This window comes from Prosopis cineraria, unplaced genomic scaffold, assembly GCF_029017545.1.
Source record: "Prosopis cineraria cultivar Desert tree isolate PC_DT_omini unplaced genomic scaffold, ASM2901754v1 PC12, whole genome shotgun sequence".
Classification (NCBI taxonomy): Eukaryota; Viridiplantae; Streptophyta; class Magnoliopsida; order Fabales; family Fabaceae; genus Prosopis; species Prosopis cineraria.
Genome location: NW_026555343.1, coordinates 36,667,248 through 36,726,567, shown reverse-complemented (window position 1 = coordinate 36,726,567; position 59,320 = coordinate 36,667,248). Strand labels below are relative to the sequence as shown.

Sequence of the window (59,320 nt, the reverse complement as noted above, 5' to 3'; positions counted from 1 at the left end):
GCCAGATTGGGACACACTGATAAAAAATGCAATGAATGAGAGGCAGAGAAAGCAAAAGAAACTTGATTTCTAAGTTTCAACCCAACTTTATGTACTTCTGCATTTAGTCCAAAATCTATTATTTCCTATTAGTAACGTGCCCAACAATAAAATAAAATTATTTTTTAAATTATATATAAATATAAGTACTCCCTCGTTGTATTTATAAAACACATTTTAAAAATAGTTTTTAATTGAAAACATAGGACACCTTATAATAATTAAATTATTTTTTTAATTTTACTTCTTCTTAATTAGCCTTAAAATATTTAATATAGTTATATTATTACTTAAAATTAAGGATAAAAATAAAAATATTTCTAACTTTTTTATGATATTAAAAAAATATTTTTTAAAATGTGTGAAATAATTAAAAATATTTTATAATAAATACCAAATATAATATACCTAACATGCATGTCTGATCCTGATAATCCATACTAACAACTGAGCCAATAAAAAAGCAAAAGTGGGACAGTGACGCAGCCCTTTTAAATTATAGGGAAAATTAATTAGCAAGCCCTTCTAATTTTTTGATTTTGAGTTAGATTTTTATAGTTTATTTTGTTTTAATTATTTTTTTATAATTTGATTAATTAAATGTGTTAATCCATAAAGGTTAAGATTGTTAATGAATGATTAACTTTTCAAAAGCAAAAACACTTTTAAATTTTATAAAAAATTCTTATTTAATACTTTGGCCAAAAAAGGAAAAAGAAAATTTAATTTAATGCAATGTTTATATTTTTTGTTAATTTTTTATAAGAATTATATATGTATAAGATTTATTTAGAAATAACTTGGTTATATAAATTTTGTGTTATAAAAATTATATAATCTAAAGCTGTATAATCTTTTAATAAAAATATAAAAAAATTTAATTTTATTTATTAAAAGAAAAAAATCAAGGATTTTAACGGATTAACATATTTAATCAATCAAATTTTAAATACCATATTAAAATAAAATAAATTATAAAAACTTGACTTAAAATTTAAAAATACATGCAGATTAATTTTTTAAATTATATTAATTCCATACCCTAAAGTTGAAAAATCACATGTGGGCAAGGATACAACTCAATTTTTGAACTCTACATAAGTTCATGAGAAAAATTTTCTAGTTGCATGATAATAACAAAAATTTTTGCTTGTTTATATAAATTATATAAATACTCAGATTGTATCGCCGAACATGCTTGGCTCGAGGAAGTCGCATGTGGATAGATTGTATCATCATTCATCAATCACTATTTTAATGTCACGTTATTTTATTGTCTATGATGTCAATAGCCAGATGGATGAATAAAAACCATTCCAAGTTTTCAAGCCGATAATTTTTAATGTGATCCAAACAGCTTGAGATTTTTTTTTTAATTTGTTGAAGATTTTATTTTATTATCTTCATGGATATATGTCTAAAACAATAATTGTGAGGTAAGACTGTGCGTAGAGTGTACCATAAAATATGTTTTTCCAAAACTTCGCGTTGGATCGTTGTGTTGAGTGGACCCATCCATATTTTTAGGAAAATATTAAAAAAAAAGTTTAGATCTAACGACAATATATTAAAATAACAATAATTAATGACTTTTTTTTATCAAAGGAATAACTAATCCACACAAAAAAAATAAGCTGCGATTAAAATTGTTAAAATCATTATTGATTCTCTATAAAAATAAATCGAATATTCATAATATGATGAATGTCAATATGTTCTCAAAATGTCAGCATCATTGGATGAAAGTAACTTCATAACGTAGAAAAGATCATGAAAGTCCTAAGAAATACAATCACATTCTTTATAAGTAATACTTGTTAAAATTTATATATATATATATATATTATATATATATATATATATAGACATATGGAGGTTAAAGAAATAAACATAAAATTTTACATATCTCAATGAAATTTGCAGTGAAAGATTGGCAAAATTATTAAAAAATTGTATGAATTCAAGACGGGTCAAATTGTTTATAACTAATAAATATTGTGATTCCAGACCTTTTTCAATTTTATATTGATATTGATTTATGACGTTAAAAACTATTAGTGTTTAATCAATTTTATAATCTTTAAAAATTAATTTTTCAAATTCATTAACAATAAATTATCCACTCCCTCTAATCCTAATTATAGGGTAAAAGTAATCAACTTCACAATTTTTTTTTAAAATATAGTGGTTCATATACTTAAATTTGTAAAAAAATATTTAACTTCTCAATTTTGCACTTCATTAAAATTAATAACCTCAATAATACTTATCTAAAATATATAACTGGATATAATTGAAAAGAGATAACATTACAAAAAATAATTATCATATTTTTATTTTATGTTTAGAATTAAGTAAAATTTTAAAACTTTGCCACATAATCAGGATCAAGGAAGTATGCTTTAAAGTATTAGACGTGATTTTCTGGAATGATGTTGATCACCGCCTATTTGGTCTGTTGCCATCTTATGACACAAAGATAAACGAGATAAGATATCTTTGCATATAAAATTGTCACCATAAAACAATTGAATTTTGTCAAATATATGCAATACTTTGATGCCAAATATTCCCTCCATTTAAAAATATAAGACATTTTTTAAGGAATTAAATGTTAAAAAATATAAGACATTTCTAGTCTTTCAAGATGTAATCATTACTTTTTTTTTTTCAAAAGTATCCCTATTGATAATAACTTTATATTTATCGTAGGGTATTTAATAGAGATAAATATAAAACAATAGGGTTAACTAGAAAGTAGGTAACTATTTTATTGAAAGATGAGATTTAATTAAAAATGACTTACAATTTTAAATGAATGAAGTAAGTTTTTCCTCAAAAAGAAAGAGAAAGAGTATATTACAAGTATAACCATCTTGAAACTTTTCTATAAAAAAAAATCTTGAAACTTTATATTAATTAATTTTTTCTATAAAAGTATTATATGATCTACCGTACTTAAAATTATAATCTTTAAAACATCATTAAAAAGAAATTGAGAAGTGTTACTTTTAACATTTAGACTAACAGCTTTGGGTTACAATACTACCATAAGGAGCGGTCACAAAGTCATTTATATGCATTCATACATATATGATGAGATACCATTCAAAATAAATATACTCAAGATCATTTAAACTCCTTCCAACTATTGAAACATGATTATATAATTTAAGTACTTTTTGTAAATTATAAGGGATTAAAAAAAACCTAAGATCAAGTCATGAGTTTAAATAAAGGTCCCATTTGTTTATAATAAACAAATGAATTGAAAAAATAAAAGTAAAAATAAGATAATTAAAAAGGATAAGTAAGCACATTTATGAAGAAAAGAAATACTTTAATTTATGAGTTTAAGAATCATGATTCATAATATTTTTAAAGAGTGTGATAACTCTTACATTTAAAATATATATTAATAAATTTTATCATATTTAATATAAAAAAAGGTAATTTAATTTATTTTTATCTTTATTTTTTTTCAATTCATTTCATTTAATTTATAATAAAGTAACCAAAGGAGAACCAAGCTTTTTATTTTTTACCTTTGACAGTTAGTCTTAGGCGGCTGATTAGTTCATCTGGAAGCTTGTCGAAAGCGCATATCGAAGCAATTATAGAATCAGTTAGAAGGTTCTGATAAATCAGAATGACCAAATTCATTCTGACTTGTAGTTGTTATGGAATTATTGTCGGGGCAATAACCTTGATTTCTAATATAATAATATTTGTTTATAGCAAAATAAGATCATTCAGAGATATTTTTCTTGGACACTAGAGCTGAGACTTCTTCAAACTTCTGTGGGGGTGGTGTACGGGTCAAATGCAAGTAACATCATCTTACATAGTTTCTCCCCCACGCAAATTGAGTAAAATTATTGGTAATAATTATTTCATATTTTAATATATTTTTTCCCGTTTCCTCCAAATTTAAGCTGAAGTAGGACCATCATTCTTTGATTAATCCCAAGTATACTCTTCTGCTAAATTAAATGGTTTCTAACTCAAAAATTACGACTCAGGAAATTCTCCGGTTGTTTCTTTCATCTATAGCAAAAGCTACATTAAGCTTTCGTCTATTACCAAATGAAATGACAGATCCAGAATTTCTTCTCAAAAAAAGGAAACTTACAATCCCACACAACACGTGATACTAAAAACTGAAAATCTTAGCCAACCAAAATTCTTCCAACTAGTTAAGTGACTCTAGTACTACATAAAAAAAAAATCTGAAATGATTCTCACCATTTATATCTTATAAAAATTAAACATTTTCTAGTTTTTTTAAATGGGCAGTTTTTGGGAGGTTTTCTACTACATGAGGATTATAAACTATTATGGTATGTCTTGGAAAGCATACTCCAAAGCCTTGTTTGGTATGTGGAATGAATTTTAGTGGGAATAAGAGTGGAAATGAGAATAGAAATCAGTTTAAAAAACATGCTTGGCGTAGTATAAGAATGCTTGAATAATTTTTATTTAATATTTATAATTATAACATCAAAATACCATATTATCTTTATCCTTGTTAGGGGAAAAAATATACGTTGAATCCAAATCTGTCCAGCACCACCGTGCATAGCCATCAAGCACCACAACTATTGTACTAGTGGGTTTTCCCAATACCTCCTACCGAACAGGGCATAAGTAAGTTTTTTATCCTATCTATTTTTACCCAAAAAAAAGACATGCCAAGTTAGAACATACAGGAGGATAAACAGGCATAATGAACTTTTGCTACTACTTTAGCCAAAACACAAGACCCACGCTGTTTTCAATAGAATAACGCTTCAGTATTTAGAAGCCATTTCCAAGAGCTCTCTGTGCTCATCTGAAACATAAGACTTCACCTTCAAAGTCGGTTTACCATCAGTGCTTCCTGGAGACATATACTTCACCCCAATGACAGTGGCCAAACCTGCATTGGTCAAATTTATTATATCAAAACTCCATCATTGTTGCAAGCCATACAATGATAAAACTAACTCTAAAACTTCAGACGTGGCATGGTGAGGATTTGTTTGATTTGACTGCAAATAAACTACATTTCTCCTAAGCCACAACATAAATCATTGTTAATTAATTTATGTTTCTCAAAAATTGTTGGTCAAAATCTTGATTTTCTAAATTTGTTTGTATTTTTTCAGTTATGTCCTTGAGTGTAATAAATATAACATTTAACTTATTCAAAAGACCATCATTAATTACCCAATAAAGTAAAAGTATAATTAAACACACACACATATAAAACACCTACCCAATGCCCTATATTTTGGACCAAACAAAGCCTCTAAAAAGCTATTTATATTGTAGTTCGGAGAGAGTACAGATCAAGCTAAATCATCTTTCAGCTTGAACCTGTACTCAGCCACAATATCTTTTGGTTAGTGATACAGTTTATTGTTTCTATTTTACTAGCCTCTGAAAGTAAAAAGTCACGCTGTCATCAATTATTTAAAAGGCCAACTTAAAACAAAAGACTAAACTATCTAATATCCATTACTAACAAGAATAGAGGGCGCATAAAACTGATGTACAGGTAGGGAGCTAACATTGGATGCATACTAGTCATGATTTAGAAAATGATTTAGCCTACAGCAATCTCACCACGGTTGAGAAGACAATTTTCTAGATTCACAATGCGCAATGCCTAAGTAAGGCTAATAATTACACTCACTCTCGTGAACACGACCATATACAAGTCTTTCTCCTTTCCAGTACTCCAGAGGCCTTGTCTTGATTCTAGTGCTTCGCCTTACCCCAGACTTCCAAGAATTACCAGCAGCTGAACATAGAAACAGCATTATTTCAATATGCTAAGCAGTGACAAAAAGAACTTTTGAAAATGAATGAGTGACATCAACGTGACCGTTCAAACCTGCAAGGTTCTGCCTTCTAGAAGGTATTTTATTCTTGTGTTCTCTCCGTGAATATGATTTGTCTTTCCTTTGTTTGAAAGATGCCCTGGAAGCTTTGGTTTTCTCTAGTACCTTCAGGGGGAAACATTAATTACAGAAGCTGCTAACCATCAAACAAATAGTTGGTTTCCTTTCCTTCTTCCTTCTGGTATAAACTTTTTACACAGAAAGCAGCAAAGCACTGAGATACTGAACAATTTTTACAAATGGTTATAGCCAAGTGAACTGGCAATAAACTATGCTTGGACAAGGTTTATTCTGCTAGTAAAGTTTAGTCATCAACATAGACATCTGAGTTGTTAGTCCCAAGGACATGCCATTTCACTCTCGAATCCAATGTGAAACTCGTGGCCACAGAAGGATGACAAGTATACCAGCCAACAAGAAGTTCCGCATGGAGGTGCACAATAATGAAACCACGCTGAAATGGGGGATACGGGATAATGTGCCAAATCATGTAGCTTAAGCATAGTTTGTTCAGATGCTTTAAATTCTAGCATTCTAGAAACTATTGAAAGACAGAATACTCATAACCAAAGTTCAATTCTGAACATATATTTTAATTTGATAGTATAATTTATAGCATATTATATTTGCCTTTCAAATAGGATAAAGGGTGGATAGAACTAACTGGACTAGGGTGACCACGTTCATGCATAATTATGTGTTAGGTCCTATCAGGTGCTTGATTTCAAGAACCGACAAAAAGCTTGACTTATTTATACCTCATGCAGAATAGAGTGCTAAAATTATTAAAACCAAGATGCAAAAGAAAATATGGAGCAAAAAAGAAACTCTCTATGAAGTTAGTAACCTGAAAATGCTGTTCTGCTTCACCATCATCGGATGTTACAGTGCATTCATCTGTAGCATTGGATTTAAGCCCGACAGGATTTGATTGATCTGCTAATTCATGCCACGACAGATTCACACAAAAAGGGAATATAAGCACTAGGTCTTAAAAACTAGATTCTCTCCAGCTATTGGATCAAATGACAAGTTATCTGGGGGTTTATCTTTATTCTTACATGATTAACAAGTAGGAAGTTCACGGAATTCTGGGTAACGTTATATCATCAATGATCAAAACAGTCCATTTAGCCATTAATGTGATGTACCAATTAGTATCATCTTAGGCATTCTGCTAAGTTATATGCATCATGTATGCGTCTCAGAAATTGATGATTATATCCATACCCAGCGGATTCACCAAGTTAAGTTCTGGGTCATCTGCAGACACAGAAGGCACTGCTTCCTGCATATCTTCTTCATGTACCTTGTAAGAAAACAATATTCACAATCTCATAAGATGATAAAACATAAAGATTCAAAGAATAGCTCACTATCTTCAAACTCACATGCACAATTTACCTCAGAATTTGGCCTGCATACTATAGCATCCACATTTCCATCACCAGTGTCAATGCATCCCATATCCAAATCAATGTCAAGAAGAGATTCTTTTGAGCTAAAATTAGGATCAACACCAAGTTTCTTTGAATTATCTTCCCTGGATTTTCCAGATATATTGGCACAATTTCTAGTGCCCCCAACTGAGCTTGTCATACAGACTACAACATCTTTAATTAAGGGATTTCCAGAATTGATAAGATTGATTTCCTGATTCACTTCAGGAGTGTTTCTTGTGGGCAAATTATCATTATCAAATAAAGGAAATGGATCAACTGAGGAACTCGAAGATGAGCAATGCTTCAATAATGATGATAGGAGAGCACATGGACTCTTTGGTGGGGTGGGAAGAGCTGAAGGCAAATGTCGCAAAGTGCTTCCTGCATCCCATCTATGCTTCAACGGTGTTTTATTTTGCATCGTTTTCAACAAATTACCTTTGTTGGATAAAACCTTCCTTGGGTTAGACAAGTTACATCCAAAAGAGTTCGAATCAGCCAGTTGGTTATCTGCTAAGTCTGGAATGGACAATTTTTGTAAGACAATGGGTCTGATCTGTAAGCTCTCTTGCAAATGTGGGATAGCTACATCTCCTTGTAGATCCTCACAACTACTATGCTGCAATTCATTCAATATATCATCTATCTTTTCTTCCACAGCAGATGAATCTGCAAAAAAAAAAAAAAAAGTTACCATAGGATAGGGCCAAAATGAAGCAGGGAAATCTGAAGTATATATATTAGAGAGAGGGAAGAGGCTCTGATATTCATATTCTAATGAAAAAGGTAGGATAAGTGATAGAACATTATGCACTAAAAGAAAAAAATAACTGCCGATCTTATTCCTTAGAGTAGCAATCACATACCAGTTAGTTCACTCTCCAATGATGCAAGACAAGGCCCTGTTTTCTCTGTGCTCTCACCAACAAGACCTTGACTGCCTGATTCAAATATCTCTTGAAAGGAAGGCAATTGATAATGATTGTCAGAAGTTTCCACTAAATACCGGTGCTTATATCTGACCAACCTCCTGACCCACATGATATTAAAACCACGTTAAACAATGTAATACATGATGCAAAAAAATGGAGGAGATTAAGTATTCTAATAATACCGCTGGTTACTTCTCAAGAGTCCTGGTCGACGTTGCCGTGCATGAGGGGATTTATTGTTCTTGTTTAGCTCGAACAATACACCACCCATTTGCTTCTGTATTTCTCTTTTGGCATCTATGGATCAATTACAATTCCAAAAGAAGCTTTAGAAATAGCAAACACTGGGTATTAAGCAAGTGAATTAGAGTATGACTTACTTTCCAGCCGTTCATAGGCCATGAAAAACTCCTCTGGATCCTTCAAGTAATCAATGTCCACAGTTGGTTTTAAAGTCTCACTAGGACAACTGTTAGATGGATACATGATAAACACATAGTCAATTCACAATCAATCTGCAGAGAAACTCATGCTGTTTAGAAACAGAAAGCAGCCTCTGAAGGACAACGTTTTTTTTTTGGGGGGGGGGGATAATAGTAAGACTTACATCTTATCAGGCTTCAATGAGAAATGTGCGCGTTTGTGGCCTAAAGCTGGCCTTCGTTTTTGGGGATAACCTTTAGCCTCCTCAAAAATGACATCATTCCTCCCATTAAATGCTGGATCTCTCAAATATCCTGAGCTGAATGGCCCTGGCTTAACATCAAGTCTGGACTTTGCCTGCTCCATAAGTTTATTGGGACCTTGCAATGGCTGTAAAAGCAAGAGGCATATGCTCTGTTGCCTCTGCTTACGAATTGGCTATGGCTAACTCTTGGGATAATACTGATCCTAAATGGAAACTGACTTGGAAATGGCCAGGGGCTCAGAGAGTTAGAGATAGAGTTTTTCTTTGGTTTAGTCTCAAAGATAAGCTGCTCACAAACAAAGAGAGTCAAGAGACATATGTCCCCAGGGTCCAGATGATACTTGTGCTCTATGCAGACAAAGAACTGAAGATCTATGGCACGTCTGACGTGATTGTTCTCTAGCTCAAGAGCGCTGGCAGCCAATTTTGCCTAATGAGTTAACTCCTGCTTCCACAACCTCCCTCTAGAGCAATGGTTAACTTCCAATTTAAATCCTAGCTGGAGAAGTCATCCTTAGATTCTTCTTATTTGGTTGCTGTGCTGGAAATTATGGGAAGCTAGGAACAAGAGGCTTTTTGCTAACACATCCTTCACAGGGGTAAGACTTGTGAATGAAGTCTTAGCATTACAGAAGCATACTGTCGAGGCAGCAGGCTCTGTTAACCATTGAAGCTGTTTTGTTTTTCTTTCTGTTTCTGATCTCATGTGCAAGAACCTTTCCGTAAACCAGCGGCTGCCTCTGTATAGTTTTTTATATGAATTATATTTCTTTCAAAAAAAAAAAGGCAAGATGCATGAATGGTGTTCATTATCATACTACAACTAAAAACCAACAAATCCTAAGATTGATAATTACTTTCCAAGTACAATATATCCAGGTACTCACCATGACAAAGAAGACAGGATCATGGATTAGATAGAACAGCATTACAATATCATTAGTTTTCAATTCGCTACTTAACACGTCCAAGCAGGTAAGTTAATTGGCGCCTAAAAGACCACGTCAAAACAGCAAACTGTAACTACAAAAATTCAAAAATACTCAATAATTAAAACATCAACTGGGTTTAAAGGAGTATACCAAAAAGTGAAAGGCAAAAAGATAAGAATCCACTACAGACGAGCCCGGAGCTTTGCTTGGAAGAGAGCAGAAAAGATCGATAGAACCCTAAAGTATTGGCGAAGAGGGAACAGAGGGCAGTGTCTCCTAAATGCGTTCGTATTTAAATTTGAAACTCAATTGATTAAACAAAAAAAAAAAAAAATGAAGAAGACTGAGCGGGAGTTACTGCCCCTTCCCGCGCGAATTACGACTTGTCGTTCACTCAAGAAAGGAGGGAAAACAAGTCCATTAAAAGCGTGAACGGCAGGATTCGAACCTGCGCGGGCAGAGCCCACATGATTTCTAGTCATGCCCGATAACCACTCCGGCACGTCCACTCGATGAGGCGAATGTCACACATTTATAAACACAATTTTTTTTTCTATCATGCAACTTAAACCAGGCACAAACGATGATGCGCGCGCTGCCTTCCCAGAGCAGCGATCATGCTTCATCTGTTTAAATAAACACAATTTTTATTTTAAAAACATAGTTTCACTTAATTGCCCATTTGGTTGTTAAAATTGATTAAAAAAATATTGAGAAAAATAAAATAGTTAAAATGTGAAGAGAATAGGTAAATCATATTTATAAAGAGAGGGAGAACAATTTAATTCGTAGTGTTTGGCCCCATAATTTATAAGATTTTGTGAAAGGTGTGATAAGTTTTACATTTATGTATATAGTGTTAAATTTTATTATGTTTATCACAAAAGAAAGAGTGATTTAATTTTTTTTTTATTTTTTTAATCAATTACATTCGCATTCTTTTTAAAAATGTAACGAGATCTAAAAGTCATATTAGTAGGTGGTATTAAAAAGTTAGAGGTTGGGATTGAGATTGATTTAGCTTATTTTCACCATGTTTGGTATGATAGATTGATTGTTACTTAACATTTTTGAAATTTACATAGGTAAAATAGGATAAATCGGTGTGAGAGGTGATATTGAAGATTTAATATTGGGATTTAAACTTTTTAAACCAAAATGTCCTTCCTTCTCATCAAGCCTCCATGGTCAAAATGTTGCCTCTTCTTCCCTGGCCTCTTCAATCTGGCGCATGGTGGGTGCCTACTAGTTTGAAAATTTATTTACCAAAGTGGAAAGAGGTGACCACAAAGAAAGGAAACTTGGGCGCAATAGTAACAAAGGAAAGGTTTGAGAAGGAGCAGAGAACGATGGCTGAGTGTGTTCGATTTGTAAGTGGAGGGGGAGAACGACTTGACAATGGCTTAGTGTCAGCAAGTGGCACAACTGGGACTAGTCTAAGATTCTAGTTCAACATCACCATACAGTCTCACTTTTCTTCGTCTGTTCATCGCTGGTTGTACAGTTCAAAATTTGTGTTAAGCTGGGGTTTTGAGCTTCAGCTTAAATACAAAGATTTTTTTGTAGATATAAAGGAAGAAGCAATGAATATGGAGTTGGTGCATGGAATCAGGTAACTAGGAAGCAAGTAAACTTCTTTACGAGCCCTTGAGTTGGTCACTTGGTGATGCAAATGCATCAATGGCGAGAGGGAAGCAATTGCTTGCTGGTGGCTACCTTCGTCTTCCACATCATGGGAATTCTTTTTTTCTTTTGTCAAGGGTATTGCAGTCTTTTAAAAATATAATTACATATATTAAATAATTTTATTTAAGTATTCCTTTAAAAATATAATTACATATATTAAATAATTTTATTTAAGTATTCCATGGCATACTTTTACAACTTATTTATACTTCCAAAGTCCAAACCCTTTCCCGAACCCATTATCAAGTCCATTCTCAGTCTCTTAAAATTCATGGTGTGCACCAAATAAGGGCAAATATAACATAATGTGAGTGTAAATGATTATTATGTATCATTTCCTTCATGTTTTTCTTTGAAGTAGAAGGATAAATTGAATAAGAACTGGTTAGAATTTGAAAAATACTTGATTCATTACCTCTTGATTACATAATACTATTATAAGGTAGCACGTTTGGTACATTGGAATTTTGCTCTTAAAATTGAAAATGAAATTCAAAAAACTAATTATAAAGGATAAAAAGGTTCGATTTGGAATTGGACTAATGAGGGTATTAAATCACAGTGAACCCAAGAAAAGAGAGCAATACTGGAATTGGGCGTACTGTGTCGTTCACTGCAATAGATAGACAAAAATTTGATTTATTAGACCGGATGAGCTCAAACAAAGTAGAAAGAAAAAATGAGAGGACATGAGAGGGACATTTTGGCTATGTGAGGGCACATTGAGTTTAGCACCTGGAGATGGATTAAAGCATGAATTTATCAAGGTAACTCTCCTATAATGATTCCCCGCCACCTCCTAGCTTAGTTTTTATTTGGATTTTTAGGAATAAATTCTGCAAATAAAGCTTATTGGAGCTTAGAAAGATGATAGAGGAAGGTGAGCAATGTGACAATACTGAGGATGAGGACGAACTGTTAAGGTTCAAGAGAAGAGTCTTCGTTCCCAACAATGATTGGTTGAGGATGTTATTATTGGAAGAAAAAAAGAGCAAGTGTATCACCTTGAAGCTACAAAAATGTATCACAATTTAAAGGCAAATTGGTGATGACCAAGTATGAATAAAGATGTCAAATTTAAATGCATCATTTTTATCATATTTATACCTTTTGTGTGTATATATATTATTAACATATCAAATTTATATTTAAATATATTTTTTTAACATATCAATTTTTTTTATTATCAACAACGTATCAACTTTTTCATAACAAGAATTACATGCCATAAAACATGTCCTTTTCAATAATTATATATTTAAAAGTATTTTTTATTGCATATCAATTAATTAATTTTGGAGTCATTTGTATTTCAGTTAGATATAATTGATTATAAAAAATTAATTAACATACTTAATTTTAATTATAATTGATTATATTATAATGTAATCATATTTAGACATTATTTTTTTAAAATTGATTTTGATGCAATTGAAAATTTTTAGATGAATTAATCAAAATCAATTTTAGATGTATAAATTACTCTAAAAGACACTGTCTTTTAAAATATAAATATTAATATAATTGTATATAATATTATTAAATTTGTTAAATTCTATTTAACAAATAATTATTTGAAATAATGATCCAGTTAATATTTATATAATATTATATATATATATATATGAGCGTGTGATTAATTTTGAAAATTATATTTGAAAATCATATTAAAATAGAAGAATCTTTTATGATTTCAATAGTTAATATTATGACATGATATCATGGGGTCTTGGTATGAGAAAAGGCTTCACGGTAACAAGAAATGGGAGAGGGAGGACCCTGCACGCATTCACTAGAGTTAGAGAGATTGCTCGAAGAGTTCATGAGACACACATGGATACATTTGGCAAGTAAAATTTCTGACACGTAATACATGAGTCTAAAAGATATAATTAAAAATCAATAGCTACCTTTAGTTGCTTAGCTTAGAACCGAGTTTTAGGATAGAAAATTGATTATTGAAAAATAGGGTGTTTGGATTCCTTTTACCAAAATCATGGTTTAATGACACATAATTGATTATAAATGGTTCTCCAAACTGGCACTTTTAATTTGCCAACAATCAATTTGTGCTAAATTGACTTTAACAAACCAACAACCAAACATATTTTTAATCTGCCTATTACAATTAGAGAACTTTTCAAGACCTGAACTAATCCGAGTGGAATTGCATATACATGCGTTGGACCGAGACCTTGGTAGAACCTCGTGCGAGTTAAATCAAAGCTTGATTAATGTCTTCTGAGGTCTGTTGTTTAACGAGTCGATATTTGGGTAAACGGCAATTTCACCCGACAAACCAAGCAAGGTCAAGTGGTCGCTCGTTTTTGTACGCACAAGCACCTTGCAGCAGTCTTCACAACAAAACCGTTCTCGGTGGCTTCTATTTCGTAGTAGGGTTGCTTTTGAAGCAGATAAACGCCACCATTGTCCGTTCCCACTCACTCACTCCCTTCGCCATTACCTCTTTCATTTGCTTCCGCCCCTTCTCATAAACCCTCCAGCTCTGTTTTTTCTCTTCCTCTTCATCCAACAATGGGTGCTTCTCTGCCCCCCAAGGAGGCCAACCTCTTCAAGCTTATTGTCGTAAGCTTCAATTGCATTTATTCTCTCCTTTGCTATTTTGTTTTTGCTTGCTTCTCATGGTTCGATCCAAGTTTAATCACTTCCTTCAACTTCCTGGATTGCTTTCGCTATCTGGAAACCCTAAGATTATGTCCTTTGTTGTGGATGGTTTCTTACGGTTTATTTGGTTGCTTAAGGAATCTGGATAAAAGTGAAAACCGAGGGGAATGGGGGTGGTCTCACTGAATTATCGGGTTTCATAATATTGAAAATTACGGCAGAGTTTGTGTATATGGTTGGTGAATATTAATTCACCATGGCGAATGCCGTATCTACCTGTTAACGGGAATACAATATAAAATACTGAGTAATTAAGTGAATTCCCTGCTTTGAAAATGCTGAGACTCCTCCTTCACTGCCTGTCGTAAGAAAGTATCCACGTTCTGGAGCCAAATGACTTTGCTTTGTATAAATGATATATAGCAAATTCCTTTGAGTAGGATTGTTATATGATTTAGTTTTCTCCACGTGGGAATATTCATGCATGATTGTGTAGCCACTGTAAGTAAAGTTTGCTCACCATGTTCACGGGTAATCTTCTGAATAAGTGAAAACACTTCGTTTCTTGGGAAACTGATAAATGAAGCTCTCTCTCTCTCTCTCTCTCTCTCTCTCTCTCACACACACACACACACAGTTTATTTTTTTTTTTGACCCCTTGTTCACCTTGCTGCAGAAATCATATGAAACAAAACAATACAAAAAGGGACTCAAAGCAGCTGATGCTATTTTGAAAAAATTTCCGGACCATGGAGGTATTCTTTATTTTTGGTGATTCATGCATTTTCTTCTGTTAGGGAATTATTAAAATCTTTTTTTAAGTTCTTCTAATGGGTCACTAGAAACACGATGCTATTCCCCCTTTCAAATTTTGCCTTCTCCGTTTCATTTTTATGCACTATATATGTATATATATATATATATATATGGTTCTTTAATCATTTTTCTTATATATGTCATTATTCTCCCTTTTGGTTGATAGAAACTTTATCAATGAAGGGTTTGACATTGAATTGCATGGATCGTAAGTCTGAAGCATACGAGCTTGTTCGTCAAGGACTAAAGGTCCGCACGTTGTCTTTGATATTTAACCGTAATTAATTTTATGTTCATTGTTTGGTAGTTGATCTTTGCTTAATATCTTGTTCTGGTTCAGAATGACCTCAAAAGTCATGTTTGCTGGCATGTTTATGGTCTTCTTTATCGGTCAGACAGAGAATACAGGGAGGCCATTAAGTGCTACCGCAATGCATTGAAAATAGATCCAGACAATATTGAAATCTTACGTGACCTATCACTTTTACAGGTACACAACTTAAATGCCCTACATCTCCCTTTGCTTCATAATAACAGATGAACTCATTCATCTAATACTCGCACTCTCCCTCTCTCTCACATGCACACTCTCACACGTGCGTGTTTGCACAATTCAATTAACATGGAGATTTTTTTTTCTATATTGGCATATTTTTTGGCATCTTCTAAGCACAATGAGTTACATATTTTATATGCTTGGTGTTTGACGTGGATATTTTTTTTCTTTTTCAAAATACTTCCCAACAACAAGAAGTCTTATTTTGCTAAGTGGGGTCAGTTATATGGATCACATTATGTTATTATTCTCTGTCAACAACCAACTATTTGGATAGAATGTTTCACTAAAAGGTTTGGATCAATAACTTCCTTAAGCGTTCTTTTTTGGTCTTCCTTTGCCTTTCCTTGTCAAAGTTAAGATCATCTGATCAACCCTCCTTTTTAACGCTTCCATCAATCCTTTTTGTAGATCTTCAAACCATCTTAAATGTATTTCGACCATCTTTTTCTTGATAGATGCCACTCCAAGTAATTCTTTTATATGTTCACAATGAACCTTATCTATTCTTGTAAGACCACACATCTATCTCAACTTTCTTACTTTCACTATCCCAACTTTTTGTTCGTGTTGTCTCTTTACTGCCCAACAGTCACTACTATGTAGCATTGCTAGGTCTTATAATTGTTCAATAAACTTCCCTTTCAGCTTATTTGGTATCTTCCAACGACAAAGAGCCTTTGATGCCCTTCTCCATTTTAACCATCCATCTTGAATTCTATGCATGGCATCCCCATCAATTTTCCCATCATTTTATATAATCGATTCTAGATGCTAGAACTCTATCACCTATGGTATGATTTGATCTCCAATTTTCACCTCTAAATCATTTCTAACTTACCTATTATTAAACTTACAACCCATATATCTTGACTTGCTCTTGCTTAGGTGAAAACCCTTTGATTCCAAATTCTTCTTTAAATGTCAAGTTTAGAATTAATTTCTTCTCTTGACCCCATAACAAGGACTATATCATTTGTGAAAAAGCATGCATTTGGGAGTCTTCTCTTGGATGTGCCCGGTTAAAATGTATAGAATAAAGTCAAACAAGTAAGGGATCAGGATGATCCTTGATGAAGACCAATCCTTTTAAGGAAGTTCTTTGATTTACCCCTTGAGGTTCTTACAATAGTTGTTGCCCTCTCATACATATTTTATATAACTCTGATGTATGTGACATGAACCCTTTTCTTTTCCAAGGCTTTATAAAGCACTTCTCTTGGTACCTGGTCAGAAGCGCCTTTAAGGTCATTGAAAACCATATGTAGGTATCTTCTTTTGCTTCGGTATCTTTCTATCAACCTCTTTAGTACATGGATTGCTTCTGTTGTGGACCAGCCAAGCATAAATTCAAATTGGTTATGAGAAATACAAGTTTCCATTCTTATTTTGTGCTCAATCACTTTTTCTTACAATTTCATCACTCGACTCATAAGTTTTATTCCTCTGTAATTTGACAATTTTGAATATCTTCTTTACTCTTGTATATTAGAACTAAAGTATTTCTCCTCCATTCATTGAGCTTTTTCGTGAACCTTAACATCTCATTAAATAATTTAGTTACCCTAAACATTTCTACACTTCAATAGGAATACCATTAAGTCTAAATGCTTTACCGCTGCCCATTTTCTTAAGAGCTTCTTGAACCTGTTCCACTTGGATCTTGTGATAAAAAGCCAAATTTGGTTCGCTTTCTCAAGTTGTTAGATTGTCCAGGTCAATAGTTGACCCTCCTTCATCATTGAAAAGCTTGTAAAAATAAGCCTCCCATTTGGTTTTTATATCACTGTCTTGTAACCAAAATACTATGATGGAGGAAAATTTTGTACTCCTTTTGATAAAAGGATGATAGATTATTTTGGACATTGCCTTTACTATGATGATAACTGGCCTTTGGTTATTATGCTTTTCCAACCAGGTTCTGTCATTATCTCCTGGTGAAGTTCTACTGTGCTTATGCACGAAAGAGAACATGTTTCTTTTGAATCCATGTGAAATTCAAAACTAACTCCTCCTTTAATATTTCCTTTAATATTCAAAACAAACCCCTTCTGCAACATTTTTCCAAATTCAAAATAAAGTAATATGTCTTATCCTAATATAAGAACCTTCTGAATGTTTCCCTTGGTTCAGATCCCCAATGAATGTGCTTGTGTCTAGAAATTAGCAGATTCTCATACGAAGTAGAGACATGTAATACAGCATACTATCTGATGATATTTGCTGCCAATTTTTTTGTTGATAGCTGCGTCAAATAAATAAAAGAAGTTATTGTGCTTAGGTGAAAAGATGACTTGGATATTCCAATGCTTTTATTTGAGGAACCCATGCTATTCAAGATAACTGTAGCTTATCTTTATGCAAGATCATATTGCCCATTCCATGAACTCTAGGGAGAGAGTAGTTTCCTAGGCTATGGACTGTGTATCTCGCTTCATATTATGTGCTTCTGTGTGCGCATGTGTGCAAAATTTGTATTTATGTCATGAAAGTTTTTGCTTATATCTCAGGCTCAGATGCGAGATTTAACAGGCTTTGTTGAGACAAGACAACAACTTCTGACTCTTAAGCCAAATCATCGCATGAACTGGATTGGTTTTGCAGTTGCCCATCATTTGAATTCTAAGTATGATTTGGACCATGGATTTAGTTGTTTTTATCTGGTAGTTGTTTATTCTTGGCGCTTTTTTTCATAATCATTTGCCTGCTGTTATGGAACTAAGATAATCTTCTTTCTTAGTTTCTATTCCATTTTATTTGTGTCTATTATGTTTCTTTTTTCAGTTTGAGGCTTTACTTTCTATGTGTTACATTTTTATTTTTTTGTTTTTTTTGGGTTACGTTCAGTAATGTTTGAACCCTGGTCATCACCCCACCACACCCTTACATTTTTATATTCTCAAAAGATGATAATTTTGAATCCTGCTTCACAGATGATCAATACTTTGGGGGAATATTATTCTTGTCCTCTGTTTCATCTTTATAGGGTTGGCTAGGACATGATCTTTTACTCAAACTTGTTGCTAATTGCTAAGTTAATATGTGAAATACTCTCTCAGGACCACAATATAAGGCATCTTCTAGAAACTTTACTTGGTCCAAAATATAGGGCATTGGATAACTTCTATATTTGCTTTTCCAACTATACCCTTACTTCATTTATCACTCTTTTTTCAAAAATCATGCATTGGAATTTTAATCATTGTCATTAAGGATCTTACATAGGGTATTTATTGAGGGTATAAATGGAAAAATGTAGACATTTTTAAAAATTTAAGGTTTCAATTAATATTGCTCGTAAATCATGAATTAATTAATTATGACTTATATTGTGGTCCATAAGTAGTATTAATCATTTATATTTCGCAAAAGTCCTGAGTTTGGAGTGTTTGATGTGTGGTATATTGGTTTATTGTATATAAATTAACTTATGGTAGATATAATGTGATAGTGGCCCACTGTATAAATAATGTAAAGTATTGCCAATTCATTGTTTATTTCGTGGGATTGGTTGGCGGACTTGATTTTATTAATCAATTCAATGGTGAATGTGCCTGAAAGTTCCTTTGCCGGTGTAAATTGGTAGATTTATTTGATATGTTATTTGAGAGATCTCACATTTTCACTTTCCTTTACTTATTGCACTAGATCAGTCTGAGCTTTGGACATGTCATTACCCTGGCTTTCCTGCTGATAATTGTCATTGTAATAATTTTTTAATGTTTTCGATTTAATTATGTAACAGTGCGTCCAAGGCAGTAGAAATTCTGGAAGCATATGAAGGTACCTTGGAAGATGATTATCCTCCTGAAAATGAACGGTGTGAGCATGGGGAAATGCTTTTATACAAGGTTTCTCATCTGACAGCTTGTCTAAGCTTTTTCTTGATTTTAAGAATAATGCCTTTCCCAAATTTTGGGGTTTAATGTAACTTTTATATTTATTGGCTTTTACCATAATTTTGCAGTTGTGACCTGGTCTTTGCCATTATGTATATAATTTTTCATATAATAGAATACCATTGTTAGACTGCATAAGGTTTCTTTGGAATTTGAATTGTGGTGCTTGAAACTAACTTATAACTCTGAAGTTCTGGGGAACATTAGATAAGCCTCCATTTGGATTACAAGAACACCCATCTACATTTAATATAGCTTTTTATTGAAGCCCAACCATCAACCAGTGTAAATGATTATCATTCCGTCCAAATCAGGTCTTACATCTGTATTCATTTGTCATTCTTTCTGGTGCCCCCCTTCTTTTAGGAGGAGCATTTCACATCTACCATCATCTTACTGATGAAGTTTCTTTTCCTAGTTAAAAAAAAATCAAGTAATTTTTAAATGGTGAACATTGTTTCTTTTGATGAAACAAGCAAGTTGATTTTTTACAGCTTCTATATCTTGGTACATGATCAAATCCTTCAGTAGGGCCAAATGTAATTAAAATTCTTTTTTGACAATTATATGATGCTGTTTGTAAATGCCTGATGGTAGCCTGTGTCCACTATGATTTTTATCGAATGAAGGGCAATTTTCTCATTACTTCAATTCTGTACTTAAATGCTTTTGCAAATGACTGGCTCAAGTGAAATTACGTGTGGTCCAATATGAATCGTTCTGCTGTCACTTCTATTTCCGTATGTCAAAAAATTTGTAATGTTGTGGATATAATTTCTGGTTTTATTGTTGTCCTTAGATGTGAATTTTTTTGGTAATTAGATTGTGATTTCATGTGTTAACTATTTTCTTCCAGATCTCTTTGTTAGAGGAATGTGGATTTCTTGAGAGAGCTCTTGAGGAGTTGCACAAAAAAGAAACCAAAATTGTATGTCTGGTTTATTTTCTGTAATGATGTGTAAATATAACTTATTGAGCATGAGATACTATGTTTTCTTTTTCTTATCTTTAGGTTGATAAACTTGCATGTAAAGAGCAAGAAGTTTCACTCATAATGAAGCTTGGTCGCTTGCAAGAAGGTGAAAAATTGTATCAGGCACTTTTGTCTATGAACCCTGACAATTATAGGTGATCTCTGTTTACTAAGCTTTTAGGTTGGGATGTATCAACTGTGTACTCGATCTAGGAATCTTTGATATATGCTCCCTAGTCTTGAAAATTATTTTTCCTTTTTGGCTTCTTTTAAACACTTCTAGAAGTGCTTGAAAATAGGAAATGCTGGAAAAAATTCATAGCAATAATTGCTGGTTTTCTGGTATTTTACTCATCATTTAATGTACAGAGAGGAGGTTTGGAGGCAATGGGTTGAGTGCTTCTTAGTAGGTGTGGCAAAAAACAAGGTGGGGTGGTCCTAGAAAGGCCCACTTCTAGTAATCACAATTTATTTAGGCCAGGTTTTAAGAGAGCAACTGAATAGCAAATCCTTTCTAACCTTTTGGAGAAGTGGTATGAGTTATTTTTAGTCAGTCAGCAGGAAAAAGGGATAAAATCTTTGTTTTGATACTGCTTCCTCTGCCTTTTTTTCATGTTGCTTTCTGGGTTGATTAACTTTCAGGTCACTTGCACATATCTTTTTGAAGTAGTCTTTTTGTGTTTGGCTTTTTCTGTAAGATTGCTCACTGTTGGAAGCAGAATAATTTAATACTTCATTTTTCTGTTCAGATACTATGAAGGACTCCAAAAATGTGTTGGGTTATATTCAAAAGATGGCCGTTATACACCAGATGAAATAGATCGGCTAGATGCTTTGTACAAATCACTTGAGCAGCAGTATAAGTGGTCTTCTGCTGTGAAGGTAACATGATTTATGCTTAATGTTATGCATACTTTAATTTCAATGTCTTGCCTGATTGTATCTCAGTGATCACTTGGTTATGATGTTGCCTTTTTATCTGCACAAGAGATATAACTGTCTGTCTTTATCTCAGTGCCTATTTGCAAACAATTTCTTCTTTTGGAATTCCCTGCTTTGCCATGCTAAGGTTGCTTTTAGTGCAAATTTCCTCTCCCTTTTTCTTTGGCTAAGGAGGCAAGAATTCCTTCTCTCTTGCTCGAAAATGGAACTACATTGACAAATCTTGATTGGAGCATCCTTTAACAAAAAGCACTTTTAAAGCCCGTTTAAACTTAAAAAATAAGTGATTTTGATATTGTTAGGGATTTTATAAAAAGTGATCATTTTTGAGAGATTTTATGAAAAGTAGACCATTTTGCATTTGGTTATGATGATAAAAAATGATTTATTATTTAATGATTTTCAGATTTTACCATATCCCTATGACCCTATGTATCTTTGTAATTTCATCAACATTCTCTGTTGAGAGTTACCCAATTTAACTTCTCAAAATAATAAATAATCTCATTTTTTATTTTTTATTTTTTGTATATAAAGCTTAAATGATAATCCTAGAAGTTCTCAAACAATACCTTCGTTAAAAAAGTGATTTTTTTTTTCATAAAAAAGCTGAAATAACCATGCTTATTCTGTGTCTGTATGTATGCTATTTTTTTTCTCAGGTAGCTGCATATTTCTTGTTATGAAATTGGAAATATGCATGCAAAAGATGACCAAATTATCCATATTTAAAAATCACTAGTGGTCTTGGTGCTACTAGTCCCTTTTGCCTTCTGTGTATGATCTTGGTTTTGATGGCCAAAAACTCTTCTGAGTTCATTCTGTTAGTGGATATCTGACAATGATACATTAATATGGAATTTAATAGAGAAAATATGAAGACAGGTAATTCAATGGTTTTATTGTTATTTAAGATGATATGTGCCATTGGAGCGCTTATTTTTTCCCCCTTGAGTGCAACTCATTCTATTTTTAATGATTGTGTGCCAGAGAATACCACTTGATTTTTTGCAAGGTGACACATTTCGAGAAGCAGCAGAAGATTATATTCGGTCTCGCCTAACTAAGGTGTTAACAACTGCTTTTCATATTACATTTTTCCTAGTTTAGTGGTTTCAAAATTGAAAATTTTGTTGTGTTTTAGGGAGTTCCATCGCTGTTCTCTGATCTTTCTTCTCTGTACAACGATCCTGGGAAGGTCAGTTTTATACTTTTGTCTCTACTAAAAAATGTTTGGATTACTTGTGACTGAAGTGCGATTGTAGAAAATACTATTTCTACCGGTTCTAAACCCCCCTCCAAAAAAAAAAAAAACTTTTACACAGGCAGATATGTTGGAGCAACTTATTCTTGAGTTGGAGCATTCAATTAGAACAACTGGTCAATACCCTGGAAGGTAAGATATGCTTATTAACTTTTTTATTATAACACAGGAATTAAGAATAATTAAGAATAAAATGTTCAAATGGTGCAGATGTCAGTCTGGATTTGTATTTTTATTTTTATTTTTTGAAATGGTCACATTTAGGTATTGGGAACTTTGCTCTCATTTTCTCCCAACATCATTTCTTCACTGAAACTTGGCTTCTGTAATATTTTGTAGATTGGAAAATGCTTTACTGATTAATTAGTGTTGTTGCAGCACTAATGTTCTCTGAATTTTCTCACAATTTTCTTTCTTCTTTTTGAGGGACATAGTCCTAGTTAGTTCCTCAACAATTTAGCACAGTCAATATGATGACTGTCTTATTTGTTGTATGACTAGTTTCTATTTTAATTTTTTGGCTTGGTTTTTATCTCACTATATCCTCCCAGGTATCTATTTTCACATTTCTTCATAATGAGAATATATGTAAGAAAAAGTAGGCGTGACATTTATTGAGAAGAAGATGGTAGAAATTTGGTTAAGATAGTTTGGACATGTATAGATAAGTGTCGTGGGAGGACTTAGTAAGGAGAGCGAAACAAATAGTCTTAAGCCTTGTAAAGAGGGGTAAGGAAAGACCAAGGGAAACACTTATAGAAGTTGTTGAATGAAACCTCTTTGTTAACATTTAACAATATACCTAGAGGCTTGGCTGCTGATAAAGCACATAACATCGCGCAATTCATGTAGTTGACTCCACTTAGTGGGATAAGGCTTCTTGTTGTTGTTGTTGTTGTTTGTATAACCTGGTCCTTTCTTGGACTAAAGATGTTTAGCTAATCATTGTTAGTGTTTTATGCAGAGTGGACAAAGAGCCCCCTTCAACTCTGATGTGGAGTTTGTTCTTATTGGCTCAGGTTGGTGGCTATGTTTTGGATAAATTTTCAGATGCATTTTCCTGTGTGTACCCTCTATCATTTTTTTTCTTTCATACGCTTAGAGAATTTGTACTTTTGCAGCATTTTGATAGGCGGGGCCAATATGAAATTGCTCTTTCTCGAATTGATGAGGCTATAAAGCACACTCCTACTGTCATCGATCTATATTCTGTCAAGGTCTGCTTATGCATTCTGAATTTGATTGATCATGTTTCCAGTATTTTGAGATTCTTATATGCAATCTGAAGTCTAAACCACCACACCTGAGAATCTTATTGGATTTTAAGATTTTGATAGCAATGAATAATTGATGTGTTACTCTAGCAAAAGATCTGTTAGTGAATGAAGAAATTAAGGCAAGTCAAATGATGAACCCAAAAGGGCCAACATGTGTACTTAAGATAATGGGTGAAAATGAGTTGAGGGCAGAAGTTAGTAGCTGCGATTCCTTATTAAGTATCTTCCATAGAAAAATCTTTTGAATGATGTTTACATGATTTGGTATATTAGAGTCGGATACTGAAGCATGCTGGTGATTTGGCTGCTGCTGCTGCACTTGCAGATGAAGCTAGGTATATGGATCTTGCCGATCGATATATCAATAGTGAATGTGTTAAGCGCATGTTACAGGCTAATCAGGTTTTTATCCATACCATTATATTTGAATTACAATTAGACACAATCATGTTAGTTTTTGAAGCTTTCTATTTTTCCTTTATCTGATTTTTTCCTGAACTTTCTTGGTTTACTAGGTGGCTTTGGCAGAAAAAACTGCAGTCTTGTTCACAAAAGATGGGGATCAACACAACAACCTCCATGACATGCAGTGCATGTGGTATGCATCCGATAATTAGTAAAATTGCGCTTGATAAAGGGATATTGTGGTTCCATTATATAACTCATCTTGCAAAATCAATCTTTTTGATAAAAGACCAAGTCAACCGATAATCACCTATATGAGGCATGCACGTAGGAAGAGGGAGGAGAATCAGTCTGTTATGCAGTAAGTGCTTGAATTGGAGGATATGGATCCATTTAGTGGAGAAATGGAGCCCTGTTTGGTATGAGGTGTTGCACTTTAAAGGATTGGGAGTGAGAATATGTTTTAAAATTATGTTTGGTATGCCATGGGATAAAAAAAAGAGACTGGGAAAAAAGAAGAAGAAGCAAAAAAGACACAAATACCCTCATCTCCTTCCTTCCACCCTTGTTGCTGAACCCAAAAACTTGTCCTTCATTCTTTCGTTTTTCTTCATCGTGCTTTACTTTGTCTTAGGAAAACTCAGGAAAACCAGAAATTTATGCTGCATCAATTAAAGACAGACCTAGCACTTTCGAGGAACCAAGCAAATTATAAAGGAAAAGATTATCAACCTGAAATCATTGCCTAAGATTCAGTCAAAAGCACTAAAATCTAAGAACAAAACCAATAAATTTGTTTTCAAAAAATAAAACGCTCATATCCAGGAATTTAACAAAAATATTAAGTCAAGCCATTAATCCATGGGAGAAGCTAGCAATGAAGGAGTTGGAGAAGGCATCGATAGGGAGAATGATGTGATGGGATTTTGTGGCCAACAAAAAGAATGACAAATAAACCTAAGGACTATATAGGTATAGATCTCTGTCATCATCGTTGCTCTCCTCGATGAGCTTCTCTCCACGACCCAAATTGAAGCCATTGCAAATGAAATTGAGGGGATGATTTTAAATCTCAAGATCTGAATGATGCACAAGTAGTGTGGACAATGATCTTGGATCTGAAGGGGACGGAGATGGCTGCATGGCAAAAACAATGTAGATGGAGATTGCGGCACTGGCAAGAACAATAGGAAGGAAGGAGCAAGTATATTGGGAGGAAGGGAGATGAAGAACTGGAGAGAGGTTGGAAGGGCATTTTGTCTTAAAAAAAATCAATCTGGGGAGTGATTTTACAATGCCAGGGGGTGGTGGTATTGGGCAATCCCATGTAAGGTGGGATTGGTGCTAGGATTGGAATGCTCATTGCTAAATACGAAACATGAAAAAGTGGGACTACTCAGTGTCAATTCCAGTCCCACTATCTCAATCCTTCATACCAAACAGGGCTTGGGAGTTAGAGCAATTAGCTCACTTCTGTTAGTCAGCTTCTTGTTATCTTGGACAGGGGACTAGTTTGTTTTATTTATTAATTATTTATTCACTCAGTTTGTTTTTGACTTGGTCATTAAGTCTCTCATTTTTTGTCTATGCACAGTCACCTAAGGTATAATGTGGCTAGTGTGCCGAATTTGTTATTTACTTGTTTGTTATTGGTGATTCTCCTAGGCTATTGGTCTTGATTATATGAGATATTTGCTTAATCTTTACTAATAGCTTTACGTCTCAATAAATTTTCTTATTTTCATACCTCGCCTTATCACTTTGCAGGTATGAGCTGGCTTCTGGTGAAAGTTATTTTCGCCAAGGTGATCTTGGCCAGGCTTTGAAGAAATTTTTAGCTGTGGAGAAGCATTATGCAGATATTACTGAAGACCAATTTGATTTCCATTCATACTGCTTAAGGAAAATGACTTTGCGAACTTATGTGGAGATGCTTAGATTTCAAGATCGATTGCACTCACATGCATATTTTCACAAGGCAGCTGCTGGATCAATCAGGTGAACATTGTTTTTGCTTTGTTGATATACTGTGTGTGATTTCTATGGCTTTTTACTTGCACCCCTTGTGAAGCTGAAAATTCCTCATATATTCATCAGGCATGGATTGGATTTACAGTCTTGTGATCAATTTCAGTTAACTTCACTCCTTCAGGATTGACATTAATGGTTCAGCCCAAGCTAGCAAGGAGTCAAATTGCAAATATGCTATTATTATTATTATTATTATTATTATTGTCAAATTTCAGTTAACTCCGCCTATGTTTATAGCCGGTCCCAAGCCCGGGTAAAGGAGGAGGGTTGTGTTAGGCCATCAACAGCCAATGTAAAAATTTGTTGAATCTATCATGAACATGGACAATAGACGTTATAATGTTAATGCTAGGTCGTTGCCCGTAAGTAACGCGCTGCATGGCTCGAGTACAGTGATAAGTGAGTTAGAGCCGCTGCATCGGCGCCCGGATGTAGTGTTAAATGAGCAAGGGCTACCGCGTCATTCTGGACGCACGCGGCTAAAGAAGTTAGTCCATAAGAGCAAAATTAGATTTGGTACTTGGAATGTTGGGACATTAAATTGTAAATCTGTAGAGGTTGTAGGGGTTATGATTCAAAGGAAAATCAATATCCTTTGCTTGCAAGAAACAAAATGGCGTGGAGAAGAAGCTAAGGATATTCAAGGTTTCAAACTTTGGTATACAGGAAAAGTAAGTGCACGCAATGGAGTAGGCATCATTATAGATAAGGAGTGGAAGAAGAACGTTGTAGAAGTTAGCAGAATTGGAGACAGAATTATTTCTTTAAAAATGATAATTGGACGTGAGACTGTTAATATTGTTAGCGCTTATGCGCCGCAAGTCGGGACAGAAGCCAGTCTTAAGGAATTATTTTGGGAGGATCTGGAGGGGTTGATTCGACACATACCACAGAGTGAAAAGATTTTTATTGGAGGAGACTTTAATGGGCATGTCGGGAGGGAAGCTGGTCAGTATGCGAGGGTGCATGGTGGTTTTGGTTTTGGAGAGCTAAACAATGAAGGGCAAACTCTTCTTGATTTCTCATTGGCGTATGATTTTAAGATTGCCAATACTTGTTTCAAGAAGAGAGATGAGCATCTCATCACCTACAAAAGTGGAGCCTCAAGGTCGCAGATTGATTTTCTTTTGGTTAGGAACACAGATAGAAAACTTTGTAAAAATTGTAAGGTGATCCCTGGAGATGCTGTAACGACACAACATAGGGTCCTAGTCCTTGATGTGTGTATTATGAGTAAAATCCAAAAACGTCGACAAGTAGTAACACCAAGGATTAGGTGGTGGCAATTAAAAGGTGAGAAGCCAGATATTTTCAAGCGAAATCTTTTGGATAAAGGAATTTGGGATTCTCAGGGAAGTGCTAACATCATATGGGAGGATATGGCTAAAAAGATACGGGAGGTTGCAAAAGTAGTTTTGGGAGAATCGAAAGGTCCTGGTCCGAGAGATAAGGAGTCTTGGTGGTGGAATAATAGTGTACAGGACAAAATCAAGTATAAGAAGAACTGTTTTAAAGCCATACATTTGTGTAACAATGAGGAAAATTGGGAGAGGTACCGTATGGCTAAGAAGGAAACTAAGAGAGCTGTGGGTGAAGCTCGTTCTAAAGCTTTTGAAGAATTTTATAAGAACCTTGAGACGAAGGAAGGAGAGCAAAATATTTATAAGATTGCCAAGAGTAGGGAAAGAAAATCAAGAGATCTAGAACAGGTAAGGTGTATTAAGGATGAAGAGGGAAGAATTTTAGTTACAGATGATGAAATTAAAAATAGATGGGAGACTTATTTTTCTAAACTTTTCAATGATGGAGAGGATTCATCTAGTAACTTGGAGGATTTAGTAATTGGTGAAGGAGAACAAAATTTGTCATTCTATCGAAACATACGTGATAAGGAGGTAAAGGAAGCTCTTAAGAAAATGGCAAATGGTAGAGCTAACGGACCTGATTGTATATCTATCGAAGCGTGGAAATGTTTAGGTGAAGAAGGGGTGAGATGGTTAACTAAGTTATTTAATGTGATTTTACGGTCCAAGAAAATGCCTGATGAGTGGAGGAGAAGTACATTAATTCCTATTTATAAAAATAAAGGAGATATTCAGAATTGTACTAACTATAGAGGGATTAAACTCATGAGCCACACAATGAAATTGTGGGAGAAAGTAATTGAGCATAGGTTGAGATTGGAGACAAGTATTTCTGAGAATCAATTTGGTTTTATGCCAGGTAGATCAACTACAGAGGCGATTTATCTACTAAGGGGATTAATGGAAAAGTATCGTTGTAAAGATAAAGATCTACACATGGTTTTTATTGATTTGGAAAAAGCTTATGACCGTATACCAAGAGAAGTGCTTTGGAAAGCGTTGGAAAAAAAGGGAGTACGGATTGCTTATATTAAAGCCATACAAGATATGTATGAGGGGGTAAAAACTAGTATAAGAACGCCTAGTGGTCAAACAAAGGATTTTCCTATAAAGATTGGGCTACATCAGGGATCATCTCTGAGTCCTTATTTGTTCAACTTGATTTTAAATGTTTTGACGGAACATATTCAAGAGGAAATCCCGAAATGTATGCTCTTCGCGGATGATATAGTTCTTATAGCAGAGACAAGAGAAGAGGTTAATTGCAAACTTGAGTTATGGAGGAGGACATTGGAGTCGAAAGGTTTTCGTCTGAGTAGAAGTAAGACGGAATATTTATATTGTAAATTTGATAAAGGACTATTCGAAAATAATTTGGAAGTAAAATTGGGAGATCAAATTATACCTCAAGTGGAAAAGTTTAGATATTTGGGAGCCATTATCCAAAATGATGGCGAAATCAGTGGAGATATTTCACATAGAATTCAAGCTGGGTGGTTTAATTGGAGAAAAGCTAAAGGAGTTATTTGTGACCGTAAGGTGCCTAATAAACTTAAAGGAAAGTTTTATCGTACTGCTATCAGACCGGCAATGTTATATAGTAGTGAATGCTGGGCTCTAACGGGACAGCAAGAGCATAAAGTTGGAGTAGCAGAGATGAGAATGTTACGATGGATGTGCGGACATACACGTAAAGATAAAATTCGAAATGAGCACATACGTGAAAAAGTGAGGGTGGCACCTATTGAGGAAAAAATGGTAGAAAATCGGTTGAGATGGTTTGGGCATGTACAAAGAAGACCAAGGGAGGCACCAGTGAGAAGAGTGGAACATATAACTTTGAGTCCGATTAAGAGAGGTAGAGGAAGGCCTAAGAGAACACTCTTGGAAGTTGTTGAACGTGATCTCTTAATTAATAATATTTCTAAAAGCTTAATAAATGATAGAGCACAATGGCGTCTTGCAATCCATGTAGCCGACCCCACCTAGTGGGATAAAGGCTTGTTGTTGTTGTTGTTGTGCTCTTCTGATCTTGTATATTTGATCTCATGGTTTAGGTGCTGTTTTGCAGATGTTACCTGAAATTGTATGATTCTCCTTTGAAGTCTACAACTGAGGAGGAGGATGACATGTCAAAGTTGCTTCCTTCTCAGAGAAAGAAATTGAGACAAAAGCAGAGAAAGGCAGAAGCAAGGGCTAAGAAAGTATTATAGTAATTCATATGGTTTCTGAGTATATTCTCACAGGAACAGTACTCATCCTAATGTTTTATTTTCTATTCAGGAGGCAGAAGAGAAGAATGAAGAGTCAAATGTCAGTGGTGTGCCAAAGTCTGGAAAACGGCATGTGAAACCTTTTGATCCAGATCCACGTGGTGAAAAGTTGTTACAGGTTAATTTTTGATGTGTTCAATGCCCCATTAGATTCTTACTCATATTTCGTCTGATTTGACTGGGCCCCAACATAAGATCTCCAACTTGTGATAAGATGAGGAACAACATTTTTACTTGTAGGCTGAATTCCCAAATGATCTACTGCTAATATTCTGATGGCTGCTACTTGGCATATGAGGATTTTTTTTATGTTTGTATAATGTCCAACTATCAAAAATAATTAAAGGCCAACTGAAATTAGCTTAGGTGGTAGGGTAGGGTATGAGTAGAGGTCAAGGGTTCAAACCTTTTGATGTTAAGAGAAAAGAGGAATGTTCAAAGTGTAGAAGCTGATATAATAAGAGAAGGGAAAGAGAGGGGAGGAAGAAGGGGAGACAGAGATGAAAGATTGGTAGAAGAGAATAGAGAGAGACTAAACAATACTTTTCATATTGAACAACAAGCGTAGCCTCAGATTACAATTAGGGTACCTTATATAGGTTCCCAAATCATTTGTTCTCTGCAGCAACTAACTAACTAACCTCAACTAAGTAATTAATGAAATATTCTTTATTTCTTTATTTATTCTTTTCATGTTAGAAGCAACGTATATTTGAGCCAGTAGAATTTGAATTCTTTAAGTAGATTTGCCCAAAAAAAGTTTCTGGACATTTCTTATAAATTTTGTTTTAATAAAAGTATAAAATATATGTTATAAATATAACTTTTCTTTTTTGGCCAAATAAATATAACTTATTACATCTAGGTCTCACATAAGGAAATTTATGATTAAGAGATCTCATGAAATTTACAAAATACTCCCAAGTCTCAAATCCTGCGAATTTACAACTTAACTAAGGGCATTGATAATTTGCAACGGTCATTTACAGCTTGTACAAGTTGTAAATGACCTGGATGTTATTTTCCCTAGAACAAATATATTCTAAATGTATTTTTCAGCAAAACTTTTGAAACATGTTGTATTTTATTTCCTTTTTCAGTAGCATTTTCTCTAAATTAGTTAGATATGAACTCACTTGGTTGAACAGATTAGCAACAACTTTTCTGTTTAGCGTTTTTTTTTTTTGAATGTCATAATTGATAAATTGATCAACTTTTATTATCATTTGTTACATAAAACTGTCAGTTTTGTCAAACCAACTAATTTTAGTACTAAAATGTCTAAGAAAAAATTTCCTCGTACATTCAGTAGTATTTGTTCTGGTAAATTTTGCCTATCTTGTTAGCTTTTAAATTGTTAAGGCTATGTTGTCATGAGTATCGTCTGCCTTCCTCCTATCTAGGCTGAAGATCCACTATTAGAAGCCACAAAATATCTGAAGTTGCTGCTGAAGAGTTCACCCAATTCATTGGAAACACACTTGCTCTCTTTTGAATTGTATATCAGAAAACAGAAGATTTTGCTTGCCTTTCTGGTATGTCTCTGTTATGTTTTTGTAATTTTGACATTTTATTAGTTAATTATAACCGTTGGTTACTAGCCGTTGGGTGTATTCAGCAGTTATATAAATACTTTTATGTTTCACTGTATTGGGGGGTGGATCAATAGACTTCAGTATTATTCAGAAAGTTCTCACCTCTCTTTTCTCTCTTCCTCTTCACCCTCTCGTCTCTCATCTTCTCTAAACCTTCATCTGTTCTTCTCTCCTCCTATTCTCTTTCTACATCTATTCTATTCTCTTCTATTATTACAAACGTATATCAGTCTCTGTTAACTAAGAATTTGGGAATCTTGTTGCATCTGGCATCTGATTATTGCTATATGATATTATCAAGCTTGTGTAGTTGATTCGTCTTCCTTGCTATTTTAAGCTCACTGGAGAGCACTAAGTTGTCAATTAACTATTAATGAAATAAAACGTGGATTGTAGCTGATTAATAGAGTAACTTTTTTTATGAATATTATAATGTGGACTGTATATTTTTTATATTAATAGCTGATACTTAAATGTGTTTTACTCTATTTTATGACTTCTAGGCTGTGAAGCAGTTATTGAGATTGGATGATGAGCACCCTGATTCGCATCGTTGCTTGGTATGATATTTCTTCTGAGAAAACATAAATACTTGTGCATGTGTGAGAGAGTTGGGTAATCAAATGAAAAATCCCTTCAACTTTTGTTCCATCAATTCTGTTTTAAAGAAATGGTCTTGTCTTTTCTCATCAACATTCTCCGTTCTTGTGATTTCTTCCTTCATCAGACATCCAACAAAATGATAATATGCAAAAACCAACTGGCATTTGCTTTTAAGTATACATTTTGCAGTAAATTTTTTCATGTCTTTCTGTTGTCATTTATTTTTAGTTCATGTTGTAGATTAAATTCTTTCATAAAGTGGGATCCATGGATGTTCCTGTGACTGACAGCGAGAAACTCATTTGGAGTGTCTTAGAAGCTGAGCGCCCAACAATCAGGTTTTTCAATGTTTTTTTTTTTGAAACCTATTTCCTTTTGTTTATATGGAGATTGGTCTGGACAATTATTCTGATCCATTCATTTTTAACTTTAAATTTCTCTTTCTTTTAAGCAGTCAGTTGTACGAGAAGTCCCTGCTCGAGGCAAACAATTCTTTCCTTGAAAAACATAAAGGTCATAATCTACATTATCTTGAGCCTCAGCTTATGATCTTATGATAATTTATTATTTTGTATTCTCTTGTTTGCAGATTCTTTGATGCACAGAGCTGCCGCCGCTGAAATGTTGTGCGCTTTGGATCCAAACAGAAAACCTGAAGCTGTTAAATTGATTGAAGAGTCACCGAGTGACTGTGTGCTAAGGTAATGTCTTGTAGTATCTTAAACTTCGTTTCTGCTTTAAAATAAAAGAATATTATTGAACCTGATGACATCTGGTTCTGCCAGAAATGGAGTTATTGGAGCAATTAGGGAATGGAAACTCAAAGATTGCATCGCTGTTCATAAACTCCTAGAGACAGTCCTTGTTGAGCCAGATGCTGCATTGAGTAAGTGTCATGAAAACTTTTCTATTGCTGGACACCCCCCCCCCCAAAAAAAAACAAAAACAAAAGGTTGGATAGCTTGATAGGACAAGGACACATTATTTGGTGGTGAGTATGTGTTTGCATAAATTAGTAAAGGGATGAAGTAGTTGGGAAAAGAGAAATATACTAGTAAGGAAAGTAATCTAGTTAGTCAATAGAGAGAAAAGCATGAAGTCAGTTACAGGGCATGAAGATTGTGTGATTCACACGAAAACTGATTGAAGTTATGGAATCCCTGATCATTCTCTAATGTTTATTTAAAATTTATGTCCTTGTATATGCTCAGATCTGTGGTCTAATCTGTTGTAGTTATTCTGGGGCTATACAATTTCTGAAATGTGCTAATTTTTTCCCCTTCTAATTAGCTGAGTTGTCTTCTTGGTATCTCAATCCTCTCTTGTATAAGGTGGTATATCCACTCAGTGTAGAATTATTCATCATTCAGTGAAACAAACCGACCGTTATCTCTTTCTAGGTCTCCCCTCTTGGTATCTGAGCAAACCTCTTCTTGAAACCCTCTTATCCCTATCTTATCTTTGTTGCACCATTTATGGCATGTGAAAATTGACGAATCATGCATTGGATGTTTGGGCTGCCACCCCTGCTTACAGAAGCGAGTAATCCATTGCTGAATACCATTTGGATCAACTACCAGTCCTGCCTGTCCTATAGGTTGGACTGGCACTGGGACTGGTTGAGGTGGTGGTACTTCAAGTTGCCTCAAATTTACCACTGCTGCTGCTATAGCTGCATCTTGTTCCTGCTCCTATCGGGCCTGTGTTGCCCTCATATCTTCTATAGTCTTTTGCTGCTGCTCTAGTCTTTCTAGAATTAGTTGAAGAGGATCAAGAGGCGCCCTAGGTCCTTCTTGCCTAGGCTCCCCATGCCTATGCTCCTCTGGTAACATAGTCCTTCATGTCCTTACCATCCTATTTTCTTTCTGAGTTCTAATAATGAAGGAACAAGAACATAAATACCATAACTTATACTGCAAGCATAAAACATTAAACATAGATCACATGCAGGACAGCAATTCTCAACAACATAAGTTCATACAGCCATTAAACATCCAATCCAAAAGTACATATATCATTAGACTGCACCTCCTTAGGTTAGTCATCATATACATCATCATTAGCTCATGTTAGGGGCTCAAAGAGGTCTATAGGAAGGTAATTATCATGAAACCCTCATAGGTTCGGATCCAATCTTCCACACCATTAGGAGGATGGTGGTCCAATTTGGTCATCTCACGGAGCCACTTGCGAGTATTAGGAAACTCTCTAGCCAAAGTGGTCACCCACTCTTCTTCTGTGAAGGGTAAGTTCTCCTCTCCAAGTGCCCTGTAAGCAATCTCACCTCTTGGAGAAAATTCAGATAGGTACCTGCATCTTGGTTAATATCCTTCCTGATGTGGCGCCCAAGGAATCTCATCCTTTCTACTAATTGGGCATAGGTTCTAATTTCAGGAATGGCTTCAACTGGTGGAGGTGAAGGCGAAACAATAGGTTAAAGAACCTCAAGTGGATTGGGAGTTGGAGCAACATAATGACTAGGCTTAGGGCAGTCAAACCTACTAGCTCTACTAGGTTCAATTAAACTTGTAGCTGGATCCACCAAGGAGCTAGGTCCAAGGAGGTTGACTAATTCTTCCCATGAGCACCCTACCAACTGCACCCAATGCTCAGGGGTTAAATTGGAGCTCACAGATGATTGTCTTGAGTTGGCATCTCCAAATACCCATTCTACTGGGTCTTCCTCCATCTCAAAATCAGGAGCATCACCTTGGTTCACAGTGTTTTTTGAGTTAGCACTAGAGTCCATTGCTAAACCTCCTGCAAAACTTCACTAACCTGCAACCTTATCTACAGACAACACATAACTAATGGGTTAAACCAAGTAGAGCATTCTATCTTATGCCAGAACCTTCGCTCTGATACCAAAAATGTCAGACCTTAACTCTAAACCTTATTAACCTCCATCTTATGATCATTAGGACCTTAAATGGTAGCTTAGGAACCAAGAAATCAAATCTGAAAACTTGAATTGACGGTTACTGTTCATTTGGTAAATCCAGAATTTGACCAACTTTGAAAATTCATAACTAAATGTAGAAAAATCAAAATTGAGTGGTTCCAAAGCCTATAGAAAGCTCTTTAAGTATACTTTATGGGAAAAATACTTTAAAGAATCACATCCTTTCATGAAAATCTCAAGACTGTACGTAAGAGTTATGGTGCCAATGGTTAAAAAACTGTTTTCTAGATTTACAACCTTAACTTTGGAAATCCGCCATAGATCATGCACATAGCCAATTTAAACGTTTTACCTATGGAATTAAAGCTTATTATGTGTGCTATAATCATGCAAAATTCCAGATTTAAAATTGTTTGATAGCTACATCAAAAATTTATTTGAAGGACACTGCCTTCACAGCATTACAACAGTCCAGCATTACATTACAATACCAAAATGATCAAAAGGGAAACATTAATACAATTTAAGCCTTGAATCAATTCTCCCTTCTTCTGGATGTTTCAACCCCTAAAAGAGTTTGCATTTTAAATAGAGTGAGATTTCATAGAAATCTCAGTAGCAAGAGGCAATTAACTGTTATGTTACGAGCATCATTAAGCATTTAACTTTAAGCCATTATTGTGAGCTATTACATAACATATTTTAAGCCACTCTAACATGCATAGCCAAGGCAAACTTCATAGCAAGGAGCTTTAATATGCATGGCCAAGGCAAAACTCATAGCAATAAGCTCTAACATGCATAACCAAGGCAAAACTCTTAGCAAGGAGTAGCAACATATAGCATCACACATCAATGGCAACTCACATGCTAACAATAATGCACAATAACATCAAAGTTAATTAAACCTTGCTGCCTCACTCCAAGCTTAAGTGCACCCAACAGCTTCCCTTCCTCTTCCTTGGAATTTCAGGAAACGAAATTGCAAGAGTTTCCCTATGGATGCTAAAATTGCACTAGTGAGAGGGGATGATGTTGTATTTATAGGCGATGTGTTATCTATTTGCCACCCAAGATCTAGGAAATTACATGAGCTTAGGTGTCAACTCCCCAAGCCTTCTTGACTACTTTTCTATATTTAGAAAAATCCAAATGAAAATAGTCACTTCAATGTTCAAGAAGTCAAAATCCTATCCATTGGTGGAACTTAGAACCAAAGGGTGAATACCAAGGGAGTTTCCATTAAGCCACCAACAGAAAAATAGAAGAGAAGAGAAACTCTGTTTGTAGCAGATGGATCTGTTCCTCCCATTACTGGGCACAAATTGATTAGTCGGTACCACCACCTGAAAAAAGAAAGCAAAAAATCAAAGTATGGAGGGTAGAAAACATGTTAGTCTGTCAGCTGATAAAAAACTATGGATCTCAAACTTATACACCTTTCTCTTCTATGACATTTCTAAAGAGATCTGAGAAGAAGTGAAGGAGAGCTATTCAAATGGACACACACACACACACTTTAAACTTTTTGAGATCAAGAGTAATCTCCTTGCTCTCTAACAAGGTGAGCTATTTTTTACTTAATATTACAATGCTCTTACCTGCCTTTGGCAACAGATAAATGTATATGACAGCCCAGAATTTGAAAACTTTGGAGATGCAAAGAAATGCAAGGAGATTGTGAGGAGAGAATTTTTAAATTTCGAAGTAGAAATTTAAAAATTCTCTTTGGGAAGTAGAAATTCTCTTTATTATCTTCTCTATTCTTTCTGGTGCATTACACACCATTTTTATTCTTGATGCTGACTTCAGCATTTTCTATGCACAGTGTGGATGCTTGACTATAGGGTCAATTACAATATCTCAAACTTGACCTTTAACAAAATCAAGTTGAGATGAAAGTTCTCAAATAATTGATGTCACCTACGGAAAAACTAATATGGTTGCAAAACTGGTTTATTCTCTGTATGACCATGGCAACAAGCATGCTGGAGCTTTGAGTATGAACTGGGAGGAGCACATTACTTGTTCACAATTTGGCTCATATACTGGTGTCAATAGCAACAGCTACACTATCCTTATAAAGCTTTCTTGGATTAAATTTCCTAAATGCAATGGTATTGAATTTGTTGTGACTGGATGGGATGCTTCTGGATCAGCATGTTCAGCTATTTAGTGTACATCTCAAAAGTTTTAGTATTCAAGGAATATGCAGTGTCTGGGCTAGAATATTTGAAGCAAGAGGGTACTGTCCCTGAATATCAGAAGTTTGAGGAGCTCTTATTAGCACTTGAGCTATCAGAAGACTTAGGAATTAGTTGCTTCATTAGTGGATCACATTATGACATTGAAGTCTTGATAAGAATATTTAATCCAAGTAATCTCTCCAATGCAATGTACTTGGTGCATCTACAAGAAAACACTATACAAGCCATTCATACTCATGCTCTCCTGGCTTCAAAGTTGTTAGGTTCCTCATCCTCTCACTCAAGTTGAAAGATCTCCATCCCATGAACTAACATCAAATCCTTCACCCTAGGCCTATACTGAAACAAATTCTTCCCCTGGCAAAGGCATTTCTTTTTCACGAACAACAATTCCTTCAAAGAAAACAAGTGAAACAGCTTCCTAGGGGAAGAAAAAGAAGAAGAATTGGATGATTGGAGGGTTATTGCTTTACAGGGAGATATACTTCAGGCCTTCACTGTAGGTATTCGCAAATTTCTGTGATAATGATTCATGAAAGAGAGGATGAAGATTTCATGATGCTCTAGAGTCCAATAATTTGTATCCTTGCTATTTTAGATGCCAAGGGTCACTCCACCATGACAGTTCAAGGCTCAGTGTTGAGAATCACTTTACATTGATCTTGATGGACATGAGCGTGCTCTTAATTTTTCCAATGCTACTTCAACAATGAAATTTCAGCTGAACTTGCAGTTTCCGAGTGCATGAGAGTGACTGTGACCAATGGAGATCACAATGATAAGTGATTGCCAACTTCAGTGGAGCATACAAAGGAAGTATTTCTGCTGATTTCTTGGAACTTGAGGCTTATGATATGGTGTTCGGAGTTGAGTGGTTATCTACTATGGTCATAATGGTTTAGATTTGTAACAAAAGCTTGTGTTTTATCTTACCTGGTAAATCTTATTGACTGAACAATTATGTTGTTGAAGGAACAAACTGTGCCAGATAAAGCTCATTTGGGGAGGACAACCTCATCCAATTCTGTACCTAGCTATCTCATTGAACCTCAGTTAACCTTGAACCAAGAGGAAGCTAAAATTGCATAGCATGAATTAGAGGCATTAAGGACAGTTCAGGAGGAGTCAAATGATGTATTTTTAGAATTGAAGTCCCTTCCTTTGTATCAGTCTTTTGACCACTCCATTCTCTTGGAGTCAGACTAGCCTATCAGCACTAGACCTTACTGACATGGGTCTATTTGGAAGTCAGCAGTGGAGAAATTCATTCAGAAGATGATGAGAGAGTGACCAACACTTGGAGACATTATATTGAGAAGATTAATTGACTGGAGACTCAAATAAATTTCCCATAGCAATTGCTGAAGAGGTGTTTGATGAGCTAGACCTATGTTGCAAGGTATTATTAAATTAAGATTGCTCCACAAGACATCCACAAAATTGCTTTTGGAGCTCCTCAGGCTCTGAGACTTTGTGAGGCTTGTTAATTCTAGACAACATTCCGAGGCTTCATGAACTCTATTTTTAAGGCTGCTGTCAAAAGTCTATATTAGTATTTTTTATGATGTATTGATTATAGCAAGGACTGAGAGTTGATCTTTTGTTAGAAACTTTCCTATTTTGACTGACAAAGTCTAACTTTTGTACTCTTTTGCTAATCAACCCTAGACAGAAAATCAAATAGAGGACTTAAATTATTGTTTGGGAAACTATCTCCATTAGAGGTGGTTGTCCAAACAATGGATGGAATGGTTACCCTTATCTGGACTGAAATATGGTATAACACTTCCTATTACTTAACTATTTGCTTGTCTTCTTCTCCAAGCCGTTTATGGTGTACATCCACCAATGTGCTAGTGATATTTAGCTGGTGGTATTTATTATGTGGACGTGTGGTAGTAGATGGATGTTGTCAGATAAGGGAAGGTACTGCAAAGCTTTTGAAACACGACATACATAAGGTGAATAATAGGATAGTTTGACAAGCCAATAGGCACAAGCTTGACTATAACTTTTTGTCCTGTGACTGGGTCCACATTAATGGCCTGTTCGGTTTGTCAAAAGTAAATAAAATGCTGGTATTTTGTATAATGTTTGTATTTACTTTTGAAAAGACAATAATGCCCCTATTGAAAAATTAATTTAAAACTATCAAAGAGAAATTCCCCTGGGGGGGAAAACAGATGCTATTGTGAGTCAATAGGCACACAGTGCTTTGGTGACTGTTCCATTGGGAAAGCATCTCTAGGTCTAGACCCAATTAATCAAGTGCTCCTAAAACTAAAGTAGAACCTTCCTCACTCTTGGCCTGAACATCAGCTAGACTTCTCTTCCTTCAATGAGTCTAGTGGGGTAGCCATGAGAATTACATATTTTGTAAACAGGTGATGCCAATTTAGGATTGCTTTGATCTTGCTATCGCTCACCATCATTGCTGTTATAGGGTGGATTTAGAGGCTGCTGTCCATCAAAGTGTTTGTGGGTGATTTGGCTGATTATACGTGGGAGGGCAATATGGTCAAGAATTTTGACACGTGGGCAGAAATTTCACATAAATTTAGTTCCGTCGAAGCCCAAGCATTTCCATGGTGCATAACATGGAATCTCATTAAGGCCATTTTGAAAGCCTGATTCCATCACACTGTCATGAGTTCCACATCGAGAGGCCACATTGGTGGAATGTGATTTATAAGTCAGTTGGGCACCCTCCTCTTATGAGGTGTCTTTTGGGGGTGAGTTCTACCCAGATGGCTTGTGATTGTGACACACACCAAACATGCACTCCCATGAAATCCAGTTCCAATTCAACTGGTGTGCTTCACACCCTGCCATTCAGCAACAGTTTCCTCAGTTTCACATAACATCTCAAAACCTCAATCCCTGAGGTCAGATTTTCTGTATGTGTGACCATATAGTGGGGAGAGAAGAATGAAATCGTTGGGCATGTGGGTTGTGCAATTCACACGAGTCTCCTATACTGAATAACGTACTTACATGAACTACTTCATTTAGTTGAATATTTTATAATAGAAGTTCCCTTTGTTATTTTTTTCTGTTCCGTCTGTTGTATTTCTTTCCAGTTTGTGTTCAAAAGAATGATGCTTAGTTGGGATCATATTCGTTTGTCATCTTTGGCATTCAAAAAATTACTCATAGTATACGTGATAGTTTCAACTGTCAAGGAAAGATAATTAAGGTTTAAACCATTAACCTAAACATTTTCTTTATTATTTTTAATCTTGTAATAACATATTAAGAGGGTAAGGCTTGTTCTTGATTGTTGTTGTTACAATGTATGTACTTAGAGGGTGTTGATGCCCCTTTAACCCCGTGTCTAGGGTGCAGCTCCCCCCCCCCCCCGAGTTAATGGAACATGTTTATTTATCACTACCTTGTCTCTGTCACTTTTATTGTCCAAAATATTAAAGTAATTATCGCCTTGTGTTCATTTGGAAATGATAAAAGTTGGCTTATTGTGCTAAGATTAATGCTTTTCTACAGGATGGAAGGTGCGTTGTAAAGAGCTTTTCCCATATTCTACATACTTTGAGGGCAGCCGTAGTTCTACCTCTCCCAACTCAGCTTACAATCAGATTTGTAATGACTTTGAAAATGGGAGTATTAACCCTTCAATGGATGGCCAAAATGTGGGTTCCTTCACGTTAAATGGGAAACTAGACGCATTTAAAGAGCTTTCCATATTACAAAGTTGAACACATCTGTCAAATTTAAAGGTTTGCAAGTTACTCAGTTTGAACCCGTGGCAAACGAAGTTGCATTTGACATTACTTGAAAAGACTGTTGTAGTTCACGCAATGAGGGTGGTTGAGTTTTGATGCATGTTGTGCAAAATTCCACGTGGAAATTACAGATGCAGTTCTTTGCACGAGTATTCCCCTAGCTCTGAAATGTATTCCTTTGTGCAGATGTGTATAATTTCACCTCAGTTATGTTTTAGGGTTGAATTTTTGTTGTTCACCGCTTCTGTTCTCGTGAGATGCTAGATGGGGCCAATGGATTTGCAGTATTTTACAGAGTTTTACCATTTAGGTCGTGGAGGAGAGTTGCTGAAGTTTCCTCTGGTCTGCATCTAGCCAGCATATATGCACCAAGAAGATGTATGTTGTCTATTTTATTGGCTTATTTATAATGTATAAGCACAGATTAAGTGAAAATTTTGCCACGATGGCAGCTTAAGTTTTGGGTGATTTTAGCGTGTTTTTCACTGGCAGAGGTATTAAGTTTATAAGAGATACTTTATCAATATTTTATAGAAGATTTAGGTTGTCGTTTCAATCGTTGATCGACTCCTTTGACATTGCAGCTGTTGCTTTGTTCCATTGTTTCAGGGGTTGAGAATCTTGTTTCTTTAAATATGAGCTACTACAAATGTATTGAAATATAAAGTGGTTATTAACCCAGAGAAAGGATTTTCAGTATAGATAAGAGTGAACTTGTGGGTGTTTATATATGAACAATTGGTTATATGTGCGTGTATGCTTTGTGTTTATTATTAACTAGGATTTATAAATGTTTAAAGACAAAAAATATGAATCATCAATAGCAATGTAAAATACGTGCAAGTACACATTCTTTATAAATTATGAAGAGTATAATCTACAATTAGTTTGTTTATTTAAAATTAAAAATATCATTTTAGTTAAGTTTAACATTTAAGTTATCATCAAAATATTATAGGCTAGATTGGCTTTAGTTTTTGAAGAGTAAAAAATGTAAAATATCCTTTTGTAGATCTAGTAAAACCACAATGTTGATTGGTTTAAGTGATAAGAAATTCTGAAGTAGATTTGGAGTATCATATCATTTATGATTTATTTAATAAAAATATGACATTTGGATGTAAAAATGTAATAGATATTTTATGACATTTTATATAAAAAATGTAATATATAAAGATTTTATATAAAAGATTAAGAATTCAAATCACAACTATAAAAAATGTAATAGATATTTTATTTTATATAAAAATATTAAATATGACATTTTAATAATAGAAAGAGAAAATGTAAAAAATTAAATAGATATTTTATTATAAAAATGAATTCATTAAAAATAATGACACAAGATTTTATTTGATTAAATGGTTTAATTTTATTCAATGAATCATGATTAAGTTCATGTACCAAGTTCACTTTAGAATTTCTGATGAGTTAGTTATTCAAGTGGCATCTTCTCAACCTTTGAAGCACATTTGAATAGCTTTTACATTTAAAATTGGGAGATAAAACTCCCCCCCCCCCCCCCCAGTGGTGCCAGGTAATCATAATGATGATAATGTTGAGCCCGTTTATTCATCTTTATTTTCAATAGTAGCCTTTTTGAGAAAGATAATTAGTGTATACAACAATTTATATAATTTTTTGCTCAACATGTCAAACCTTACCTTATTTATATTTATACTTTTATTAATAAACAAATAAAATTTTTTTAATATATTTTTCTAAGGAATCAAGCTTTATAACAAAAATTACATATCATACAATCCATTTCCTTTTTTATGATTATAAATTATAAATTATTTTTTATTATATATTATACAACAACTTTCAATTTATTAAATTGGCTTTTAAAAAATATATAAATATAAATCTTATTACAATAATTGATTTTTACAAAAATGATTCTTCATAAATGAACTTTTAATAAATAGTTTTTGTTAAATTAGAAACCAAACATATACACTATGTCAGGGCTTGTTTGAAATTATTTTTGTTTTATTATTTTAAAAATAAAAAATAATAAAAATAGGTATTTTTCCTAAAAATAATGATTAAATGGTTTGGTTCTAAAGCAGTTTGGTTCATTTGTAAGTGAAGTTTCAATGATTTTTTAAATATATATAAAACTATACATTGTGTCTAGGCAGAATGTTTCACTCTCCTTTTTTCTCTTTATTGTAACTTCAAGTCATATCCACACATTATCTTTCATTATTAATAAAATATGTACTGCAAAATAATGGTTATAAAAATAAGAACCATCCTATAACTTATATAAAATCAAAAGCGAAAGAGATTCTATTGATTTTAATTTCAGTGAAAAGTTTTCGCTTTTAGGATGGGAAGAAGAAAACAATGCAATGCGGCAAGCAATTGAGTTATTGAAATGTATGGGTGAATAATTTGGTTTTTGAATTTTTAAGCATTTTAGGCTAGGCTTTAGTTAAAATTAAAGTAAAAGAAATAAAAACTGATAGACTAATATTCTAATCTAACTGTAAAAGATATATGTAAAATATAAAAAGTTTGGCTCAGGTTCCATAAGCACGAAACCAAAACCAAAACATTCAATTTTGAAATTTTTAAAATTAGACCAAATCTTTTTAATAATTGGTTTTGATCATTTTTTATCGGATCGGTTTGTATAAATAGTTTTGTTTAGTTTTCATCAACCTGCATCATCATGCACTGAGAATGAAGCCCACGTAAAAAATCAAAGCACTATTACCTGATCTTTATCACATTGAATTCTTTACCTTTATCCTTTGATACTGTGGAGCACTTGTCAATATTTGACATGTTCTTCAACAAGCCCTAAAAAATATCAATCAAATACACACTTACTTTTCATACCACAACGAAACCTGAGCATGATCAAGAGCTTCAAATTCAAGTCAACCTTTTCATTAACTTTTTGTATATATTTACACATCGTGAACTGAGGAAGGAATAAGGGAATTATAACAGAATTCTAGCAACAAGACTTCAAAAGTAAATGAAAGTGGGAGAGAGGTGAGGGCAAGAAGGTGAGCAGAGATGGGAGGTGAATGACATTATAAACATTTCACGGGTTTATAACAAATACATATATCGAACATGTGAAAAAACTTGAAATCTATCTTCAGCTATCATGCCGCATGTATGACACTGAAAAGCAGAGTCCAAATGCTTGCCGCTGGCATTAAAGGCGACAACTTCATTTGGGTGTATGAACTTCTTCAGAAAAGCAACTACCAGCCCTTGTAGGAAACTCGTGGCTGACCTGGCAACCATTCTACTCTAATGCTGACTGGACTCCCCTGCCGAAAGTACACTCACACCGACCTCGCTTTTACAGAGAGGACAAGATGCATTTATCTTGAGCCATTTGTCAACACACTCAACATGAAAGACATGGAAGCAGGGTAGCTCCCTAAGCTCATCATCATCGGCATATTTTGCCAAACAAATGCAACAAACCTGCACATATTTCAGAAGGCTAATGTAAGCCTAAGTTAAATTTACAACGAAATATTTGGGCCAAAATAGAATATATATATATATATATATATAGTTCTATATTTATAGAGGAGGCACCGTCTGCAGTTTCCGTGAAGGATCATCAATCATAAAGGCTCCTAGGAATGCAGAAGCCCATTCTTCAGACGTTAACGTCTAGATTCTGCTCATATTTAAATATTCTACTTCATACTTTCGTTAGCAAGGTGTCTCAATATTTCTTGGCTCCTTTCCATTATTACGGAACAGAATGGCATTTTACATGGGTTGCCATTACACGGGGAATAACAACAAATAAAGCTACTAGCCTCTGATAGAGATTAGATGAGATAACTTAAAGGGAGGAGATTATTACCTGATATTATCGCAACCAACAATTAAATACTAAAGGCTAAAAGTTTTACAGAACACAACATTGCCTGTTAACACATACCAGTTTATTCAAATTTTAAACATTGGATTACAGTAGCACCGGAACAAAATAGGTAAATGAGTTCATGATTTTAATAAGTTAAGCAGGTAAAAACTTACAGCATCTTCTCCTGATATGGATCGCTCCTTCTCTGTCCCCGCAGCCAAGGTCCCTCCTTCATCTATAGCTGTATTTCCATTCTGATCATCACTATTTTCGTTTTTCTTCAATCTGAACTTATATATAGGCAGGGCATTAATAGATTCAACTGTGGCCCCTCTAGTTTGAGAAAAGTCCTCTCGAATTCCCAAAACAGAAATTATGCAAGGTAGGCAGCAACAAATTGTTGCACATAGTATAAATGGCATAGCATATCCAATGCAACTGAAGGTAAGAAACACTATACATAACCTGAAAGGAAGCCCACGATATTTTTAAGACTTGGGAAAATTAAAATATTGGTACTGCAAAGTATAGTGTGGGAAAGTACCTATATAATTTTGGAGCATCAGAAGGCGAAGAATGACCTCCAAAGATCCAAACGTTGCCCACAACAAACCAAACTGCAAAGAAGCAATCTAAGGCCATCTTGAAATGGTCTGCTAAACCATTAAACCTGCAGTTCAGCAACAGATTTCTCAGCTAAGTGCATGACTAAATGTTAAACACAGATAATATCAACAATTTTGTTGTTTGAATTTAACATTCAATAACACAAGGGGAAAAGGGCAGGCGTTATAGCTCCTATATTTTTGAAAGATTTCTCCTTCTCCACATGCTTTTAATCAATTAAAAAACTTATAAATTAAATTAAGAAGAATATGAAATCCAAGACATGTTAACAACCCATGAGCCACAGCCACAGGCTTTTGCATTCACGGCTATTATAAAGACGTAATATGATATAAGGAAGATATAATTTTATTTTTCATGTGTGCATGGAATCAAATGATGAATCTGATCCCCACATTTTGCTAAGATTTCAAAATTTGAACGGGATCTGAGTGGACAGGCACTTGGCTCAAAAAAGCTGTAAAATGCTGTGCTCCACAATAAGGGTTGCCCACTTTAAAATTCCTCACTTTTCTTCCTTAACATCTTCTATATCTGCATTAAGAAACTTCAAGTCCAGAATGGTGTGTGCTTCTCAAAGAATTGGAACCTTGTAAAATGCATAAAACAGACTAATTAATTTAAAAGTTCACATCAACAACTCAAACTCCCATCATTTCTATACAAAAGTTTTCAAGCATTTAGAGCTTAGAGTAGAGAAGAGAGGGGAATAAGAAATTGGCAACATGTACAAATAACGTGGAGTGATGCAACATCAATTTTAAAGTTTCTTCTTGTTAAATAATACCCATCAAACATTAGCCACAACATTGTTATAAGAGGAAACTAAAAGGATTATTTAACTATTAACTAAGAGTGAAAAACATGAATAGCAATATGCATGACGGAAGAAATAAGTAGGATTTAAATCTCAACTAGGAAAAAGAATACCTAGAACTAAAGGCTCCAGGAATCCCAGAGTTTCCTGTAGCTGGTTCTGTAGCACGACCATTCTCTTCGTCTGAAACATGAGCAACAGAGATGGCAGTATAAGATGTCCGTTCAGAGGGATTGCCTCCAGAAGATCCTTGAGATGTTTGAGATAAATCTCGTCCACTGTTTTGATTACGGTTTTGATAACGACAGTAAAGAATAGGAAGCGTAGCAACACAACCAGATGCATAACCCACAATCCATGCAAATAGTGGAGCTTTGGGATTTTCATTCCTGGATATTGACAAGACAACAATAGATGCTATGATCTGACCCACAGTGACTACAAGCTCAACAGAAATCCATAGTCCAGAATTCAGTGGGCTTCTTCTGTGATGACCATATCCCTCACCTCTTCTTGTCGATGAGGAATTTGTAGAGTTTAACCTGGATGATGAAGGTGAAGATGATTGATGAGCAGAAACTTGTGAGCCAACTGATGGTTGATCTTCATTTTGTGGCAAATGCATTTCAGCATGTTGATCATCTTGAGTAGAGCTGGATAAGTCATTACTATTTATTGTAATGTCAATTACATGCTGATGACCATTATGGGCTTCTGGCTGCTCCATCAGCAAAGGATATTGATCAGTTTGGGTGTTACTATTTGGTCCGAGAGAGGTAACATCCATGTATTTTAGTCAACCAAAGTAGAAGGCAATAGGGCAAACAATGGTAGTGACAAGGTTCCAACGTTTAGCTGCCTTCTTGTAGTTTGCTTCCCGGTCATGTAAACAAATATGCTGAATGAAGAAAACCAAGATCCTTGCAGCACTTAGCACCACACAATTTAGAGGACTTTCTATCCTGTTTAAATGATAAAAGGCAAATAATGAATGGTTCATAGTTTCAAATATTATTAATGCTCAGGCAGGGAAAAATATAAGGATAACGTTTCTGTTCATTTCATATAAATTCAAACAACTAGCAAGATGATAGCTAACGTTAGCTTGCCAAAAGCAAGAGGAATGGTATAAAAAAAAGAAAGAAAGAACGAAAGAAGGAAGGAAAGTAAAGTAGCAGCGTGAGAGATTTGGCCACTCCCAATAACAGATCATTATCATTGCTGCAACATGAAGTAGACCTTAGTATATAAGAAGATAATTTCAAAACTCCTAGGTTGGCAAAATATCACAAAAACTTATTAAGGGTGTGAAATCAGCATAAACTAAATGGAGAAACTGCATAAAACTGGCATCAGTCATTTGAGAAAGTTTCTAAATGGGCATAAAAATGACAATCTGAACTAAATTTTGATGCTTACAGAAGAGGCATTGAATCAAACAAGAAAGAAAACTAAAAACAGTCTTCCAATTCAACCCAACTACTTGAATTTATAAAACCTAATTAAATACAATCTATATTTTACAGGATAGTCTTTCAAATCAGCATTGCACCTATCTCACAGATGCAACAGAAAAACTTGAGATAATCACACATTTGACACATCAAACCGATTGTCTCAAAACGGAATCTTATAACAACATGGAATTATTCAAATTCAGCGAGAAAATATCCCAAATCAAAAGATAGCATGAAACCCAAGTTAAGGAAAAAAAGTTCGCGCTTCAAAAAATAAATGAATAAAAGATGAGACATTTCTATGCGGAAAGAGTGAAAGAGAAAATCTGGACCTGATTCAACTTAAGAGTGTAATAGAAGGCTTCGAAGCTTGGTTTCGTTGGTGTTCCTTCAGATTTCCCATTTCCCAAGGAAAGAGAAATAGTACAAAGTGCAGACGTCAGCAAAATTTTGTTTTTCTTCTTGTGCTTCACTGCTTTCGGAAACACGCATCGGAAAGTGAAAGAGAGGTGAAACATTTAAATCATTAGAGCTGTTTGGATGACGTGGAGCCATTGTTGCCGTAGATTCGGAGAAAGGCATACCATAATGCAGAGATTTAATCCAACGGTGAAGAATCACATGATCGGATATGACTTTGGAGCTATGATATGAGTCGAGCAGCTTCGTTGTTGAGATTCTACTGATTTAAGATATTTTTAAATTTTTAAGATGGCTTGATATTTTTTTATCTAGAATATCTTAGAAGAATTGAAATTAAAAATATTTTATGTAGGCAAAAGAGAGACGTAATTGTGTGAAATTGTTAGTCTTTTTCACAACATTGCAATTCATGATATTGACAGTAATTTTATTTGATTACGTTGACAGAACAAACATACGTCTATACTGTTAGTTACTCAATTGAGTAAGTTTGTGATATTAAAAAAAATTATATATTATAATAATAATGGAAAATTAATGTAAAAATATTAGCTGATAAAAACCTTTCCCCTATCACTTATCACCTGTAAAAATAATATTATAGTTGGTTGCATATATACACAAATTTTTACATTTACAGCATGGTTGTGGGATTTTTTCCGGAATGCATATAAACTTAGTGATGAAAATTTAAAAAAGTTTTACTCACACATCAGAGATCAGAGAAATATATTAAAAATGGGAAATTAAGTCCAAAAAGGCCACCAAAAAAAAAAACAATGATAGTGCAATCTAGAAAATGGACTACGCTAAGGTTTCAAATTAAAATTAACCTTGCCTCAAGTATAACTAATTAACAAGCTTTATTTGATCATTAGAAACATTTTCACTTATAATAAACTGTAGTTAAATTGAATGAAAACGTTTTGATTTCTTAAATAAGATCAAGGATTCAAATCACAACTATAAAAAAATGAACTATCTAGTTATTATAAAAAAGAGATGGCAAAGCATATTAGCTAGAACAAGCCAATGGTGTGTGTATAAAATGTAATTCCACCAGTTATATTCAAATCACAGCTATGATTGAGTCAATAATGTAATATCCCTAGGGTAATTTTCAACACTCGAATTGTAGCAGGTCATTTTTCCAATCACGATGTTTGAAATAGTCAAATAACTTTTTAAATGATCTTTTGAAATTTGAAAGAGTTGTTGAGTGTTTGGTATATTTGATTTTATTATTTGTTATATTAAAAAAAACATATTGAAGAAACAACAAGGTTGACTGGCTTCGTCTATATAGTATGCAAGGAACTAAATTGTTTTTTTTTTCAAGGAAAAGCATAATCATTAGTCTTTATTATTTTATCAAATTTTGTTTTTAATCATCATAATTTTTTTGGTATTTTCAATAACTATAAAGGCTTGAATAACAAATATTACTCGATCTTTTTAAAATTATATGGATTAAAAATACTGAAAAGACTATTAAAAGCAAAAGTTGATGACTTAATTGAAATGAAATATATGTGCTAATGTGTGTGTTTTGATGTCCTTAGAAGAGACACTGTGGAATGAACTTTCATATCATCATCTATTTCAAGGTGTAATTAAGTAATTTGAAGCACATTCACTTGTTTTTTCCAAAAATAAATAAATAACGTGATATATTTTAACATTGCACGCATATGATTATTTAATTAAGTTAAATTTGAATATTATGAAATATAATTGAAAATAACTCTTTTAAAATCATTTTTTAATATATTTAAACTTGAGAGCTTATATTTAAATAATTTTAACCCCTTTTGTTAGAATCAAAACATATTGGCTAATATTAAAACATTTTGTAACACGGCGTACGTAATGACACAATTTGGAAGTAGAATAAACCGAAAAGAAGTAACATGGGTCTTACGGCCTGGTGCTAGGATATACGGGCCACAAAGTGATAATGGGCCTAAACTAGTATGGCCTTGCTTTAACATAGGGTCCAGGTTTTGACCCAAAAAATCGTGGAATCTCAGCACTCTTCTTTTTTTAAAAAAAAATGTGACCGTTTGTTGGATTGATTTTTCGGTTCGGCCATTTCCTTGGCCCAATAAAGTGTTTCGCCATTTGATCCATCATGTGTTTCGATTCAATGACTCGCTTACACGGAGCTTTTTGTTAAAAAAATAATAATAATAATTTCATCGCTCAGTAAAATTGTTAATGGAATAATATTATTAATATTATTTCTTATGTGTCAAAATTTAAGTGAGCTAAATCCTAAAAACCAAGGTATAGGCATGCTTCAGAACATAAAAAGTACTCAGGTCTTATTTATAAAAACATATCAATTGTTTCTTAATGCAAAACTTTTTACAAATTTTAATGAAATATTTGTGATCTTTTTTTTTTTCCAAAATGCCCTTTTATCTTTCATTCTTTAGCTTAATCAATGGCGTTTTCATCCCCTCTCCAATAAACTATACCCAATCAAAGAACAGTTTTGGGGAGATGAAAAAAAAAAAAATCTTAACATTTAAGTAATTTTTTCTATAATCTCATGACAGTAATTATCAGTTAGCAATGATATGAGTAAAATATTTCGCAAATTGGTTTGAGTTGATTGGTTTAAAACTTTTTTCTATAAAAAAAACTCACAGTTGGTTTTTTTTTTTGGGGGGGATATTAATGGGTTTTCAAAACTTACGTTGAGCACCAAGGAACGGATTGAGTTGAGTTAAATTACATGAAAAACAAAAATCTTCCTATCATAGTGGTCGTAATTCTATTCAAGGCATGATTATATATTACATATAAATATTTATTTCAACGAATATTTGAATATCAGTTTATCATATTATGAAAATTAGTTTCTCAATTGTTATAAAATAGTAATAATAATGATTTAGGATAATAAAACTTTTAGTCCTTCAAATTTACTTCAATTTTTGATTTAGTATTTTAAGTTTAATTTTTATCGATTTAGTCATTCATGTTTTCTTAAATAATCACATGAGTTTTTTAAGTTTTAAAACATAAATTGACTTTCAAATATATTGTCTCTTCTCTCTCTCACAAATTATAAAGTATTTTTTTTACCTAAAGAATTATACTTCTTATCATTAATTTGCATAGTTGTCATTAATATTTCGTTATCGATGTCAACAAATCTTAATAGTGTAACCTCCTTTCTAAATAATAAGAACCAAATTGATATTCAAAGTAAATTTAAGATATTAAATTGAGAAAAACTAAACTTAAGAAACCAAATCGATGACTAAAATAAATTTGAGAAACTAAACATTATATTATCCCTAATAATATTTTCGAATATAATGTTAAAAAAATTAATCATTTGGTCCCTATAGTTTTGGCCTAATTATAATTTAGTCTCTAAACTTTCACTTGTTATAACTCAATCCTTATAGTTTTAACTCAATTGTACTTCAATTCCTAAACTTTACCTCTTTTAATTTAGTCCTTATAATTTTAATTACTTAAATATTAATCCTTATATTTTTAAAATATAAAATTATGAAGATAAAAAATATTTTGAACCTTTAATATTTATAATATTTAAACATTAAAATATTAAAATTATAATATTTTGAACTTTTAATATTTATAATATTAGTAATAAAATTATGTTAAAATTTATACTAATATTTTAAATTATTAAATATTTTTAAATTTTATAAATATTAAAGGTTCTAAATATTTTTAATTTTTATAATTTTATTTTTAAAATATAGGTACCAACATTTAAGTGATTGAAACTATAACGACTAAATTGTAAGAGAAAAAATTTGAGGACTGAATTATGAGTGAGTTAAAATTATAAGAATTAAGTTACTATAAGCCAAAGCTTAAGAACTAAATTATAATTAAGTTAAAATTATAAAAATTAAATAATTAATTTTTTTCTATAATATTTAAACTAGGCATTGGAGTAATGAAGGGAAACTAGGCATTGAATTAAAGGAAAATTATAGAACTTAAATGATTATTTTTTTTATAATATTTAAACTATAAGTCAAAACCATGAAGTATTTTAGACCAATATCTCTTTGTAATGTGAGCTATAAATTTTTTTTAAAATCCTAAGTAGAAGATTGAAAATGATAATGGGGACTCTGGTTGGTAAACATCAGTGCAGCTTTATTTCTGGAAGGCAAAGTGGAGATAATATAATCATAGCACAGGAAATAATCTATAATATGAAAAGTACCAAAAGAAGAATGGGGATGATGGCGGTCAAAGTGGATCTTGAGAAAGCCTATGATTGACTGGAATAAAGCTTTATCAGGGATACTCTCTCTAAAGTGGGTTTATCTCAAAAAATGTGTGATATTGTTATGGGTTGCATTAGTAGCTCGACGATGCAAGTGCTTTGGAATGGTGGACCTGTAGAGTCATTCAAATCCACCAGAGGCATAAGGCAAGGTAACTCTATCTCTCCATACATCTTCACTCTTTGCATGAAGAGACTTAATCATATAATTCTTGATGCCATTGAGGACATACCTAATCAAAGTTTCTCATATGAGACCTGATATATCGCACTTATTTTTTGCTGATAATTTGATTCTTTTTGGTGATGCTATTTCTTATCAAGTGGGTATTATGATGCATTGTATTGATAAATTTTGTGAAGCGTTGGCTCAAAAGATGAACACATATTAGACAAAAGTTTGCTTCTCAAAGGGGGTACACTTCTTTAGAGTGTATGACCTAAGTAGACAAATGGGGATTGGTTTAACAACTAATCTGGACAAATACCTTAGCATTCCCCTCTTTCATAGTATAGTTTCCTACTTTCTTTTTACACCAATCTTGGACAAAACTAGGAAGAGGTTATCAAGCTAGAAAGGGAAATTCTTGAATATGGTAGGGAAAATGACATTGATCAAAGTAGTTCTGTCAACTCTCCCAAAAAGACTCCTGAGAGAATTTGAAAAACTAGTAGGAGTTTTTTGTGGGAAAATTGTGAAGAAAGATGAAAACTTCATTTGATATCTTGGGAGACTATCTTAAAGGATAAAAAAAAAGGTGGCCTTGGTATCAAGAATTTAGAAAAACAGAATGAAGCCTTCATCATGAAACTTTGATGGAACTTGACTACAAATAAAGAAGCCTTGTGGGATAAGATCTTGAGAAACAAATATGGTTGTGGTTGGAAGGATTGACCTCACATCATAAAGAAAAGGAAGTCTTCTCTTACTTAGCGTAGCATATGTGCTGTATGGGATAAATTTAAAGAAGTTGGGAAGAAGATTTGTAACAGAAGAAATACTTCATTCTAGTTTGAGAATTGGTTAGAAATGAATATTCCACTTGTGGAACTTATACTTGGTATGGAAGATTAATTGATAAAGATGAATAAGTTGTTGATTATGTTGATAATAGGGGAGAGTGGGATATTGTCAAATTGGGACAGTGGTTTCATCCTAACATTGTTGCTTGATTGACTAAGGCTTACCCACCTAGTGAGGAGAGAGGAGAGGACAACCACTTTTGAAAATCTTCCACTGATGGTTTTTTTACTATAAAATTTGCCTACAATTTTCTTTCTACAAGTACTTGGAGGGATGTTGATAGCATTTAAAAGATACTTTGGCACTGGCATGTAGCGGAGAAAATCAAATCATTCATGTGACTTTTCTCACATGGAGGAACACATACCATGGCACTACACAAGAGCAAACGTCTGGAAGCAGAAAATGAGTGCCCTTTTGGCTGTAACATGATTGAAGATGACATGCACCTGTTAAGAGATTGCCTTAATACTATTGAACGATGGAAGGCCATTATTGCTACTAAACACTGGAGTACCTTTATTAACCTCTGTGGTATTGACTGGGTAAAATGAAATTTGTTACACGACATTGGTAAAGTGTTTACTAGCAAATTATCATAGAATATTCTCATTGGTTATGTCTATTGGGATATTTTGGGTGGCTAGATGTAGGAAATTTTTTTATGAAAATACCCATGAGCATAACCTTGACATTCTTTCCTCCTTTTTTCGTGTTGCTGCTGACTCTAACTTAATTAGGAATGCACTTTTTTTGAGTTATGAACATAATCGTAGTGGGGAGAAAGTTCTTAAGAAAGAGGGGTGTGTTAGATTAGAAGCGGATGGGGCTGTTAATGCCTAAAGTAATTCTAGTTGTGGTGGTATAATTTGGGATGAGAATGGAAGGTGGAAAAAGGGCTTCACATGTAAATTGTTAACTATTCCACTAGCCATTGCAAAAATTATTGCTATGTTTCTGGGACTTGATCTTTGTTGGAAAGATGGTTGTAAAAATGTCCACACATTTCAGACTGTGTTGAGGCTATTAATCTAGTTATTAGAGGATGCAATGAGTCTCATCCATTCAACAATATTATTATTGACACCAAGAAGTTGATTCACAAAGATTGAAAGCTAAAGTTCTTTCACATAGTTAAGGAATAGAAATGTTTTGGCTAATAGACTTGCCAAGTTCTCTTACAATTGTCGTGATAATTTTTGTATTTTTGATCATTCTCTAACATTCCTGTAAGGGTTGAAAAATGATGACAGACCCTCCTTGCATGTTGAACTCGATGAGCTTAAATGCTCTTTAATTTTTAATGTATGTTTTCCGCATTATTAAAAAAAGGAAAGAAATGAAGAAACGAAACGCGTAATTGAGGGGGGGGGGAATCAAACGGGAAAAGGGGGACCGGTGTCTCAAATTCCGGGTCGTGTTCGCTGGGATGGTACACGTGGCAAACACACTCCCCGGCCCAAGCCCATATCCGTGGTCCTCTTGTTTGTTTTATCCGATCACCATTTAATCACACATATGAATTGCTCCTCAATTATTGATTTCCTTGTTAGTGTCGGCGCTTTTTACGTGAAGGCGATCAATTTCTATTTGTTTATTTGTTAGAAAAATGAAAAATTATGTATAGGTCCTTAAAGCAGATTTATTTACTAATAATATCGTGGAAATTCGAAGATTTTTTGAGATCTAAATTTAATTTAAATTTAAACTGCAAAGATAATAATATTTAATAAAACAGAGAGAGAGGAGTTAATTAATTGGATATAAAATTTAATTAGGATATATAAAATTATAGTTATAAAAATTAAAATTTTTTTTTAAAATCTCAATGAAGTAGTTTTAAATTATTTGACTAATCTAATGTATATATGTTTAATAGGAGTATTATTATTTTTTATTTTAATTTCAAATTATACTCAAATTTTAAGGAATCTAATTGTAGTTTCTGAATTTCATGAGACTTACTTGTCAATAAGTTTATTTCATAGACTTATACATAATTTTTCCTTATTCTATAATACAATTTGTTATTGATGTTACTCTTTCCACTCAAAAATAAAAAATATTTTTAATTGAATCTCATCCTTTAATAAAATAATTATTTTTTTAGACTAATATTATTTTTTATATTTATCCCTATTTAATGGAGTATTTTATCCTAGATCAAATGTAAAATAATTTATTCAATTGTAGCACTTAAAAAATACAATGATTATACCTCGAAAGATTAAAAATACTTATATTTTTTAACTCTTCACCTCTCAAAAAATGTCGTATATTTTTTAATGGAGAGAGCATATTTTATATTTCATTTTGATTTTCATTTCCCTTTATTATTAAATTATGCCTTGTGTGGTAGGTTGTTAAATTCATGAGTTTAAAGTAAATTTGTGATAAGAGTATAAATTCGAATCACCTCTATTAATAAATACTTCATTTGATTCTATTTATAAGTTACTTTTAGTATGTTTCACCAGAACTGAAGAAAATCTTAAACTTTATTAACGTTTTTTTAAAATTTAATTTAAAGTATTTAATAATATTTTTATTTAAAGGGACAAAAATATTAAAAAAAACATTGGGCATTAACAAGTGCTCTATAAATAAATTAAATTTTTTTTTTTTCTTTACCCTAACAATAGGACTAGAGAAGTAACTATTAAAATATATAATTAAATAATTAAAAATATGATCATAATTTAATTTAAATATATTTTAAATATAAATAATTGAAATTAAACCTATCTATATTGATAAATTATCATACTCAACATAAAAATTTTAAAATTAAAAAATTTATTTTTGATATTTCTTATTTTTTCTATTAATATTAGTTTTTTGATTTGAGTTTATTTTTCTTTAATTGAGTTTTACCATTTTTATAAATTGAGTTCTATACAAGATACACCTAAACTCACTGAACTTGATAAAAAATTGACAAGTTTAGTGAGTTTAACTAAAAGTTTACATTTAGTTTGAAATATGAGTGAATTGACATAATCTTATAAAATAAAAACGTTAAAACAGTAAATTTGAAGAATCAACTCTCGAGTTTACAAATAATTTTAGTTTATAAATGAGTTAATATAACTTTGCAAACAAAAAAATATAAAACGTTAATCTCCAAGAGTGAACTTGAAAGTTGGACATCAACGTGTATATGCATAATTTTGATTACAACCATGAGACCATAATGAACTATGTCTTGCTCCAACTTCGCAAAGTTTCAAAGTTTCTACTTCCACTGCTAATTTCTTCGATCTGAAAGAAAAATCGTGTCATGCTATCAGTTCACAATTCATGTAACTAAGATATTCTATGATCAGAGATATATAAATATAATGGAAATTCCCAACCTACCCCAATGTTTTTCTCTTATAAAAATTATTAATTATGATCTCAAAGTATCATGACATCTTTCATACTACAAATTCGATCTACAATTAAAAAGAACCTAACGTAGTATAATGGTCTTGTAAGTGGTGAGGAGTTGGCTAAAGCTGCACTACTGGATTTAATTTAATTTTAATATATATTTAGGAACTTGGTTTTATGTTTAAATTCTAATTTTTACTAATTTATCATTTTAATATTGATAGAATTATTATATATGAAATACATTATATGCCTCTATTTGCAAGCTTTGAAATTAATTTAATCATATAACTTCATAAAAATATAGAAACAACTTGAATTTAATATATAAAAATTCATAATTCAATTTGACATTAAATTTAACAATAACAAAAGAGCTAACTTGAAATTTTTTCAATTCACCAAGAAATAGGCTGATTTAGCCCACCCTCCTCAACTCGTGGGTTGGTCCACTTGTAGTCTGAGCTCTACAGTTACACAAAACAAACTAATAAATTGAAGCTTGATGAAAATAGAAAGATAAATAAATATGTTATCCTTTAACTTTTAATCTAGTAGCATTATAAAATTTAAACTTGCTATTATGTAAATTATTCCTAAACTTTTAAAAATGATACAATTTGACTCCTATTGTAAATAAAAGTTAATTTTAATTATTAGTTGACTATAAAATGATAAAAAATGATCTTAAAAATTTTTAAAAAATCTTAAAGACCTAAAAAATTACAAAAAAAAGATGAAATTTTTTTTAGTCATTTTATATAATTTTTGATGTCTTGTTCTATCATTTTATAGTCAGCTAATGGTCAAAATTATAACTTTTATTAGTGAAAGGAGTCAAATTATATCGTTTTTAAAAATTGAAAGACAATTTGTATAATTTAAAGTTAAGGCATTAATTTACTCAATTACTGAAAATATAATAATATAAAATGTTTCAGTATCGTGCTTGTTTTATCTTTCTGCTTGTCATTTTCAACACATTTTATTAATAGTTTCTTGTCTATAAATTATCATAGGAAACTTTCGAAACAAATGTTTGAGCTAAAAGAAAAAAAGCTAGGCCACGTACCCTGGCTGTCTGTTAATGGCAATTTGTGTAAAGAAAACCAAAATCGTGTACAAATGTAAATCAAATACAACAGTTTCTGGCTGTGAAAAACCTAATCTTTCTTTTCTTTTCTTTTCTTTTTTGTTTTTTTGGCCGACGTGAAAAACCTAGTCATTTCTGTCGTGTCAACAACAAAAGTCGTTTAATATTAGTTTCGTCTTTTGTGGCAAGAAAAAAAAAACCACAAAAGTCACAGCATACATAACATATCAGAGAAATCATTTTCTTTTTCTTTTTTTGAATGGCCATAATAATCAAACCACTGATTGATGATACATATGCCGTTTGAACCTACATGCGAAGCAATTGAAAGGAATCCAATGAAAAGACATTAGTTTGATGCTGCTGCTTGCTTTTGTGATGAACAAGAACATGTTACTTTTGTTCTTACTAGACCACGTTCACACGTACATAGGATCACTACGTGTCTTTACGACTGCCCTATATCTCATATCTTCCTGTTAACGGCTATGTTGTTGACCACATGGAAATAGTTCTGTCCACAGTTTTTATTACAATATTAGTTCGCGACATTAATTTTTGCAAAAATGTTGTCATTCACAACACAACTTCGATCGGCATAGTTTAAAAACAGACAAGGCTAGCTACGTGGCAAGAAATTTCTTCGGATGAGCCCTTCAAGATTAAGATATCAATAATTTGCCTTTTTGCGAAACTGTCGTCACAAGAACCTTAGATTTTTTTAACTACACTAGGCTACGTGGCAACACAAATTTTTCTGTGAATCCATCGTTTAATTTCTGATCAACGTCAACATAATTGATGCGTGTCAACCAAAAAGACATACTATATATTTATATAGATGTATAGATGTGCCTATAATATCGACCACATCAAAATAGTTCTGTCCACAGTTTTTGTATTTATACTCCCAACAACTGTAGTTTTCAAAAATGTCCTCAACACAACTTAGGTAGTTTTAAACACACCAGGCTACGTGGCAAGAAATTTTCCCGTGAAGCTGTCAATTGTTCTGATGTCAACAAATTTGGCTGTAAACCAAGATGATATACTGTGTATAGATGTGCCTAAATATGCTGGACACCTTATGTAATTGTAAATACGCTACGTGGCATGAAAAATTTCAGTAAAGCCTTCAAATCCGATAATTTGCTTGTGACTACACCAACACAGACCAACAAGATGTGAGTGCGCGCGCTCTTATAAGTTGATAAGTTGATGTGCCATAGTTCTAATGTTAGTTATCCATCTAACTATATAAAATGTGGTTGACTACTAATTAATAGT

At 33.3% G+C, this 59,320-nt stretch overlaps 3 protein-coding genes and 1 non-coding gene across 9 annotated transcripts; 1 reads left to right on the top strand and 3 right to left on the bottom strand.

Annotated features, from left to right (window-relative positions):
- Nucleotides 1-4,586: 4,586 nt before the first annotated feature.
- Nucleotides 4,587-10,292, bottom strand: LOC129288368 (centromere protein C-like). Of its 3 annotated transcripts, XM_054924902.1 has the most exons (12): nucleotides 10,069-10,292; nucleotides 9,874-9,977; nucleotides 8,906-9,726; nucleotides 8,679-8,767; nucleotides 8,481-8,595; nucleotides 8,233-8,396; nucleotides 7,329-8,035; nucleotides 7,155-7,233; nucleotides 6,772-6,860; nucleotides 5,918-6,029; nucleotides 5,717-5,824; nucleotides 4,587-4,957 (listed from the first exon to the last, which is right to left on the bottom strand). In XM_054924902.1, the coding sequence occupies exons 3-12, from the start codon at nucleotides 9,085-9,087 to the stop codon at nucleotides 4,830-4,832; spliced, it is 1,773 nt and encodes a 590-aa protein (XP_054780877.1). In that variant the 5' UTR covers nucleotides 9,088-9,726; nucleotides 9,874-9,977; nucleotides 10,069-10,292; the 3' UTR covers nucleotides 4,587-4,829. The 3 variants fall into 3 exon arrangements, with proteins under 3 accessions (XP_054780877.1, XP_054780876.1, XP_054780879.1); XM_054924901.1 differs by lacking the exon at nucleotides 9,874-9,977; XM_054924904.1 differs by lacking the exon at nucleotides 9,874-9,977 and having other exon boundaries at nucleotides 8,906-9,720.
- A 53-nt stretch (nucleotides 10,293-10,345) lies between these two features.
- On the bottom strand, nucleotides 10,346-10,427 carry TRNAS-AGA (transfer RNA serine (anticodon AGA)). Its single transcript has one exon. It is a non-coding gene; the product is annotated as a tRNA-Ser (tRNA).
- Nucleotides 10,428-13,839: 3,412 nt separating this feature from the next.
- LOC129288366 (N-terminal acetyltransferase A complex auxiliary subunit NAA15-like) lies at nucleotides 13,840-41,853 on the top strand. 4 transcript variants are annotated; one of them, XM_054924897.1, is made up of 26 exons: nucleotides 13,840-14,190; nucleotides 14,906-14,984; nucleotides 15,212-15,294; nucleotides 15,386-15,535; nucleotides 18,112-18,227; nucleotides 19,347-19,452; nucleotides 20,357-20,428; nucleotides 20,513-20,628; nucleotides 21,223-21,355; nucleotides 22,406-22,483; nucleotides 22,560-22,613; nucleotides 22,741-22,811; nucleotides 23,644-23,698; nucleotides 23,801-23,896; nucleotides 24,230-24,358; nucleotides 24,472-24,554; nucleotides 26,129-26,359; nucleotides 29,828-29,960; nucleotides 30,040-30,147; nucleotides 31,433-31,564; nucleotides 32,128-32,184; nucleotides 32,468-32,565; nucleotides 32,682-32,740; nucleotides 32,817-32,928; nucleotides 33,013-33,113; nucleotides 40,838-41,853. In XM_054924897.1, the coding sequence occupies exons 1-26, from the start codon at nucleotides 14,140-14,142 to the stop codon at nucleotides 41,047-41,049; spliced, it is 2,715 nt and encodes a 904-aa protein (XP_054780872.1). In that variant the 5' UTR covers nucleotides 13,840-14,139; the 3' UTR covers nucleotides 41,050-41,853. The 4 variants fall into 4 exon arrangements, with proteins under 4 accessions (XP_054780872.1, XP_054780873.1, XP_054780874.1 ...); XM_054924898.1 differs by having other exon boundaries at nucleotides 14,131-14,190; nucleotides 15,229-15,294; XM_054924899.1 differs by lacking the exons at nucleotides 13,840-14,190; nucleotides 14,906-14,984 and having other exon boundaries at nucleotides 15,276-15,294; nucleotides 15,445-15,535.
- Nucleotides 41,854-43,958: 2,105 nt separating this feature from the next.
- Nucleotides 43,959-48,322, bottom strand: LOC129289590 (E3 ubiquitin-protein ligase At1g63170-like). The gene is made up of 5 exons (XM_054926385.1): nucleotides 48,166-48,322; nucleotides 46,490-47,338; nucleotides 45,477-45,602; nucleotides 45,106-45,397; nucleotides 43,959-44,535 (listed from the first exon to the last, which is right to left on the bottom strand). Exons 2-5 carry the CDS (start codon nucleotides 47,161-47,163, stop codon nucleotides 44,356-44,358), a joined length of 1,272 nt encoding a protein of 423 aa, XP_054782360.1. The 5' UTR covers nucleotides 47,164-47,338; nucleotides 48,166-48,322; the 3' UTR covers nucleotides 43,959-44,355.
- Nucleotides 48,323-59,320: the final 10,998 nt, after the last annotated feature.

What these genes read in the sequence shown, in the direction of transcription:
- LOC129288368 (XM_054924902.1), bottom strand. Translation starts at nt 9,087, where the DNA reads ATGGAGCAGGCAAAGTCCAGACTTGATGTTAAGCCAGGGCCATTCAGC. An exon ending in TCATTGAAGCCTGATAAGAT is followed by an intron (nt 8,768 to 8,905) that starts GTAAGTCTTACT and finishes TCCATCTAACAG; the next exon opens with TTGTCCTAGTGAGACTTTAA. An exon ending in TAACTTGGTGAATCCGCTGG is followed by an intron (nt 6,861 to 7,154) that starts GTATGGATATAA and finishes ATGAATTAGCAG; the next exon opens with ATCAATCAAATCCTGTCGGG.
- LOC129288366 (XM_054924897.1), top strand. Translation starts at nt 14,140, where the DNA reads ATGGGTGCTTCTCTGCCCCCCAAGGAGGCCAACCTCTTCAAGCTTATT. An exon ending in ACAAAAAAGAAACCAAAATT is followed by an intron (nt 20,429 to 20,512) that starts GTATGTCTGGTT and finishes TCTTATCTTTAG; the next exon opens with GTTGATAAACTTGCATGTAA. An exon ending in TCGATCTATATTCTGTCAAG is followed by an intron (nt 23,897 to 24,229) that starts GTCTGCTTATGC and finishes TTGGTATATTAG; the next exon opens with AGTCGGATACTGAAGCATGC.
- LOC129289590 (XM_054926385.1), bottom strand. Translation starts at nt 47,163, where the DNA reads ATGGATGTTACCTCTCTCGGACCAAATAGTAACACCCAAACTGATCAA. An exon ending in CCTGGAGCCTTTAGTTCTAG is followed by an intron (nt 45,603 to 46,489) that starts GTATTCTTTTTC and finishes GCTGAACTGCAG; the next exon opens with GTTTAATGGTTTAGCAGACC. An exon ending in CCATATCAGGAGAAGATGCT is followed by an intron (nt 44,536 to 45,105) that starts GTAAGTTTTTAC and finishes AAATATGTGCAG; the next exon opens with GTTTGTTGCATTTGTTTGGC.